Here is a 72,089-nt window from a genome sequence, read left to right as displayed (position 1 = left end):
CATTAAAAAGGGTATTGCATCACCCCTATGGCAATTTAGTCCAAAACGCATTACCTGAATTTAAGCACAAGGAAACATCAGACTAACCCAGATCGTTAGACATTGTGCAAAGTAACTAGTCAGTGTACTTCAAAGGAATCAAGGTTATCAATGCAAATAAAATCATACTGTGGCAGAAGCGACAAAATGGATATGACAAACTAAGGAAGGAGAATACACAATAATCTTATATGGTAAATATAAGTCCCTTTCAGATTTACAAAGATAACAGAAACAAAAATAAACTGATGTGATTGATATTAACATACCAAAGACAGGGAAAAGAGACGACTTTATAGTGAATCATTTAATATAGTACTTCTGGGGCATCTGGGAGGCTCAGTCAGTTAAGTGTCTGCCTTTAGCACAGGTCATGATCTCCGGGTCCTGGGATCAAGCCCTACACCGGACTCCCTGCTAAGCGGGGAGCCTGCTTCTCCCTCTCCCTCTGAGTGCAGGTCCCCCTGCTTATGTGCTTTCTCTCTCTCTCTGTCAAATAAATAAATACAAATCTTAAATATATTATATATATAAATATATATAAATATGTTATATATATATTATATATATATAGTACCTTTACAGATTAAACACAAGAGGGTCAAACCCAATGAAGGAAATTAGAGCAACACTACATGCAGTTTTAATCCTTAAACGAATATTTCAACTATATTATAAGCTTTAAATTAAAAAATGAGTTTGTCGTAATAAGCTGTTTACACACAAGAAATTGAACATTGTAATACACTTCTGAAGAAAAATGGATTCGTTGATAAAGGTTATACTCATCTCATTAGAATATTTGTTTCAGCACAATGTTTGTTTCTGTAACTCCTTGACACGAACTGATGATCTCATTTGCCGTACTCTATCTTTAATTTATTGTTTTGAATTACTTCTTCTTTTTTTATTCTCATTCCCATTCCCTTGGTTTAAACTCTCATCCTGCTTGGCTTAGACTCTCATACTTTCCTGAAAGTTGGTTTCTCTTCCTCAAAATATCTTCAATACCTGAGTGAACTCTACAAAAGTTGATTATTTGAAAACCAGTCCTTTCACGCAATTATCAATAACTCAATACTTCCACAAATCTATATATATTGGCATTACATAGATAGTATTATCTAAGACTTTTATATCCTTTATCTCCTATAATTACCTAAATATTACAACCATATTAATGATTTGCTATTTCATATATAGAGACATTGTGGTTTAGGTAAGTAATACTTCTAAATCATAGACCAGGACTTAATACAGAACAGTAACCCAAAAAGGGTTCATTAGTCCACAATCCAATGTCACTATGATAAATTCATCTTCTGGTATAGTTCTTCAAAATACTATACAATTCTATATATGTGCAGGCTCTAAATACAATGGGCTAAATTAGCAATAATATCACATTCCTTGTGAAAATGGGCATATTTAATGGTTGAGAGTGTGGGCTTAGCTCTAGGGAGAAGATATCTTTTTTTTTTAAGTATTTTATTTATTTATTTGACAGACAGAGATCATAGATAGGCAGAGAAACAGGCATAGAAAGAGAGTGGGAAGCAGGCTCCCTGCTGAGCAGAGAGCCTGACGTGGGGCTTGATCCCAGGACCCTGAGATCATGACCTGAGTGAAGGCAGAGGCTTAACCCACTGAGCCACCCAGGGACCCTAGGGAGAGGATATCTTGATTAAATTTTGCTTTGCCATCTATCGCTATGTGATGTTGGATACTCTTTTTGCATCTTCAATTCTTTATCTGTAAAATAGAGATAAACATGGTACTTATATCATAAATGGCTTTTAAAAGGGTTAATTAAAAATTTATGGACTCACCTAGAATAGAGTAATAGCTCCGTAAATATTAGTTCTGGTACAATGATGATAATGGTACTGATGCTGACGCAGACACAAACCTCAGTATATTTGTAATGTGTGTTTTCTTTTACAGAAACACCATCTTTTCCACTCTAGTCCTGGGCTTGGCAAACTCTGATCATCTTTCCTGACAGAGGCAACATCTCACATTATAAAACAAGTCTTGCCTGAGTTCACAAGTATCTGTGATAGAGCATATCCTAGAATACTGTATTTACTGCTATGTTATTGCATATAATATTTATGTGGTATAAATACATGTATGTCTCTGTAAAGTAAAATAATATTTCCTACATCATAAGACTTTATGACGGCTAAGTGATATATTTATGTCAAGTTCTTCCTGAAGTGTCTGACACACATGAGTAACATCCCAGTGTTAATTTGTGGTTGCTATATATATTTTTAATCTTATAACCTTTGGGTTCCTTGGAGAGGAGACTGTTTTATTTATTATCACATCTCCTGCACCCACCACATAGGGCACTTACTAAACACAATTTCACTCATCTATAGAATGTAAAAAAAAGCCAAACTCAGAAACAGAGTAGACTATAGTTACCAGGCCCTGAGGGTAGATGAGATGGGGAGATGTTGGCCAAAGTGTGCAAGCTCTCCGTTGGTTGTGAGATGAGGAAGTCCTGGAGACCTAACTGCACTGCGCCCATAACCACTAATGCACCTTATATGTGAAATCGGCTCGTTTCTTAGAGAGTAGGTGCCAAGTGTTCTCTCCACACACACACACATGCATACATACAAAATGCAACGAAGTGTGGTGATGGGTATGTTAATTAGCTTGATTGTGGTAATCATCTCCCAATGAATACATAATTCAAAACATCATCTGGTACATCTTAGAAATATACAATTTTTGTATGGCAGCCATATTTCAAGCTGGAGAAAAAACATTCATTAACTTATGAATGAATGCTCCACATTACCAAGATCTAAATGAAAACAAATTAAGACCTTTTACTGCATTTATAGCTCCTAAAACAGGATTTAGAAACATTAGGGATGTTGTAGTTTAGGTAAGTAATACTTCTAAATCATAGACCATGACTCAATACAAAATAGTACCCAAAAAAGTGTTCATTAGTCCACAGTCCAATGTCACAATGATAAGTTCATCTTCTGGTGTAGTTCTTCAAAATATTATACAATTCTAGATATGTAAAGGCTCTGAATTTCAGTATGCTAAATTAACAGTAACTGCCTCATACTTCATAAGCAGAATCACTGAATTCTGTGACCTTCTGAATAATCTTTATTGACGACACCAAAAAATGTCTCCATCCAAAAAAAAAAGGAGGCCTCACAGCATTCTTTCACTACACAAATATTTATTGTGAGTCAACTCCATGCAAAGCACTGTGCTAGATATTGGTACCCTGGCTAATGAAAATTGAACGTGATCTTTCCTCACAAGGAGATCTGAGTCTATAGCAAGAGAAACATTAAATAAGAGTAGCTCTTATTTCTACAACTGTTTCTTTGTTTGGGGTTTTGTTTGTTTGTTGTTTTGTTTTGTTTTGTTTTTTAACTTCTATTTCTTAAACCAAAACATTAAAAAGCTAGATATTCATAGAAAGTGCGTTACCATCTGTCCTTTACTATCTTTCGGTTGCTTCCCCATTTTATATTTCCTTCCAATTCCATTTAGCCAAGTACATAATTTTCATCAGAAAGCTGCACAAACAGCATTCTAAGATGTCCTATAGTTCCTGAAAATGGACTGTTAGATGCTTTAGTGATGCCGTTGGTATGTTAAGTTTTTGATAACCTCTTAGTGAACTGAGAGCAACAGGACAGATTTTAAAATGACCTTCAAACACAACAGGTTAACCAATGGCCTTTACCTAACTTGTCACTGTAAAAATACAGCATTCGATGAACTCAAGTCACTGTCTGCAGTCTTATAGTGATTCAGCCTGCATATCCCAGTTTTCCGTTTCCAGATAATGTATAATAGCACTGCTGCAGAGAGGGCTTTCCTTCACTCGTGGTACTTAACTTGTCCATGGGAAGTCTCTCACAGCTGAGAAAGAATGTGGGTTCTCAAGAATTCAATGTTCTTAAAATGGATACATGAGAACCATCACAGCATCTTAAATGATCTCAGTTTACCTGCCTGTCAAGCTTTAACATGGTACACAGAAAGTAATGGAGAAACCATCTTCACAGGCAAGATGGAAGAGTCCCCTAACATACACTTACTGCTCACCAGAGCTTATCGCAGCACCAAATTCAACCCTGAATTTAGAAAAGGAAGTGGCCACCATCTTCTGTGTGAATGCATCTGTCCCGTATCTCATTAAAATTCCCTCTGCTTTGGATTTATTGAAGACCACTGTTAAAATGTGACATCACCCACCAGATGGAGAGGAAAAGTCCTTGTAGAGTTTTAAAATAACACTAAGACAGAAAAGCAAAAAAAAACACAAGGCCATATATTGGGTGAGCAGCCCTCACAGATGACTCAATTTGAGCACAATGTTTACCACTTTTCTGTATTTTACCCCCTGGGAGATTGCTTATAGTCACTCTGGCTTATCCCAGTCTCAGAAGTTTTAACCTGATCCAGCTTGAATTTCCTAGTCTTCTCTGTTCACATGGCTCCTCTGGATTTCATTCTAGGAAAAGGGAGAGAAGAAATAGTTTTCTGGCATCCATCCATGTCAAACATTAAATAAGATTAGCTAGCTGTTACCTTAAATAGCCAAGTACTTTTACCTGAGAAAGGTGTTGTAAATGTGACTCCATCAAATCCCCCTGAAAACATCAAGTACTCATTTGGGCCCATTTTAAGAGGAAGAAAACCCTTGAGGAGGTTAAGTGAATACATAAACAGTATTTAAATTTGGGCTTTATTCCATATCTCATGTTCTTTGTGCTGTATCATACACTTAGCTATAATTGAAGTTCAGAAGAGTTCACATTTTTTTCTAAGCAATAAGATATAATACTGATGCTGATATGTGTTTTTTTTTTATTAGTATGTTTAGCTAGCCAACATATAGTACGCCATTAGTTTTTGATGTACTGTTTGATGATTCATCAGTTGCATATAACACCCAGTACTCCTCACAACATGTGCCCTCCTTAATACCCATCATCTGGCTACCCCATCCCCCACCCCCTCCCTTCTGTAACTCTGTTTTCTGGAGTCCAGGGTCTCTCATGGTTTGTCTCCCTCTCTGATTTCTTCCCATTCAGTTTTCCCTTCCTTTCCCTATGGTCCTCCACGCTATTCTTATGTTCCATATATGAGTAAAACCATATGATAATTGTCTTTCTTGGCTTGATTTATTTCACTTAGCATAATCCCCTCCAGTTCCATCCAGGTTGATGCAAAAGGTGGGTATTCATTCTTTCTGATGGCTCAGGAATATTCCATTGTAATGGAATATATGAACCACTTCTTTATCCATTCATCTGCTGAAGGACGTATTGGCTCCTTCCACAGCTTGGCTTTTGTGGACATTGCTGCTATGAACATTGGGGTGCATATGGCCCTTCTTTTCACTACATCTGTTACCTGCATATTTCTAAAGTACAACATATGTTAACCTATAAATTTTATGAAAAACCCAAGTATATCTCTCATTATTAGACAGAGCATATGGAAATAAATCAGTGTGTGCTGAGGGAAGGGTTATATACTTTGCAGTAGGCATAAGAGTTAGTTAGAGAGTTAGTTCAACTACTTATTTGGCAGAAGAAAAAAATGAAGCTCAAGTTAAGTAATTTGTATTTATTCACCTAATAGGCATAATTGGCACCTTAAAGTTCTCTATAGCTCTATTTTCTTTCTACTGTAGTTGAGCATTTTTATAATCTAATGTAGTGTTCAGGGAGGGTATTATCAATGTTTTACACAGAAGGAGATACACCTAGAGTGAGAGAGAGAGCTCCATCTTTGCAATTTAGCAACTTAGTGTCATATGGCAAGTCAGTGGAGAGGAGAGAACTGAAATCTGTGCCCCTCCCTCCTTCTTAAGGGTTTTCCCCAAGTATACTGGACTGGTGCTTAAGCTTCTCCTTTCATTAGTCTACACATGGTTTCAGTTCTAACATCAGGAAGAAAGAAAAAAGATTATGTCTTATGAGAACTAATGTCAATGTGTCAGGTAAAAAAGGACCTTTCAATGCAACATTTAGGGAAACGATACTTTTTGTGAGATTCAGTTGCTTGTTTTGTTTTTGTTTGTATGTGTATGGCTGAATGACAGGGTGTTCTGGTTAATTCACTTCTTTTTTCTTTTTTTTTTTTTTTTTTTTTTTTTTTGCCACCTCAGTACTACTACTAGAAATAAAATATGTAGGAATAACTAGTTAACCTGTATAAAGTGTTTACATAATAATTATCTAATATTTTTTTATTATTCATGTTGTTATTATATTAGACCACCATCTAATTTTTTTATTTGAAGAGAAGAAAAAAAAAAAAAGTGATGGATTTATCTCTTAGACCAATCCTAAGAAGGACACTTCTTTTTTAGTCTTGACAGGAGAAAGTCTGTTATTTGGCTCTGGGAAACCAAATGGCATCTGGGGAAAAGAGAACCCGTGATCAGGTTATTTCGTAAACAAAAAATGAGGTTAAGTGTCTATTTCCTGCTCCATATTTTGTTATTGATTTCAAGCTTGGAACTTGGGGAGAATTTAATTTATCACCCTCAAACTTTAACCACAAAATCATTAATAAAGACCATTTAAAAATGTGCATATATTATATTTTGAAAATATAATTGTCACAATTCTGGAATATTCCAATAAGTAATGGCCCATAGTATCTTAATTTTTTTTCTACTACTGTAGAGATGCATACTTACCTGAGTTTATTTATGTCTATCCATATCTTACATTTCAGCATTACTGTCATGATCAAGGACTGACAAATCCGGCTAAGACACAGGAAAACAAATTATAACCCTGTAATGATATCTTTACGTCTGATATTTGCTATATTAATACAGTTGTAGTTTAGTGTTATGCCCATATTAATCTTTAAAATACCATTTTCACTTTAAATATAATAGTGCCTTAGATTTTTATTGCACAGATAAAGTAAGTCTGATAGAATATCTGTTCTTTTAGTCAATATCTACTTTCTTAGATTTACATTTATATATAACAACAGAAGCAAGGTCATAATCTGTAATAGTTCTGGTATCATGGAAAGAAAACACCATGAAGGATTAGGGTCTTTAGTCTTTAGTCTTATTTTAAGTAGATCTATAAACTTGGGCAAAACATTTTGGTTTTGAAGGTCTTATTCTTTGTCATGTCTAGAGAATATACATTTATTATTAAATTAGAGGTGAATTAGATGCCCTTCCCCCAACATTGCTAACATTCATAGAGCATTTCCCATGAACAAGGCATTCTCTACTCTTAATACTTTCCAAATAAACTATCCTTAAATCTTAAAGGATTTAAAAAAAAAATTTATTTATTTGTTTGACAGACAGATTACAAGTAGGCAGAGAGGCAGGCAGAGAGAGAGAGTGGAGGAGGCAGGCTCCCTGCTGAGCAAGGAGCCCGACGTGGGGCTCAATCCCAGGACCCTGGGACCATGACCTGAGCCGAAGGCAGAGGCTTTAACACACTGAACCATCCAGGTGCCCCAAACTATCATTAAATCTTAACATAACTTTTTTTTTTTAATTTTTATTTTTTATTTTTTAAAAGATTTTATTTATTTATTTGACAGAGAGAGAGAGATCACAAGTGGGCAGAGAGGCAGGCAGAGAGAGAATGGGGGAAAGCAAGCTCCCTGCTGAGCAGATAGCCCTATGCGGGGCTCAATCCCAGGACCCTGGGGTCATGACCTGAGCTGAACCCAGAGGCTCTAACCCACTGAGCCACCCAGGTGCCCCAACATAACTTCTTGAAAGTGGTCTTCAAGTAAAGGATGTAAACATTGAGAATCGAAGACAGTAATAGCTAAATGTGACAGAACAGGGATTTATCTACACATAGATCTTTCTGAGAACTGCCTTTTCTGTTACATTATACCAATTCTCAAACATCAGGGAAACATTTCCTAATGTGGAAACCCTAAAACTCTGTAGAAAAGGGAGGTGAGAGTATTAAAATTTGAATATCCCTTCCCCTGTCTATAAATAGAAAACCACACTTGGTGTGTAAATGACTGGAAAAGATTTGGGCTATTGCAGATTACACCTGCAGAAAAACAATATAAGTGAAATAAAAGAAAAGAAATCTTCATCTTTTCATTACTTCCCAAATTCATTGAGGTCTCCAAAACTCTAAGGGAATTATTGACACAGATCTCATACTAGTGAGATTCATAAATTATCTTGCCTTTTGAGCAGGATGTAAAAGAATGTCACATGTTCTAGAAAAGAAGGATGAGGAGAACACATTTGATAGCACATGAGAAACATTTGAGGAATGGGGTGTTGGTTAGCCTGGGTAGTAAAACATTGTGAAATATGTTTGCTATATGTGGACATTGGAAGGGTCAGCAGGCAGAACAATTAGACAATAGGCAAGATACTAAAGGTAGGTTCAATTGCAAACAAACTTCAGAAGGATTTCCTAACAATTCAAGTGTCCCAGAGATGAAATAGGCTGTCTTCTATGAGGGAAATAACTAGAGAGGTCAGCTGACTTGCTGCCCGTGAAGACCTGGTAGAGATTCACTGATATATTCAGAGTTTGGGTGACAATAGTAATATGAGATGTGAATCTATAACTGTGATATATTTTTCCTGGTTCAACTTTAGTAAAGCTAACTCCTTTGGTGTCTACATGTTAGTGCCTTTCTTTCCACCTGACTGTCTCAAAGAGAAAGGGATGACTGTCTTAATATTCTCATTGCTTTGTTGATGGATTAATTTTTTTTTCCCTATCTTGGATGGAGGCTGATAAATCTTAGTTATTAACTCAGATAGTATAAAACTAAAAAAGAAAAAAATAATCTTTGTTCATAAAATTTCTACTTAAACAAGCTACTTAAGAGAAAAATTCCAAAAACCACAATCTGGCTCAGATAACAGAAAAACAATCATTTGACCATTTGTACAGAATCAGTGTTTTCACTATGATTCCTACACTAAATTCTTATTTCTTCCCGACCCTTTTGTTTTGGCAACAAATCTATCTTTGGGATTGTTTCTCTGGAGGTAAAAATATCCCACTGTGTTATCAACAGCTGCAGCCTTCACATATCCTATCAAGTATCATTTTAGGTGGACACAACTAGGTTGTTTTTGTTGCTTTTTTGTTTGTTTTGTTTTTTTTTTAATTTATTTTTTATTTATTTTCAGCATAACAGCATTCATTATTTTTGCACCACACCCAGTGCTCCATGCCATCCATGCCCTCTCTAATACCCACCACCTGGTTCCCCCAACCTCCCACCCCCCCGCCACTTCAAACCCCTCAGACTGTTTTTCCGAGTCCATAGTCTCTCATGGTTCACCTCCCCTTCCAATTTCCCCCAATTCCCTTCTCCTCTCTAACTCCCCATGTCCTCCATGCTATTTGTTATGCTCCACAAATAAGTGAAACCATATGATAATTGACTCTCTCTGCTTGACTTATTTCACTCAGCATCATCTCTTCCAGTCCCGTCCATGTTGTTACAAATGTTGGGTATTCATCCTTTCTGATGGAGGCATAATACTCCATAGTATATATGGATCACATCTTCCTTATCCATTCGTCCATTGAAGGGTATCTTGGTTCTTTCCATAGTTTGGCAACCATGGCCATTGCTGCTATAAACATTGGGGTACATATGGCCCTTCTTTTCACTATATCTGTATCTTTGGGGGTAAATACCCAGTAGTGCAATTGCAGAGTCATAGGGAAATTCTATTCTTAATTTCTTGAGGAATCTCCACACTGTACTCCAAAGAGGCTGCACCAACTTGCATTCCCACCAATAGCAGAAGAGGGTTCCCCTTTCTCCACATCCCCTCCAACACATGTTGTTTCCTGTCTTGCTAATTTTGGCCATTCTAACTGGTGTAAGGTGATATCTCAATGTGGTTTTAATTTGAATCTCCCTGATGGCTAGTGATGATGAACATTTTTTCATGTGTCTGATAGCCATTTGTATGTCTTCATTGGAGAAGTGTCTGTTCATGTCTTCTGCCCGTTTTTTTTTTTTTGATGATAATCTGTTTTGTGTGTGTTGAGTTTGAGGAGTTCTTTATAGATCCTGGATATCAACCTTTTGTCTGTACTGTCATTTGCAAATATCTTCTCCCATTCCATGGGTTGCCTCTTTGTTTTCTTGACTGTTTCCTTTGCTGTGCAGTAGCTTTTGATCTTGATGAAGTCCCAAAAGTTCATTTTTGCTTTTGTTTCCTTTGCCTTTGGAGACATATCTTGAAAGAAGTTGCTGTGGCTGATATCGAAAATATTACTGTCTATGTTCTCCTCTAGGATTCTGATGGATTCCTGTCTCATGTTGAGGTCTTTTATCCATTTTGAGCTTATCTTTGTGTATGGTGTAAGAGAATGGTCGAGTTTCATTCTTCTATATATAGCTGCCCAGTTTTGCCAGCACCATTTATTGAAGAGACTGTCTTTTTTCCACTGTATATTTTTTCCTGTTTGTCAAAGATTATTTGACCATAGAGTTCAGGGTCCATATCTGGGCTCTCTACTCTTTTCCACTGGTCTATGTGTCTGTTTTTATGCCAGTACCATGCTGTCTTGGTGACCACAGCTTTGTAGTAAAGCTTGAAATCAGGTAACGTGATGCCTCTAGTTTTATTTTTGTTTTTCAATGGTTGTTTTTGTTTTTACTTTTGCAAAGCTCTTTTTCTAAAGATGAATAGCAACTAGCCTGAGAGTTATCTTCAAAAAATATACTCATTGGCTTTATCTAATGTAGCTCATTTTCAGGAACAGTGTGGCAGAACGTATTTTTCATTCATCAACAAATGAGAGATGTGTACTTCCAACTCCTAGTCTCTACCCATCCTCACCTCTCCCCAACCCTACCCACATACATACCTTCTTCATCTGAATGATTTTAAAGCCTACTTAAATATGGCACTCAAGCATCATCTATAGAAGTCAATGACAGCATAACTGTGTTTCTCCTTTACTTCTTGCTAGCTCTCCTCTAGGTTCTTAAAAACTCTGGGAATAATAACCCCTTACTATAATTACTGAAATCATCAGATTACTCATCTCCTACAAGAGTGCTGCTAGCTTTTCTCATTTTGTTCTCAGGATCTTGCCCAATACTCCTGTCCCTGCAAGACAGAATAGGCACTTGGTGAATGTTTTTAGCCAGGCAACAAATGAGTCAATACTATTTCTTCCTGTCTAAACAGCTCTCTGATGTACAGGCAGTGGAAATCCAAGATGATATTGCAAGACAAGTACTGTTATTTTGCTTTATACAACATAGGATGTTTTTGCCATGAGGACCAGCCTGTAGGCTCATGTAGAATCTACTGCTTTAACTAGATGTGCACAGAAGAAATCACTTCCTTCAAAGGATATCAAGTCTTATCCTCTTTTTAAATTAGTTGCCATTTATCTCCTTGAATCTTTCTGTACTTAAGGATATCCCAGCCACACCCACCAGCATACTATGCATACAATCAGAATGTTTGGCACCTATTATTATATACCGGCCCAGAAATCTGATTATAGAAAATTAAATGGCATTGTATCATATCTGGAGGTATTTTGAATAAAGCCATTCTGTGGCAATCATGTGGAAAACTATACAATATAGTCTCTTTATACAGCAAACAGAGCCCCGGTCTGATGCATCACAATGATGTATAATAAAATATTTGAAGTACATGTTCATTAATTACAGATTATAAAAAATAATAACAATTATCTCTCACACTTCACCTAATGTCTCCACGTGATGAATCTTCCGCAGCAGATGTGTGTCCTTTTTTGACAACTTCTATTTTTCCTTGCTAATAGCGCTCTCATTTATTTTCCTGAACCTATGTCATCACTACTGGAAGAAGTCTTTCAGACACAGACCATAAACAGTAGTTCATCTTCCCCAATACAAGCCTTGCATGACCAATTAGACCGATTACATGCTCCTTTCTTGGAATTTGACAATTGGATAGAAAAGAGTTTGGTTTCTATTTCTTCAGACAGGAGTATCTTAACTGGACTTTTCCTGCTGTGAAAGTGCCATTTGGGTCCCCGTCCTTTAATAATAATAATCCTGGTGGTTTTAAAGCTTGCTTTTCTGGACTTCGGGACTTTCTTTAAGGTATTTTATTTTATCTTCTCTTTCTGTGAACTGAAGCAACTTTGTCATTCTCAACAAAACAAATGAAGAAAAACGTGAGCAAAATACAAAATTGTACCAGATGAAATAAGGAATGATGAAATTAGGATAAAAATATTCCCTTTTGTATCTATTCAATGAGTTATATATGTTTCACTGAATACAGTGCATGCTCAGAGGTTGATGCACACCCTGATATAATCACAAATTAAATCCTGACCCCAGAGAGATTATACCATATATGGATCAAAATGTTAGGCCTAGTGGAGGCCATGAGGCATCTACATACATGGTTTAATGCATAGTAGAGGATCTGATGAAACCCTCCATGAAAGATCCAGATACAGTGCTGTGGAAGTTCTAAAGGGAGTCAAATTAGTTACGGCGTAAGGGGTAGAAATAGAGTAGTAGTTTAAGAAGTAACACACATTACATGTGAATACAGTAAATCCAAAACTGTGTCCAGGGCATGGATCGAAGTCAGAAATCATGGACATGATTCAATCTGTAGGTTATTTAGGCACAAAGTCAAGGAAGTATCAGGGAGCAGTGAGAAGAGGTCATAAGCTCAAGTAGGAATAAAATCTTGGAAGGCTTTGAATGCATTTATTTGTAAAACAATCAGGAGTCAGCAGGCTTCAGGAAGATCAGCCGAGGGATTCTGTAGAGGATGGATGGGGAGCATGGAAGAAACTGACAGTCCTACTGAGAGACCATCTCACTGACTCCTTGAGGGTTACTGAGTCTGAGGGAGCCTTTACAATTCTGAACGTGCTCAGCCTTATAAACAGGATTCCTTTTATTCTCTCATCCTTTTAATTTTCTTCAGCAAGAAAAACAGACTCTGGTAAATCAGTCTATTTTAAAGTAACATTCAAATCCTACAAAGAAAAGGCTAAAAGTCCATTTAAGTCAGCAGAAAACTGAAGAATAACCATGGCTTGAATTTTGTGCATCAGTGATGTATATCTTCGATGGCACAAAGAATTCTGAAAGACTGTTTCTTTCTCCACTATTCTCTTTCTTTACTTGTAGAATTATTTGGCGCTGACTTTAAAAAAAATGTTTTCCTTCTTTACCTACTAGGTAATGACTTGACCGCCAACATATCTAGAAGGTTATTTATGTTTTGATTTCTCTTTCAGTCCAGAGAATGACACTCAGATAAAGGTTTTCTCCAGCATACTAGCCCTGAATGTGTGGACTGTGCTTTAAATACACTCCATTGAATCATTTAGCTTTCAATAGAATACGTTCGGGCATCAACTCTGTCTAGAAGAAAGATTTTCATATATAATTCTATAAGCCATATGTTGAAAACCATATCTAGACAATGATAGCTGAAGAATTTTGAAAACTAAAGACATGTCATAAAACATGCTTGCTTCCTTAATAAGCACATGTCAAGCTTTTGAACACATTGTTTTGTTCATCTCTTAAATGCACAGTTGCATTAAAAAAAAACAGTTTAATGTTGACAGTGCTTTTTCTAGAGATATGGTGAAAAATCAAAACTTCAAATTAAATATAGAAAGATCCCACAGCTATTACTAAGAGCCCAAACAAGACTAGATCTGTTTAAATGTAATACAAAGATTTATGGCATCATATATCTTTGTCACACACTGCTATTAGGCAACATAGAATCAAAAATGCCGGTAAAATCTCTCAGTTAAAAAGCTTAATATTTGCTCAGGGGAAGGCACGTAAAATCTGAGTGAAAAATGCTGCTGGCTGACTGGTAACTGTGCACAGGAACATGCCCTGGCAGGGTTTTCCATTGATTGCCGGCTCTCCCAACCGTTCTTTGTTCATCTGCAAGACACTCGATAGGTATATTATAGGACAGTAGCAATTTGCTAAAATGGACTTTAATGAAAACTGGCAAGTATTTGTTTTTAATTAGAGGCCAATATGTCCTGGACAACAGATGCCTAAATCTCTTCAGAGAGTATCTGGGAAATAAAATATTTCTTAATGTTACGATTGTTGTTATTTTTACTGAAGTAGCATTTGGCTTCCTCTGAAGTACAGCCCGCTTTGTGGATGTTACTACATTTATCTTCACAGCATGGTAAACAGGTGTCAACTCTGATTATCCTGGTTTTGCAGATGGTCGAAAGAAACTCAGGAGTTCCGTGACTCGATCAAGGTCATAAAATGATTTGAAGCTGCAACTGCCACGGACCTACTCCGTTTCTTAGTAACTCTAGTTAAATAGGGCACAACAGAAGAAAGAGGGTATTTTTTTTAAAGGGCTGGTTTACATATTATCATTTAATCTTGATAATGGTGCAGATGAGAAAATGAAGCTTTTAGAGGTACCCAATGTTTTTTCATGTTCATGGAGCAAATTCAAGGGTAGAGCCAGAGTGTGAATGCAGATGATTTCCTATGACTCTTCTCACTGCATTTTGCAGGTTGTTCTTTATTACTATGACAGTTTGTCTGTGTTTCCTAAGATTACAGCATAGACACAGCAATTTTGATTTAGCTACTTGGGTATAAGAAGGTGAGGAAAGTAGGAGGTAATTGAATGCATCAATATCCAAATCTATCCGAATCTATCGCTTGCTTTCATCATTCTGAGTATTTTCCTTTGGCCCTCTTACTATTATATATCACAGCTAGTACTTTGAAGTTGACGGAGGATCTTGTCCCCCAACCCAGATTTAGCAGATGGGGAATCTGTAGAAATGTTCCTCCGAGGACCAAATATCTAGAAAGAAACTCCTCTATCTAGATTCTTTCTGTTCTTGCTGGAGGAGACTAGAAAGAAATGTCTGGCAAGGAGATATTGTGGACAAACTTACTACCCACTTCTCATGTGAGAGTTCCAGATTAACACCATCCATGGCTCTCTTTCACATTTTGTTTTTAATTTCACATGTTGGACTCATAAGGCAATATGTATTTGAGCATAAGCAGATAACCTCGAAAGGTCCAAGATTACACAAATTGAGTTATAATATAAAACTTACAGGAATTAATCCTTATGCATTTGCTGCTCATTTTGTTCCAAACTTTTCCAAAGAAAGTATTCTTTCTTTTTAAGATTTTTATTTATGTATTTGACAGAGAGAGAGATCACAAGTAGGCAGCGAGGCAGGCAGAGAGAGAGGAGGAAGCAGGCTCCCTGCTGAGCAGAGAACCCGAAGCGGGGCTCCATCCCAGGACCCTGAGATCATGACCTGAGCTGAAGGCAAAGGCTTTAACCCACTGAGACACCCAGGCTCTCCGATTATTATTGTTAATAATAATCATGTACAAAATCAAGTTTTGTGGTTGGAAAGTGTGTGTATTTGTGTGTGTGTGTGTGTGTGTGTGTGTGTGTAATGACAAGGAAAATCCCTTCAGTTTCAAAAAGGTTTATTTGAGATATAAAGAAATAATAATGTCATCTAACATAAGCTCATACTCTCTGCCAAAAGGGGAAAACAGATAAATTACAATAACCCAAAACTGTTAAGTCTTATTTCTTACTAACACAGTGAACTGAAATTGATTCTTATCATTCTCTGATGTCAAAGAATATGAGGAAAAGAACACAAATCATTGTTGCCCAAAACATTTCATTATATTATATTCATTGCAAGGTCACTTTCTCATAATAAACACTAATCATTCTCTGGAAATTTCACCCATTTTAATCCCAACAGTAGGTGGATCACATCCAGCCATTCCATTGTTATTATACCATGTTTAATAAAGGAATGTTGATTAATGAAAATAACTCAACCAGGAAAATTGCTATTGCTCCTTTGAAATTGACTTACAAAAACTGAGAAGTTTTATTTACTGACTTAGGGGACAGGGTTGGTCTAAATGTAATAGACACAGAAATGTAATAGACACAAAAACAGAGTAAGAGAAAGAGACAGTGAGAGAGGGACAGAGAAAGAGACCGAAGATTCTAGCTCATCTGGAACAGGATATATGTTTTAAAACATTTATTTATGAAAAAGAAAACTAATTGGGCAGATGCTTTATTTTATTATTTTTTAAAGATTTTATTTATTTGACAGACAGAATTCACAAGTAGGCAGAGAGGCAGGCAGAGAGAGAGGGGGAGGCAGGCTCCCTGCTGAGCAGAGAGCCCAATGCGGGGCTCCATCCCAGGATCCTGGCATCATGACCTGAGCTGAAGGCAGAGGCTTAACCCACTGAGCCACCCAGGTGCCCCACGGGCAGATGCTTCAAAAGAAAGCAAATATCCTGTTTAAAATTTGGAAATAAAAACAATTCTAAATAAGGATCACAGAAGCAAATGACAGATTTGAGAGGAATCGCATAATTTTTAGAGTCCAGAATATGAAAAACAAATTTTAAATGTAGTGCCTCTTCATAATATGGTTGAATAGATCAGGGTTTATTGACTGGTTTTCCTGGTTCTAAAAAATGAGTCGATGAATAACTTTCAAAGCAATGGCTCCCTTCTAATGTTATTTCTGGGTTTATTTAAATCACTCATTTACATCTTCATGAAAGTTATTTCAGAAAGAAATGGAAGGAAAATGGCAGTTAATTTTACTGCATTGGCAGGCATGGAAAAAGTTCAGATATTGCATATTTCAATATTAGTATTCATATTTGGGTTTTTTTTTGACTTTTGCTTTTCCTTTTGAAATTACCTGCCAGTTCTCTTATAAACTCTTTAAAGTGGTTATAATAATTGCTTTAAAGCCATGGCTGTGATTTCCGGTAACTAGGTGACCTGTTGGTCTGCTTCTACCATTTTTCTTTGAGTAAGGTTACATTTTCTATTTCATTCCATACCTGGTCCTTTTTAATCATATTCAGAACACTGTTTATTTTTTAAAAAATGCTGGAGACTAATGTATGGATACTTCTCAAAAAGTGCGAGGCCTTTCCTTTATCTGTCAGTTAGAATATGGGCTAATCTTTGTGATTTCTTCAGGAGTTGAGTTATTGTAGGCTGTGTTACAAGTGCAATACTAACAGTAATTATTCCAACCACCAACCAACCCACCATCCCAGGAGCTTGCTTCCTTCCTTCTTTTTCATTTTTTTTTCTTTTTTGCTTATGTTTTTACTTTGATAAAATATCAGAAAAAAAGAAAGTTGCAAGAAGACTATAAGGCACTGTTGTATACCTTTTAACTGGATTTATCAGGAGTTCATATTGGTTCTACTTGTGTCCTCTTTCTCCCTCCGTCCGTCTGTCTGTCTGTCTGTCTTTCTTCCTCCCACTCCTGGAGAATGTGTTTATATTTTTATATTTATTTTGTTTTCTATGAACATTTTCAGATCACTTCTTTTTTTCTAACAATCTGTAAGTTGAAGTTATTGTATCTTTTTAATCCTAAACATTGACTTGTGTATTTTCAAAGCAAAGATGACTTTCATGACCACAGTATGCTGCGTTTATCATTGATTTAACATTGATTAAGCGATATTGTCTAGTCTGTAGTCTTTCATGACTATACTTTTTAAGTGTAAGTATAGTATATATACTTTATAGTGTATACACACACACACACATCTATATAGTATTTATATAAAGTATAAGTAGAGTATATATACTTTTTAAGTATATAAAGTCCACAAGTCAATCCTATACCAAGCATTGTATGGCCATGTCTCCATAGTCTCCTGTAACCTGCAATACTTTGTCAGCCTTTTTGTGTTTTTCCTGGCTTTGATGTTTTTAAAAATTAAGAACAGTTGTTTTATAAAATTCTACTTAATTTAATCATTTCTTGTGAGATGAGACTTAAGTAACAGCTTTTTTTTTTTTTTTTTGGCAGAAACATATTTTGAAAATACATGTTATCTTTTTCAATGAATCCTGTTAGGGGGCTTAGGATGGCAATCTGTCTCAATGTTAGTGCTTAATTTTGTTAATGTGATGTAGGTAGGCTTAGTTGTTTCACTATGATGTTACCATTCTTTCCTTGTGATTGTGTGAGTTGGAGTCTTCTGAAAAAGAGGCTGGAATTAGATGTTCAAGGAGTTATTGGGAAAACCATATTTGAGAAAACAAATGGAAAGAGTTAAAGAAGGCAGGGAGAGGCATCAGATCTGGATTGAATGAGTGGGAAGGATGGAGGTCTAGGCAAAAGACTCAGCTACAAGAGAGTAAGAAATTTTCCTCTGAGCCAATGGTGGGGATTTGGGAACCAAAGCTAGCCTTGAAGAGATCCAAGTCTTACAGGGTGGGAGACTTTTATTGTGGGAGGCAGCTCTGTGTACCATAGGATGTCTAGAAGCATCCTTGACCTCTATCCGTTATACCCCAGTAGCAGCCTCCCAGTTGTGATAAAAGAAAATGTCTCTAGATTTCACCAACTGTCACAGAGGCAGGGGATGAAATTGCTACTAATCGAAAACTATTGTTTCACACAAGTAGGTTCTCTATCCTCTGATGAAAGTTGGTATCTCTGAAGTCCCACCCTTGACAACATGAGATTTTCCCTAAAGTTATCTCTTCTTGCATGACAAGGTATGATTTGTGATCTATTACTAAAGACTTGCTTACACATTTTGTGCATGAAGGTTTTTTACAACGGATGTGTCCTCTGGTGTCTAGCAAGGAGTGATTTCAGCCTAAAGCCTTCTCCACACTTACTGCAAATATAAGGTTTTTCCCTTGAGTGTGTTCTCTGATGTGTGCTGAGAGTTGCCTTATCACTAAAGCCCCGCTCACACTCTTGGCACACAAAAGGCTTCTCCCCAGAATGTGTCCTGTGATGTCTTATGAGAGCTGACTTCTGGGTAAAGCCTCTCCCACACTCCCTACAGACAAAGGGCTTCTCCCTTGAGTGGGCCATCTTGTGCCTGACTAGATTTGCTTTCTGGCTAAAGGCTTGTCCACACTCAGGGCAGACATATGCCTTCTCCCCAGAGTGCGTTCTCTGATGACTGATGAGATGTGACTTCTGTCTAAAGCCTCGCCCACATTCCCCACACACAAAAGGCTTCTCTCCTGAGTGTGTCCTCTGATGTGCAACAAGAGTTGACTTATGTCTAAAGCCTCGCCCACATTCTTGGCACACATAAGGCTTCTCTCCAGAGTGTGTCCTTTGGTGTGTCATGAGAGCTGACTTAACGCTAAATCCTCGACCACACTCTGCACACATATAGGGGTTCTCTCCTGAGTGTGTCCTCTGGTGTGTGGTAAGGTTTGACTTATCACTAAAGCCTCGTCCACACTCCTGACACACAAAAGGCTTCTCTCCTGAGTGTGTCCTCTTGTGTTTCATGAGGTACGATTTCTGACTAAAGCTCCGGCCACATTCGGGGCACAAATGTGGATTCTCCCCCGAATGAATTCTCTGATGTTTGCTGAGAGTTGATTTGTCTCTAAAAAGCCTCCCACAATCCCTACACACATAAGGCTTTTCCCATGAGTGGGTCCTTTGGTGGGTGATAAGGTTTGACTTATCCCGAAAGCCCCGCCCACACTCCTGGCACACAAAGGGTTTCTCCCCTGAGTGTGTCCTCAGGTGTCTGATGAGAGTTGACTTCTGGCTAAAGCTTCGTCCACACTCCTCACATGCGAAAGGCCTCTCCCCAGAGTGGGCCATCTTGTGGGTGACTAGGTTAGACTTCTGGCTAAAGGCTTGCCCACATTCTGTGCAGATGTAAGGCTTCTCCCCTGTATGTGATCTCTCGTGTGTGATGAGAGCTGATTTATAGCTGAAGCTTCGACCACATTCACTGCAAAAATAAGGCTTTCCTCCTGAGTGGGTCCTCTGATGAACAAAGAGGGCTGATTTCTGGCTAAAGCCTAGCCCACTATTTCCATAATTCGTTACTTCAAATCCTGAGAAATCTACCCACTTTAATAATTTCTCTGTTTCTAAATGGTTTGCCTTCTCAGCTGAGCTGAGCTTTATTTCCAGCACTGTCTTGCCTTCCCTCAAGCTTATTAGCTGTCCATCCGGTGGGCTGAGGCAAGCTCTGGAGGTGAACCTTCTCCTTGTCGTATCCAACAATGATTTGGAGCCTTCTTCTCTGTCATTGTCTTTCACTCTGTCGTTGCAGAAGCTTTCATAAGAGAGTGATTGCTGCTGCTGCTGTTTCTGGTAGGCTGGGCAGAGAGTGCCTGCTAGCAAGCCTGGGCAGATTGGAAGGCAATGATCATGTAGCCTGTGTTGGCGTTGCCAACTGCAGAAGTCCAGAGCAGAGGAGGAACCACGTTGAATTTCTGGCTTTGCATCTGCTGAGCAGGAGCTGGGCAGAGCTTCACCCTCTTCTGTCCAGGGTTCCTCTCCCTGCTCTAGCAGAATGACAAGTGTTGGCTTGGGAAATGGGATTCCCAGGGAGACCAAGTTGCTATAGTTTTCCAGCATCACACACCTGTACAGCATCCTCTGAGTGTGGCTCAACAGCCACCACTCTTCCCGGGTGAAGTCCACAGCTACATCCTGGAATGACACAACGGCTGCCTCTCTCCTGGCTATTAGCCCCGAGGCCATTTTTCTGGTCACCTGAATGGTCTCCCAGAAAAAGGGTGAGGTCTTCTCTCTGCTCAGTTTTGGCTCCTATGCAGTAGCTACCCCCAGGACAGAGTCTACATGTCTGACCGTGGATGTGGGGACTTGTCACTGAGAGGCTAAAGCCAGTGGGGACACAGTTGCAATGTCTGTCCCACGGCAGGTATGACACTGAAGCGATAACAAATTAGAGGCAGACTCCTTATATCACACATATCTTTCTTTAAGAAGTTTTATAATTTTAGCTTTTATGTTAAGGGTATGATCTATCTCAAATTCATTTCTGTTTGGTATATAATAGAGACCGGGGTTGTTGTTGTTGTTGTTGTTGTTGTTTTCCATTATGGAAAGGAAGTTTTCCCAACACTTCTTAAAGAGACTTCTCTTTTCCCTTTTAAGTGCATTGACGTATTGGTTATATAAGTATGGGTCTCATTTTTGACTGCAGTCTGATCTCTGCTATGTTCTGCTAGCTTTTGATGGTGTCCATAAGGGAGCTAGAAGATTTGGCTACACTTTCAGATAGGTTTGCTTAGTTTCTCAATTTCACAAAGTTCTGGAATCCAGTCATTTGGAGAATGGCCAAGACTGGGTGACTTCTCTTTACCTACTAGCTCTTTATCCACTGTTTTTTGTTTGTTTGTTTGTTTGTTTTTCTCAAGGGTGGGGTGGGGAGAGAGAAAGGCACAATTCCTTGTCTGAGCTGAGGTTCCTCCAATCTACAGTCTCCTCCAACTAGCTCTTGGCATTCTCAGTCCTCCCATGGAATGACCTGGCAATGACCCCCAGAAAGAAGTAGCTACTGCTCTCTCTCCTCTGAAGTGTTTGTTTCTCTATAAAATTCAGTTCAGTTAGCTTCTTCCAATCCTCCACTCTTCTCTACTTCATAGAAAAATGTGATTTTTATTTTTTTAATGTTTTTCTTGTTGTTACCATTGGAACAAAGGTCTTTCTCTTCTTTTATAGTCTAACTGACAGCAGAAGTATTCCTGGCGGGGAAAAATAAAGGGAGAGAGATTAGAATTGTTTATCAGGAAAATAAAAAAAGAACTCACATCTTGAACCTTTTGTGCTACCAATTTTTTTTTTCTTCCTCTTATCATAGTTATCATAAAATGGCTATTTTTTGTCCTCAGCCACTGAAATTTACTCATAAGCTTTACAGTTAATATTTAACTTTAGTAACATTATTCTAGGATCAAATATCAAAGTTTTACCTTGCTTTTCTGATGGGAGATAAAATGGAATGATAGAGGTGCATATAACCATCAAAAGAACAGGAGTCACCTTCGTAATTTTTTCTCCTGTTATTTATATTTGGCTGTTGAATATGCTATCCAAAAGGGCCTTCTCAATGACCCTTGAGAAAGTTCTTTTCAGCAGACACTGCGGAGTAAAGTCAGAAGTTTGTTCATTATTTCACAATGAAAAAGCAGCAGGATATATATCATTTAAATAAGAAAGAGAATGATGACTATGACATTATGAAGTGCAGAAATAAGATAATTTTTTAAAAGTAAGTTAGAGAAATCATCCCTGTTGGTTACAGTGACACAGTGAGGCTTAAAATGAAGACACAAGAAGCTGATAACAGGAACATTTATTTGGGTCTGGCATTGACTACTGATTCACAAGTAAGCCTGGGTCTTGGATTCTAGCTGGGAGCATTTGGACAAGTCCAGTTAAACACAGCTTCACTACATGTACTGACTGTTTGAAACTGTTTTTGTTTTATTAAAGACAGCATTCACTTTGGCACTCCTACAGTCTTTCAAGGCATGTAAGAAAAGTGAAGAGACAATATGAAGGAAGAAAAGAGTCTCCTTGTGTGCTTTCCCTGTTTTTTGCTTATTTTCCCATGTTTACCCTCCCCTAGCAATGTTTCAGCATTCAGACTGCACAGGAAGGGTTATCTGAGTGGCAGCACACTTCACCCTGTTCACACAGAAGGGCATGATTAGATGATAATAATAATGGTTAATAATAAGAATGATAATAATAAATGAGATTTCTTTATGTTTCATGTAGTGGTCAGCTTGTAGGCACAAATATAAGCAAAGATCATTCAAGAATCCAACTGCTCACTGTAGAATTCTCTATGGGTAATATGAAAAGATAAAAGATAAAATGCTTATTCTCAGCATTTGAGCCTCAGACTTGAGGCCCCAAGCAAGATGATTCTCAAAATACCAGTGTAACTCAAGCTGCCAATAGGAAGAGGGAAATAAAGGGAATTCTTTGATCCAGTAAACTTGAAAATCATTTAGTTAATCCATTTATACATGTTTCTTACTTAAAAATCTTCTCCGATACTTTTATATGTCTAAATTCACTCTCAGGCACCAAGATAAAGACATGGGATGTAGTGTTTCTGAAACATATTTGATGAAGACATTCCTTTCCCAAAAATATCTTCTGAGACAACCATTCTAAAAAAAATGTTAAAAAAAAAAAAAGGCCAAAAGGAATGCTTTATTTCATTCATAGCTCTTTAGAAAATTTTATGGAAATTGAATCATTTATTTTATAGGAAGAAACCAGAGGAACTCAAGATATATGGAGAAAAGTATATAGTATAACATTCATAAAGGATTGGTTTTTGTCCTAAGTTAATGCTCAAGGAAAGTAATCATTAAACAGCGACCCTTTCCTCCCATATTTTCTAAGTGCAACATGTTTCATATCCTCATCAGGAGGTTTTGAGGTAGTGTTGTGTTGTGTCATTGATTTAGATGTGTGTACATGTGTGTGTGTTGTGCATTTTAGAACATCTGATGAAACTAAACAGTGAGTTCCATAAGGGAAAGGACCAGCTGTTACCATTTTTGTCTTTCAAAACTAAATTGTGCCTATAAAACAAATAGAAGCTTTGAAGTAAACCACTTCATGTAATTAAACCACTTCATGTAGGTCCTTTTCAAACTGGTGTATTTTGTGGGGTACCTAGGTGGCTCAGTGGTTTAAGCCTCTGTCTTCGGCCCAGGTCATGATCTCAGGGTCCTGGGATTGAGCTCTGCATCGGGCTCTCTACTCAGCAGGGAGCCTGCTACCTCCTCTCTCTCTACCTGTCTTTCTGCCTGCTTGTGATCTCTGTCTGTCAAATAAATAAATAAAATTTTTTAAAAATTGGTATCTTTTGCAATCTACAGTTTGCAAGATCATTTTCCTAAGATACATAACAATAAATATTTCTTAAGTGTATAATATGGCCAGGTGATATAGGTCACATGCTAAGGATTCTTCAATTTCCACTGCCCATTTATCAAGGAGCTAAAAAATTTAGAGCACAGTTTATTTCCTAATATGGAGCTGTTTGAGCTTAATAACTTTAATTAGGAAACCTAAACGGCTGTGAAGAAGCTACAACTGCAATAGCATTTAGGTTACTAGAGGGCTCTCTGCTTGATCAAGAGAAGTTAAGGTATTCATACACCCTTAACCACCTGGAAAAGTAATAATCAGAGGTATAATTAGAGAATGGATAGAGACTAGTGCTTTTCTTTCCAGGTGAACAAAAAAAAAAAAAAATGAATGTCAATTTCAGCATAAGACTAAGGGAGACTAAAGAGCAACTTATAAATATTTCAGGTACTAGAGGACCTCTGAATGTCATACCAAAATTTCAGCCAGGGGACTGCGGTGGTCAGTGGTGGGGGCAAGACCATGAGGGAAGTGAGGGTGGGAATGGAAATAGATTAAGTTAGATCAAATGGCAACAGTGTAAAAGTGAGAGAAGCTAAAAGAGTGAAATAAGGATTCATATTCTCATAATAGTGCATTGGCAAAAGAATGAAGTTTAATAATATTTAAGAATGAGTCATAGCTATCTTGGACAATGATCTTGGTAACGGCAGTACACAGTGCCTTCTGTGAAAAATCCATCCTTCTACGTTTTCTATACAAATAATAATGTGTGTGTATGTGCGTGTATGTGTGTGTGTGTGTGTTTAAAATATGAGGTAAATGCTCTCATGTTCCTCATCCAAGGAATGAGGCACTGACATGGTAAGGTTAAGTCATTTTTCAAAGTGTTAGAGTAAAAGAACCAACATGAGACAGAAGTTAAACTCATTGTTAAGGCACGGGAAGATTATCAGAGAATGGTAAGGACAAAGGAGAAATGGAAATGGAATGGGCAAAGTTCCCTCCAATTTACCAAGTCACAATAAGCTGTTCTCAACATGGAAGTGTCTAACATAGTAAATTCTGAAAATATAGGAAATATTGGGGACAATTGTTAACCACCTCAAATATATATACTTAAAAATGCTATATGGAAATTAAAAGAGCTAAGGATTCAAACAGCAATCTAGTTTTGGCATCTGAGCCCTTATCAGTATGATCTACTAACTCTCTGGACATAAACCCTCTAATATGGGTCCAGATGACTTTATAAGAAGAAACTGAGCCCATAAGCAGAGCCGAGAACAAGGGAACAGAGTAAGCCATTTCCTAAAAAACAAACAAACAAACAAAAAGCACACTAAGAAATAACAACTTGTTTGATTATGTGCTTGTTTTAATTTTGAATTGATATAGTATTAGCTCTATATCTGTAGGAATAAGTAGTCAGTCACAGTCAGTGTCTTTTAAGGACATTTGCTTAACTATTATTATGCCAAGTATAAAGAAAGGCCAGTGATCAAGGATAGAAGACAGCCAAGAGTTGGCCACAGAAGATTCCATGAAAGCACACCCAGCGCTATCTTTCATGCCATTACTGCCTTTTCCTTCCTTGGTCAAATACAAGAAATAGTTGCATAGGGTTAGGCTTCCTAGATGTTCTCATCTGTTCACCACGTGTCAGCTGTAAATCCAAGGGAAGGATTTGGACTGGTTTCATATATTCTTTTTTAACTTCCTTCTAATTAAATAGCTAGATGGTCTTTATATTACCATCTTGCCAATTCACTAATAAATAAATAAAAAGGACATTTAAATATATATCTGTACTATAACAGCAAAGTCAGAAGTAGAACAGTGAACTCATAGATTATCTGTTACCTGAGGAAGAAAACACATTTTTGCTAGAACTGTGTTACGTATATTATTCTTATATGTAATATGGAACACAGTACCAAGAGAGAGAGAGACAGTACCAACCATATACACGAAACTTTTGTACCTTTAACAAAGTTTTAGAGGAAGGCCTGAGGAAACCAATGTATATTGGGCTCTCATTATTTATAAGAGTGTAATACATTTTTAAGATTAGGTCAGTTTTTAAACCTACGTAAATTTTAAAAATCAGATTGATGAAAAAGGAAAAAGACTTTCAGTTTTTTATCTCAAATTCTTGAAAATGCTAAAGCCAGAAGTTTATAGTACAATATCAGATAGGGGCACCTGGGTTCCTCACTGGATTAAAGCCTCTACCTTCGGCTCAGGTCATGATCCCAGGGTCCTGGGATCAAGCCCCACATCGGGGTCTCTGCTCAGCGGGGAGACTGCTTCCTCCTCTCTCTCTCTCTGCCTGCCTCTGCCTACTTGTGATCTCTGTCTGTCAAATAAATAAATAAAATCTTTTAAAAAAAATAAAAAAATAAAATATCAGATACATCTCCTTATAGATAATAACATCAGTTTATTGGTGCCATTTTCTCTCCAATCTGTCTTCTTATAGAAAATAAATTCAGGATTAAAGTGAGCAAAAATCACACTAATAATTGTATTTACTGCCAACCTCAGACTCATTTGGAAAATTTTTCAAGAAAAAATACTTTCAGAACTTTCAAATAGGCTATAGTTAGAGTTTGTGAGAAAACCAACATTTTATAAGTTAATAAGAATCCTGATGAATATTACATGATGATTTTTATATGTGTTAGAGAACACAGGATTTACATCCCTTAAAGTAAAGCAATCAGGAATTAAATAATGGCTTGAACTCAGTGGGATGCACCCCCAGTATAGTTTACAGATGGTAGCAGTTAGATATGACTCCTGGTCCTGCTCGTAAAGTGGTGGGTTCAGTGACGAGCAAGTTCCTTTTCCTTCTCTACACACCAACTTCTCATCAGTGAAATGGAGATAGTATTGTATGACATAGTTTCTATAGGTACCCATATGGCATTTGTACACTTAAATTTATTTTAAGAGATAGATTTCATTCCAAACAACTACAACAAAAACAAAACAAACAAACAAACAAAAAATCCCAAGAAAACCACAAAAGAACACAGGGAAAATTTTGGAGGTGATGGATATTGTGATTGTGGTGATGGGTATACCAGGGGTAAACATCTGTCCACACATCAAGTTATATATAGTAAATATGTGCAATATTTGTATCAACTATACTTCAATAGTGGCTTTTTAAAAAGGAAAATAAAATGGGAAAGTGCCCAACAGTGGTTACTAATATTATTTTGTGTTATATATATATATTTTCTTTTGTTTCGGTTTTTAAATTTTTTTTAGCATTTTGTTTTTCTTAATTTATTTCATTATGTTAAATTAGCCAGCATATAGTACATCATTAGTTTATGATGTAGTGTTCAAAAATTCATTAGTTGTGTGTAAGACCCAGTACTCATCACAACATACCCCCTCCTTAATACCCATAACCCAGGTACTCCATCCTCTCACCCCTCTCCCTTCTGGAACCCTGTTTGGTTTCTGGAACCCAGAGTCTCTCAAAGTTTTTCTCTCTCTCTCATTTCTTTCCGTCCAGTTTTCCCTCCCTTCCCCTATGGTCCTCAGTGCTGCTCCTTGTGTTCTACATAAGAGTGAAACCATATGATAATTGTCCTTCTCTGCTTATTTCACTCATCATAACCCCTTCAGTCCCATCCATGTCGATGCAAATGGTGGCTATTTATCCTTTTTGATGGCTGAGTAATATCCCGTTATTTATATGAACCACATCTTCTTTATCCATTCAACTGCTGAAGGGTATTTTGGCTCCTCCCACAGTTTGGCAAACCCTTGTGTTGAGGACTGACTTTCAATAAATCACTATTATTAGTGAATCTCTCACCACTTCTATGTATCTGTGGTTTAATAGTTACAAAACACAAGGCCACTTGGATTAAAAAAAAAAAAAATCTGGGGAAATAAAACCACCTTCCCAAGGTCATGTTCCTGAACCATGTGCTTAACTCCCTCACAATAATTCTTCTGGCTATGCAAAGTAAGTTTGTGTTCCTGATAGGAATCCCAAACTACTACAAGAAGCCAAATCCCAAAATTAAAATAAAATAAATTGGAGTATAATAGCATGGATTAACATTAAGTACAATTGAATTTTTTTGGAAATGATCAGGAAATTCTTTTAAATTAAGCCAAACTAAGTGGACAAAGTTTGGCATTTGCTTACTTGCCATATTAGATTATCCTTTCCCTCCTAGATCTATCTTCTTTCTTGAAGACTTCTCTGAGTTCCTGCTTCTAATTTTCAGTACCCCATTCCCTACAGATCCATGTTCAATACCAGGATAGACTAGGACATTAAGTGGTATCAGTTAACCTTTTAATAGGTTAGGAATAGCAACCAACACAGACATGTAACCACCAATGGGGGTTTGAGGTTGAAATATGTGGAGATTTTGAAATCTGAAATAACAGTTTTTAGATATTCACCTACTCTTCCTTGACCCTTTAGCTTAGAATTCTCTATGCTTCTTAAAAAGATTTCATTGTAATATTCCAAAAGACAAAACATGTTTATTGCAGGGGGAAATATATATATATAAAAGAAGAAGAAAACAAGGAAACCTTCCAGACTCTCTCTTCTGGAAACATCCATTGTTAACCCCTTAGTACACTGATTTCTAGATCCTTAGATGTGAAATTAGGTCCTCTATTCTCTGAATCATGACAGCTCTTTGCACACGCAAACACAATTATGCTGAGCCTGTCTTTAGTTTTTTCCACTCAAAATCAAACAAAAGCCAAAACAAAAACCCAACACACTTCTTCTTAGCAGGGTTTAGAACCATCCCAGTACATCCCAATGTCACTTTGTCAGTAAAAGGAATAAGAAATGTTTTCTGTTCCTCTGAAAAAATTATAATGAAGCAAGGTTTAGTCTATCTAGCAGTCTTTCTTTCTGAGCTTTGTCTGAGCCAGGAGTTCAAAAGTGAGGCACAGCAAAATGGTTTAGAATGTTGACACATATTTAAAATTAGACTTCATGTAATTGTTTGACATATAGCTTTCGGGTAAAAACAATCAAAACGAGATTTCTGCTTATATTTTGCTTACCTTATATCAGGTAGTAAAATCAGTTAGTTGATAAGAATTTGTGATGAATAAGTATTTTATCTTTCCTCATTTTCAAGATATGGTAAATTGATGACTATTTCTTCAAATGAACACTATCCAATAAAAAAAAAAACTTGCAATAAAAGAATGTAAGATGGTATTAAAGTAGAATTAGGGAGGCTCATTAAAATCTCTACATCTTCCAAGCATGTACAGTGTTGAAAATTCATTAGCTGTTTAACACATTTACACACCCTTTAAAACCATATAAACTGATTTTATTACTGGGTTTTCATTTTTAATTTTCAAAAAGGATTATATATTTTTTCATCTCTAACGCTCCTAAGGTTTAAATGCAAAATAATTAACATTGAGTTCTTGCTAATTAAATCAAGCAGAGGAGATTTAACGGACACTATGCTAGGTTCTCAATTAAAAGACTGTCTCATTGCATTAAACAGAGTGCATTTATCACAAATAAACTTGCATCCTATTTATCTGATATGACAGTTAATGGGTAAAGAAAATGAATCTTCCCAGTGTTGTAGGCAACAAATGCATTGTTGTCTTCCTTCTAACTATCTGACCTAGAATGTCTGAAGCAAAAAAAAAAGAAAAGAAAAAAAAAAAAAGGATATACACTATTGTCTTTAAACTGAACTGGAATATTTTAAAACCTAAAGTAAGTTTCATTTCAATAAGTTGAGTAGTGCTATTGAACTAAATTAAAAAAAAAAAGAAAAATCTTCAAGGTCTGTGCATAAACATATATAAGCTCTACTCAAACATGATTAAACACCAAGGGATGTATGGTAACAAGTTATAAGACAGACACAAAATTGAAACAGCTAGGGCATCCTGTGCTTCTCTTAAATATAAAAAAAATCTATCCTAGAAATTATTTCACCAACTTCTTTTAATATATTCACTTATTAATTTACTTATATTTATTGAATTCCGTTTAATGCCAGCCACAATGTTAAATGCTACACACATAAATACAAGGAACAGCACATATCTGTCAGCTCAAATTTTTCCTTGTATTGTACTTTATGGAAAATTTTGAGAATTTTGAATATAAGTAGGACAGATACAAACTTATGGATGTAACTTAGAATCTGACTCTGTTAGGATATAAGTCTATTTTGACTGGCAGAGAAATTATACTTAATATCAGTGGCTTAAATAAATACCAATAATAGACTTCTAAGTTTACTTTTTAGCATATGCTTAAGAGGTTTCCTCTCAAAATTAATTAATTTTAGAATTGTCCACATTAATTAAAGTATTTTCTTCATATTTTTAAAATATCATAAGTTGTTTTTCTGAATGGCCATATTCTTAGCATAAAACTGGATTTTTTAAAAAAGTGATTTTATTTTTAATGTATTTTTCTGCAGTTAGAATATACTTAGCTAACTCAGTTTCACATGACTTTGATTTGCTACTGAGTATATTTTATTAATATATCTTATAAAATGCCTTGATTTTTCAAGCAAAGGCCAAGAAAAAAAATAATCTTCAGTGATCCTGTAATAATTTCAGTACCAACATGATTTAAGGTTTGATCAGAGTCAGGAATATGGATTTGTAAGGCAAACAAATCAAATGTTAAAATGGAGCAGTTTGAGTATTTATAATAACTTTGCTCCTATAATTCTGCAGAAATATGCTTCTATGCCATAGAAAAATGGGGAATGGAAAGAGTAATAAATCAGCATGGCTATATTGGTCTTAGATTTTATGCAAGCACCTAAAATAAATTGTATCTTACACTAACAGAACATATTTTTCTTATTCTTGAAATTTCACAATGTTCTCTGACAGTTAAACTAGTTCAATCAAGTAAAGTCAGCCTGGCAAATAGTAAATATTTTACAGGGTTTCAATTATCAGGAGAATAAACTAGAAAAGAAATAAACTAGAAAATAAACGTATCTTTTGTGATCCACGCCAGATTTATACGGCATTCCCCAACTGTTCCATTTCCCTATTGATATACTAACTGATTTGTGACATTCACCAGATTCACAAAAGAGTGCTTTACCACATTCCATCCCATTCCATTCCATTCCAAGTTTTAGCATGTGACTGAGGCCAGATCAACTAAGGAATGTTCTGTAATGTAGTAATGATTTGCTGAGGGTTTGAGATTAGAAAATCTGGCTTCGAATTTTAGCTCTGCCCCTTTATAAATACAGATTTCTGGTTACTGCAAAATATATTCTCCCATTTTTTTAAAATTTATCTCTTACTAGAATTCTGATTTTGATGTAATAGCAAAGTGCTCAGATAAAAAACTTTATTCCCCAGACTTCTTTACAATGAAAACTGGCTAAGTCATGTATTTCTAGTTATTGATACTTCAGTGGAAGTTTCTGGAAGGGGTTTGAGAAAGCATCTTAAATGGTGAGACAGACTTACTTGGCAAGAAATTGTCACCTTCTGGCTATTCCTTTTTCTTTCTAAAAGGAAAATCAGATTATAGAATTTAAGCAAAATTATTATTATTATTATTATTATTATTATTATTTTCACTAAGGAAACAATGGACACAGGAGTAAAGGATTAGGTGTATAGAGATATTAAAATCCAAAATCCTGATTTCATCAGGGATCCACCATATTAGTCCTAAAATGCCTGCTTTTAGACTTTTCTCATTTTGTTTAAGCTACTGTTTAACTTTGTTGTTGGTGGTGGTGGGTTTTTTTGTTGTTGTTATTTTTTACTTAATGCAATTGCTATTAATATATTAGCTTGTCCCTCATGGGTATGATATAAATTCAATCAGGATTTTGTTTTAAAAATTTTAAAAAGCTTTATTCATAAATGAGTAGTAATAATTATTTTAATAAGCGAGAGGATCAAATAAGAACACAGTGGCAGGGGACGCATCACAGTGCCAGTCACAAAATTTGTAGCCTCCAAATCACCATAGTTATTGTTATGTGCTATCTGAGAAACAGTGTTTTTTCTTCTTCTTTTATTTATTTTTTTTGAATTTTTTTCATTTTGTATTACACCTGAGAAACAAATCAGGCAATAAAATAATTAATGACTTGATTTTAAGATAAATATAATTGTGTTTCTTCTCATGCCTTTTATTCTTCTCCCAGCCCCACCCCTTCCAGAGAGGGAGAGGTGGTGTGGGGGAGGGACTGAGGGAGAGAGAGAGAATCTAAAGCAGGCTCCATGACCAGCGTGGAGTTGACACAGGGCTCAGTCTCATGGCGCTGAGATCATGACCTGAGCTGAAACCAAGAATAGGACATTTTAACCAACTGAGACACCCAGGTGCCTTCATGTCTTTTTGTTCTTAAATCTAACATACAAATAACCATAAATTATAGGAATTATAAAAGAAATCATTTTGCTGGATACACTGACCAGCATACATGGTATGCTTCTTTTAAAGTTTATTTTTCTAAAACTTGCACTGAATTTAGGCCGTTAAATACATTTACCTGTTTATCTCGAGATACTTTGGGGGGGATTGCATTAAAATTGGATAAGCTAAAGCTATCATGAAAACAAAGGGGAAAGAAAAAAAGAAAGGAAGAAAAAAGGGAGAAATAGAGGAAGGAAGGAAGGAAGGAAAGAATGAAAAGAGGGAGGGAGAGATAGAAAGAAGGAAAGGAAGGAAGGAAGGAAGGAAGGAAGAAAGGAAGGAAGGAAGGAAGGAAAATACAGGAGAGAAGACGGGAGGAACACTATTATGAGTTTAATTTCAGTTTCCATGTCTTTTAAATAAGTGTTCGGCTTTTTTAAAGCTCTAGAAAGGCACAATACTATAAGTTTATTTAGGAGTGCAGACTTTTTCATCTGTAGTCTAAGAGATTTCCCATGTTCGAGCTCCCCAAGTGGTCATTGTGTCTGTGGTTTGAACCACTAACATCTGTATAAGGAATCTTGGTTTGGGGTGAGGATCAAGCCAAGTTTGTCAAACTGGTTAGGTCAGGTGCAAACCATAAGTAAAGAAATTACCCAGAGGGTCTTCAGGGAGCTTCTGATCTTTTTTTTTTTTTTTTTTTTTTTTTAAGATTTTATTTATTTGACAGAGATCACAAGTAGGCAGAGAAGCAGGCAGAGAGAGAGAGAGGAGGAAGCAGGCTCCCTGCTGAGCAGAGAGCCCGATGCGGGACTCGATCCCAGGACCCCGAGATCATGACCTGAGCCGAAGGCAGCGGCTTAACCCACTGAGCCACCCAGGCGCCCAGGGAGCTTCTGATCTTAAACATTGCATTTTTTTTTTTTTAAGATTTTATTTATTTATTTATTTGATAGACAGAGATCACAAGCAGGCAGACAGGCAGGCAGAGAGAGAGAGAGGGAGAGGGAAGCAGACTCCCTGCTAAGCAGAGAGCCTGATGTGGGACTCGATCCCACAACCCCGAGATCATGACCTGAGCCGAAGGCAGCGGCTTAACCCACTGAGCCACCCAGGCGCCCAGGGAGCTTCTGATCTTAAACATTGCATTTTTTTTTTTTTTAAGATTTTATTTATTTATTTATTTGATAGACAGAGATCACAAGCAGGCAGACAGGCAGGCAGAGAGAGAGAGAGGGAGAGGGAAGCAGACTCCCTGCTAAGCACAGAGCCTGATGTGGGACTCGATCCCACAACCCTGAGATCATGACCTGAGCCGAAGGCAGCGGCTCAACCCACTGAGCCACCCAGGTGCCCTAAACATTACATTTTTAATTTAATGGCCCTTATCTTGCCCAAGAGTCAAAAAACCAGACATACAGGCATCCCCAGAAATAGAGCTTTTCTAGTGTAGCTTTAAATCAACTATCTTTATAACTTCACATGTATGTTTCATTTACTCATGTTTAAAAACAAAAACAAAAATGAAAACATTAGCATAAAATAGAACTTGGTCTTAAAATTTTTCCATCCACAGTTAACATGTTTATTTAAAATTTCACTAATCAATAACAGCCATTATTTTATGCCACTCGACCTGACATAACCATTATTTAAAAATATGTTCCATTAAAAAATGTTCCATTATTGGCTTTTTTCTTAGCTGTATAATTGATACTCTTTTTGTCAATGTCTTGTACTTTTAATATATCTATATTTGACACACAATATGGGAAGATCTTTTGTCTCTTGATATTAATCTCTTTTTCTTACATTTTAATTATTTGAGTGAAATCCAAAGAGATATTGTCTCACTGACTAGTCATCGGTGTCTAATCAAGATGATGTTTCAGCTTCCCTAGACTACTCAGGGTCTCCAGCCCTGCGATTCCTATGCCACTAGTTTGGATAGTCTATATTAACACTCTAATAATTCTCAAAACATTAGATGCTAATGAATCTAGCACTCATTTGCTTACTCATTCACTGAGCCAAGAATAACCGCTGTGCTCATATACAGTTCCTGGAAACCACGGTGCTAGTAATGGAGAAACGAGTAATATGACTCCTGCTCTCATGCATTTCTAGGCTGATAAAGAATACAGACAGGATTGCATGGAGCACGGGGTGTGGTGCAAAAATAATGAATACTGTTATGCTGGAAATTAAAAAAAAAAAAAAAAAAAAAAAAGAATACAGACAGGAACATAGGAAATTAAAAACAAGTGTGGTAGTGCCGCAGCAGAATTCTTGGTCGATTGAAGCACACAGGAGGTATGCAAGGCGGGGTGTCAGGAAAGATTTCCTGGAGGAAATAGTAGCTACAGAATGAAGAATAAAGAGCAATTAACTAGGGAAAGATTGGGTGGTGGGGCAGATAGGGATACAGAACTTTCTAGGCAGAAGGATCAGAAAGAGCTTAGCAGATCTGAGAAAGTGAAATGAATACCACAGGTCCTGGGAGAGAGAGAGAGAGAGACTGGTTGTACATTTAAGAGTGAGCATAGGAGGGAAACTAGAACAGAGGCTGGGGTAATGAGGTGAAAGAAAACCTCAGAGGGCATTGCATTGGTAAACAATGTAAATAATAGAAATGGATGTGACTCAAGTCAGAAGAGGGGTCTGGTAAAGACCTCTGATTTTCTAGGCTTCCACACATCAGCCACAGGAAATGGTCAATAGAACATAAACACAATTCTTCACAGGAGTGTGTTCTTCAGACTCTTAACTCTTTTTAAGGTGCCTTCTTTCATCTCTCTCCAAATTTCACACCCTCTCTTATGTAGCCATCAAATGTATCCTCCCTCATGAAGCCTCCATTGAATTAACCAAATAAACTTATTTCTCCTTTCTCTGATTCTGTATAATTCTGTTTAGTTTTTTTCCCTCTTATATAATATCTTCAACACATATTCATGAGCTTATATATTTGTAAACTTATCTTCCTCTCCCACTAGATGAGGACATGTCTTAAACATCTTAAAATCCCCTATAATATGGTCATTCATATTTTTATTATTAAATCACAAACTATTAAATTAAATAGCACTAATTAGGTATGGGGAAAAAAAAGAGATGTTATGGCTTTTCATAAGACTTACACATTAAATCAAAATATTGTTTCACCAAATGTGTAAGCCTATTTGAGGTGGAGAGGTTGGAAATTCACAGAAGGTTATTTTATTTATTTTTTAAACAATCATCTGATTCTTACTGTCAGTTTAGCTGATACTACTGAGACTATATTGAATAAAGGAATGTATTTTTTCAGTTGGAAGAGCACCACCATTCACCATTGATTAAAAAAACTGAAGAAAACACTAACTTACAGATGGGTTAAATGGAAGAACAGACTCAAAGAAAAGTAATTGTATCTACTTTTGAACAGCATTTCTTTCTCAGGAAGATGAGTTCAGTCACATATTTGAATTCATTTCTTTAATCTGAACATATTGGTTTAAAATAATTTGAAAACAACCATTCAACGTATCTTGGGAACATAAAAATAATTTTATTTTCTATTTAGATGAGATTATAGCTTTAGATAATTATCATTTCTTGTTTATTAGCAGAGGGTCAAATTCCCCTTTCATATAAAAAAACACAAAACAAAACATAGAATTCTAAACACTATGTCATAATTATTGATTTTGTCTCACACACACACACACACACACGCTCTCCCCAACGTGAATCATATACTGTGTCATCGTAGTTGAGAATTTATCAGTGTAAAGGCAAGTGTACTTCATGTGTAACAGTACAGTAATAATTATAATCACTGAGTCCTAAAAGTACCATGCCCTCCACAAGCATTATCTTGTGTTTCTCTTGTAACTGTATAGAGCTATGTACTCTTGCTGTTTCAGTTTTGCAGATGAACAAAAACTGAGGCCAAGACTGCTGAGATAAATTGCTCAAGGACATACAGCTAGAAAAGAGCAAAGCTAGAATGTGCACTCATATCAGCATGACTTCAGAATCCAAGTTCGTCACCAATATGTGCTGTAACCTTGGGCTGCACCATGCCATGCAGGGAACAGCAGCCCTTCTCTGTCTAAGTCTCCAGTCCCTTTAGAACCTCCAGCTTCCCTTCAGTTTCTTTACCTTCCTTCCTTCTTTCTTTCTTCTCATCCTCTACTATAACAAAATCCAGATTTTTTTGAAAATTTAAGAAATTATATTTTTTAAAAATAAAAATCTGGTCATATTAGTATTTATTCTAAATGCATGTATCCTATGTAGTTCTTTCTATCACGTTATCAAAAGTAAGGAGAGTATAAAATCTGAGGACTAGGAGCCTGTAACTTGGTGCAGAAAGTGTTTTTGCTTTGGGTGTGTGTGTGTGCATGTGTGTGTGTGCATGTGTGTACAAATATATAGATTTCATACTCTATGAATTTGAAAGAACCTTAAAATATCTGATTGAGCTGACAATCCTTCAATTTTCTTGAACATACGCCTGTCAAAAGATGATCTAATAGAGATGGGGAACTTGCTCCCTGTCAAAACCTATAATTTTTATCTCCGGGTAGCACTAAAATTCTGCCTCCTATTGAACGCAAACTCATCTCCCTAAATTCTGGCATTTGATCTAGATTATACCATTAGGAAGCCAAAGAGAAGAGTTTACAACACTTTCCTACATGATATCTCTCAAATACTTGAGACTGACAACATCTTCCTCCTGTCATCTAATCTTCTTCAAGGTGGACATATCCAGTTCCCTCATCTCTTATTCAAAATGCTTTCAAAATGTCCTCATTGCCCTGAATGGGTTCAGTTTGGGTTTTATTTTTCCTTATAACTCAACAGCCAAAACAGAATAGGATCCTAAAGATGTACCCTTGGCCAGCCACATGGGAGTCCCAGTGTCTTTTCTGAGATACTGTTTTTCTATTAATTCCCAGTTGGATTATACTAATTTTCTTGGCAACTAAATTCCACTCATGTGTAGCCAAATTACCAGTTAACTAAAATGCCCAAGATCTTTTCAATATATGTTACATGCAGAGCCACATCAGATACAAGATAAAGTAAACTTTTGTCTATCGATAGCCTTTTAGATTCTGAATCTAATAATCCTTGATGGCAATGAATAACCAACACTGAGACTTAGCATTTTGGCACACAAACTCCGATATCTCACCTGGCATTCATAAAATCAATAACATGTCCTCTGTTAATTAAAACATTTTAAAGAAACAAAGTCAAGATTTTTTGGAGGGGCTACTTTGGTGAAAACAATAGGGATCAAATTGTATTTTCAAAGGATTTAAAAATAGGCTAAACTGAAACACATAAAAAGGAAAACATTTTCCTAATAAATACTATGAATAAAAATTAAATTAATACTTTAAAGTTATATGCACAGTATGAAGCATAGTATTTCCTCACAAAACAATTTCACATTTTGTCATTTCATCTTAAATGTGCACCTTCTAAAATAAACCCTTTTTTATTATGAAACCTAGCAAGACATTTCAAAACAAGAAAAATTATTTAATGTGCTACAAGCCTATGACGAAAAATTCAGTATTTTCATTTTCTTATTTTTATAGGCTTTTCATTTTCTTGTTTTCTCTTAGTCCTGATCCAAATACATGAATAATATGCACACATATTTTAAAATATTTTCTTTACTTCTATGACTATATTTCACGGGACATGTCTGACATCTCATACATTTATTTTTAGAATGTTCAGGAAATAAATCAGCCTAGTAGAAAAATCAAGCTCTGCCTACCCAAAAGATTTCAGTTTTCTGAAGTTGCAGTTCTCAGTTTAGCCTTTCATGTTCTCCCTGTTGGCACTTTAGACTGGATACAGAAGCGAAAGCACAGCCATCGGCACTTTGGTGTCACATTTACAAAGAAAACCAAACATCAAACTCCCAGTCTTCTGTGCACTACAGAGCAGTTGCACCAGAAGGAAAAACAGTTTCCGGTGTGGCCTGCCCAAAATCTTTCTTCTCCAGAACTGTAGACAAAAACACTTTCAAGGTCTTTTCAGTCCCCGGAGAGCCAGAGGACAAGTCATGACTCTGGGAGTTTTACTCATCTCTTCTCATACAGAGAGGAAGAGTTCCCATGCAGGGAAGTGGCCTGTTTGAATAACTTAAAATGTGCAAATTGATGTTTTAGAACTTAAAATGTAAGTGGGGGATGAAACAGAAATGATGTGGGCGCAGATCTACTGCGCCCAGCCCATGACTGAGGTTCTCACTTAGGTCTCTGAGTATCTCAAACAATATGCACAAAATGGTAAATAAACCTCCAAAAGAAAAAGGGAAGGAGAAAACTGTCTTTCAACAAGAGGATTTTTGAAAAAAAAAAAAGAAAAAGAATTTTGCTGTAAAACATGTCCAGACTTATAAGAGTCTTTATATTATCCCATAGCTATGAAATGATCTAATTTACCAAAAGACTTCAGTCTAAAAGTCAGGTTCTTGTTAAAGATTGTGTATGAGTACTTGCCTCCTCTACGAATTTCTGAATTTAGAGGTTACACTGACACGTAAACAAAAATGAAAGAGAACAAACTTCCAATCTAATGATGTTTCAGATATGCATACTTCTATTTTGTATAGGAAATGTATATAGTCCCTATTTTGGTTTTCATTAGCTTCATTTTAGTAAGGGGGGAAGTAAGGGGCTTTACTAAATGTGCATTATGCATGAAGTAATTTCAGTGCATTTTATCATTTATTCCTAATTATAAGTATTAAATGTATAAATATTCCCATTTTGAAATTAGGCTATCTTAAGCAGGTCTAGTAACCTGGATAAAATTAAATAGTTGAATCACCAGGTTTACAGACCTGTACCCCTTGGGATAAAAATATATGTTTATAAAAAATAAAAAAAAAATTAAAAAAAAATTAAATAGTTGATAAGCTTTACAGATGAATTTTAACTCTGATGCTTTGATACTAAGTTTGAAAAATTTTTGGCTTTGATATATAAACACTAGGTAAATACAAGTGCCCCCCAACACACACACATATAAAGCTTAAAACAGGGTTGCAGACGTTTTTTGTAAAGTACCAGAAAGTAAATATTTTAGGTTTTGCTAAATGTGTGAGCTCTGTCACAGCTACTCAGTGTTGCCAATATAATAGGGAAGCAACCATGAGCAATGCATAATCAAATGAGCAATGAAAATTTTTTACAAAACTGGCTGAAGGCCAGATTTGGCTTATGGGTGGTAAGTTTGCCTACCCCTGGCTTAAAATGATGCAAAACCTAGAATAAGTTTGTACCTTCTACCACTATAACATGAAAAATAATTGATATGTTAACATAATGTAACAAGGAAAAATCATATGATAGAATTCAAAGTTAAAAAGCAAGAGAAAAATAATAGCAGCAGGTTAGAAGGAGTAAATAACCAACAATCGAAATTCTTCTGAATATTTCCAAATATTTTATGCAGGTTTCAAGAGAGAAGCTAAATTGAAAAGCAACAGAAATTTAACAGAGACAACCTACATGGTGAATTAAAACCAGAAAAAGTCAGGAACCTGTGACCAATATGCAGAAAGGAAATCTCAAAAGTCTCCATGGTAAAAATGCAATTATCTGGAAGGAGAACTGCGTATCTGTAGAAGTCAAGGTGACTGTAGTCTCATGTGCAGAATACCATAGAAAAGAGGGCTACACAAGAGAGCTCCAGAGATCTGTAAAAATGGTCATCCTAGAGCTCCTAGCCGAGGAATGATTCATGTAATCATGAGGAAAATAACCCAGACCAGTGAAAGGACAATTGATAAGGATTATACTACCACTTAATCTGAAATAAAACTAGAGTCAGGAATAAATCTTGTTGTCACAAGCCAAAATGGAAAACAACTCATGATTCAGAGAGCTTCAAGTAGAGTTGTCAGAAGGATTTTGGCTAGGTAGTGGGGCAAGATTAGTCATAAACTCAGGGCTGTGCTGGTTTCATCAGGTTTTTAAAAGCAAGCCTCTAGGGAATCAAATGTTTTAAAAATAAATGTTCTTCCGAACAAGATAAAGAATATTTATAGGCATATGAAAATATCCAATACGCAAGAAAGCAAAATTCACAACAGTTGGTATTCAATAAAAAAATTATCTGTATTCAAAGAAGAAGACAATCCATAAGAAGGTGAAAATTTAATCAATAGAAAGACACTCAGATATGGCACAAATGATAGAATTAATAAACAAGAGCATGCCAGCAGTTATTATAAATATATAACCATAACTTGGACTATATATGGCTCAAGAAGGTAAGGAATGCTGAGATTTTGAATGGAGGATGTAGAAAATCCAAACCATAATCTAAATCAAACTTTAGACAAATAGAAAAATAAACATTGTCTGAAATAACGCATGCAATAGCTGAGATTAAGGGCAGATCAGTTACTGCAGAAGAAAGTATTAGTGAACTTGAAGTCATAACAATAGAAACTATCTAAAATAAAATACAGACCAAGAAGAGAGAGAGAGAGAGAGAGATTAGAAAATAAATAGAGCATCAAAAAGCCATGGGATAATTTCAAACAGCCTAATAACACATACATATAACTGGAATCCCTCAGTGAAAAGGATCAGGAAAAACACTTGAAGAAGTAGTACAAAAATATCTCTCTGTTTAATGAAAACTATAAACCCACAGATCTAAGAAACTCAATTAACCCTAAACACGAAATACATTTTGGAATTTTTTCCTTGGACAGCTTTTTAAAAACGTAGAATAAACAAATAACAATATTACTTATTTTTTTCCATCATTATAAAGGCTTTTATTCATATTTAAGTTTATTGTACAACTAAATTATTTTTTCCCAAGAGAACCTACATGGATATGCATTTTCAAGTTATCATATATAAAAATGATGTTTTTTCAAGCACACATAAAAGAGCATTTGGGTATAAAGCAGTTGGGATAACTAATTCTTCACCCATTTATGTCAGCCTTTACTCATATATTTTGTCATTTGGTGTTTCCATAAATTAAAATGTTGAAATTAGGGGTCCTATATACTGAGGTAACACCTATCCCCTAAAGAGGACCTGCCTAATAAAAGAAAAAACTTTTTCATCCTTCCAACATAATTATTTTTGGGGAAAAATGAATTTTTTTGCAACCTTGATCTTTCCTCTTCAAACAGAAATATCAAAAAATACACACAATTGCCTATTTGAATCCAACAAGCAATATTTTTTACCTTAGGATTCATTTTACAAGAAAGCAACATAACATGCCATTCAAATTGATGTGAGATGTCAAAGTTTTTGCTTTATTATTATCATCAGTTCTATTTTTGTCATTTCTAAGGCTTTAAAAAAATAAAAATAAACTTTGGCATGAACTTCTCTATTCTTTAAAAGAATTCTATGTACAAGACTATAAATATAGATGTGATTTATCATTTCAAAAGTTTTTTGTTACTTTGGGTCTAAAAATCGCAATTCACTTTCTGTTACTGTGACAATTGCCCCAGTTAACTCTAGTGTTCACATCATATATATATATATATATATTTTATTTTTTTTTTCCTACTTAAAAGTGGGGAGAGAGAGTTAAGTTCAGTCAATTTCAGTAATGGTGTGACATCAGCTGTCAGATAAGTCACTCTAGAATACAACATTTAAAAAAAGCTTTGAATTTTCTTAGTTTTTGTATTTACAGAAGCAACAGAGGCATGCCACATATTTATAACCTAACTTAGGAGCTAGTCTTAAACTTCCCATATGAAAGGAGCAAGTGAGCACACTCTTTCTCATATCTTTAAAAATTGTCCCAAATATAATTCTTTGGAACCAATTCAAGTATCCAGTCATAATAAAAATAATCTTGTAATTTTGGAAGTAGACTTTCATTGGACAATTGTAACCAAAGATTCAAGGGACCATGAAGTGATAAGAAACTAATTTTGTATCAGTTTTTTCACTGAATGAGGAAAAAAAAAAAAAAAAAAAAAACCTCTAAGTTTTATGTATTAATGGATCCTGAGATTAATTTGGGGTTATCTATAAAGAAAAACAGTGTCCAATTAAGAATGTATATACTGGAGAAAGGTCACACACAGTGTGAAGTAGTGTTGGTCCTTCTCCTAATGACAAAGTAAGAACAAATTAGTGACAGTTATAGAGGAGTTTGTAGCTGATTAGAAACAACTTATTTTAAAAACTCTCCAGAAGTTTCAGATAGTGGTTTGGTGGATATTTTATTTCCATACAGGGAACTGAATAACGGGTAGGAAGCTGGAGGACAATGAACTATAATTCTGTTTTAAGGGGCACCTGCATGGCTCAGTTGGTTGGTTTTGGCTTGGGTCCTGATCTCAGGGGTAGGTCATGGGATCAAGCCCCATGTTGGGGCTCCACACTGAGCAGGAAGTCTGCCTGGTGAATCTATCTTTCTTCCCCTCCCCCCACTTGCATATGCGTGCATGCAGTCTTTCTCAAATAAATAAGTACATCTTCAAAAAAGTTTCTACTTGAGTCTAAATATGTCACTCTAACAAAGTTGTTTCCACTACTTAATTTTGTCTATTTAATAAAATGAAATTTGCCAATAATTCCCTTAATCTAATTCTAAAAGAATTTGAAAAGTGGATTTATTTTTTAGCTTAGTACTGGGAAAATGATTTGAAATAACATAAAATAAAACCCCCAAATTATTCCTCAATGACACATCCTAGGGATGATTTCGTTCATATATTTTTAAAATAGAATGTATACTGCAGCTTCTATTTTTAAATATTTACTCCAGAGTGACTTTTATAGGAATTAAAATAGAAAATATAACATATATGAGCCAGTGTAATGAAACAGATATATTGCACATCAAAGCAATGAAATTGATTCATAGGTATTCATAAATCCTAAATCATTGAAAATGTTTCATATAGAAGTTTGAATATTAAGGAGAAATCATGCAGACACAATTTTAAAAGTTCGGTCATTAGAATAGTATTCATAAACCATTTTCTAAACCAGTGTTTAGATTTCTTCTCCTGATCTCTTTTTGGACCAACTGCAATTTTGTTTCTTTTTTGTTATTCTGAATTTCCCAACTGATAACACATAAAATTGCCATTCACAGCAATATGAATAGTATTTTAGCCAGAAATTTTAGATAAAGTCCTATAATTGATCTCATTCAAAGGCATCTGCTTCAGTAGAAGAAGGAAGAAGGGCACAGAAATAATTGCTATTATTGTGGCTATGCCTGTATTTGCTTCCTAACTGAAATGCTGAGTCACCTATGCACACTTCCAACTAGACTCAGGGTAGTCCTCAGGATCTGACATATCTGTTACCTGAAGACAAGGCCAATTAATTATACAGTTATTCCAATTTGAAAATAAAACAGAAGTATATTTAATCTTTATCAGATATTTTTATAGTCTGGAGTGGTTTCTAGCAGGCTTTTTAAAGCAGAGTAGTTCAAAACCCTCCCTTCAGAACTGTGTTACTTAAATAAAATGAGCCAAGTGAATTTTTTTCTTCTTCTTAATCAGTTTTCTTGGACAACTATTTCACAGTCATCTAGTATGTTATTTCTCTTAGAAGAGAAGATGGGGTACAGGGAAATAAACAAATAAATTCATCCCATCATAAAACAAAGTAAATAAATGTAGTGTTTTTTGGTTTTGTTTTTGAGGTTTTTTTTTTTTTTTTTTTTTTTTTCTTCCGACAAAAGTATCAAGCTGTTGAGAATGCCATTACTTGGATTTTTGATGACTGTTTACTCCTCCAGGAGTAATGGAGACATAAAGGAAATACATTTATCTTTATTTTAATTTTGTTGGAGCAGACATTTGATGGTATTATCCTTTATACCTTTTCTGATTCCTATTCCAGGTCTTTCTTCATATGGTGCTTGGGAAAATCTAACTGAAGATTAACCTCTTAAATAGTCAGGGACAAATAACTGTAATCTGCATTAATCTTCAGCATGGATCTATAAATAACTACTAAACTGCTAAACGTGACACAGCCATTCATCAGAACCATGGACCAAATCTTTTTATGACTGGAAGTGACTATTACCTAATCCATTATTAAGCTAATTAACTAGAATATTGTATGGAAACAGTTTTATGTTGTCATCTATCACACTCTACAAAGAGCACTCTTCCAGAATGTCTCTAGGTAAATATTTTCATTAATTTTGGAAATTTATTATCTCATCCCACTTCCTCTGCCCAACTGCCCCATAATATCTAAATGGGATTAGCGTTTTCCAAGAAGAAATGTTATCTCCTGTCTTCCTTAGTGCCTGTCCCTTTCCTGTTAGTCCTTTAACTTTCACCTCTGTGTCTCAGGAAGATAGCTATACTCATGAATTGCAGCAACACACACACACACACACACATACACACACACAACCATATATTATACATATTAGTGCATTTTCATTTTGTTCATAACATCACAAGCGCATATTAGAATATGTTTTGTATAATATTTAGGTAGCTAAAGAAACATGCATGTCAAATTAACATCACTGATAGGTCAATAATGCTATGTAATAGCCTATTATGTTTCTAAAGGAAGCATTAGACTTAAGCTAAACAAAGTACTGTTTTTCCTACGTCTCAAAATATGCAAGGGCAGGAAATCCATGGTTGGTGAAGCTATTCAATATTTCAAGTTCTACCTTTAGTTTTGTTCGGCAGTCCTTAATACACTGGTCTTTGTCTTTATGTTTGTCCATTGACACTATGAAAATAGGTAGTATATGAAAAAAATAACATTTACACACAAATCTGTCTGGTTCCAAATTATATAACCTCACCTCCAACCACCCCACCCCACCCACAAACACACATACCCCATCCATGAAAATATAGAGTCATAGTCTCATGTAGATCACTAGATAAATGTAGAGGTCTATTGACATTTAAATTCCTCAAGCTGAAAGGTGAAAGTGAATACAGGTGCACACTCCTTAGTGAATAAATGTAGCACAAAGATAAAGAGAGATGATAAAAAGACAAAAAAAGTTGATGAACTTCTCACGAGAAGTGAGCTTTTCCTGAATCTTTTTTCATGACGTCTCAATTGGGAATTATTAGAAGCATGGTACACCAGTAAAGTACTAGGTTAACTGAGATACACTGCAAAATTCAAACTAAGATATTCCTTATTTACTCTTCTTTTCTAATGTAGTCATCATATGGACTAAACTATCCACAAGAGGATGCCTCCAACTCACTGCTCATTGTTTTTACTTTGTGACAGCTATACAGGTTTTATTTAATAGTCAGATTATTTTTTATTCTTTTGCTTTGTCTTTATGACAACTATATCCATTTAAGATTGTAGAATGGGACAATAAGTATGCTACAAAGATAATGAAAAACATTATCTTCACATTTATCTTTCCCCAGCCTCCATCCCTCTGCTATTCACCGAACAAGATACTCTGATGGAAGACAACCAGAGTACTTAGCCTGGGCTTTATGTAAAACTGATGCATGAAAATAGGCATGATTTATGCAGTTCTGTGTCTGTAACATTATCTTTCTGTGATCTTAAAAATACAAAATTTAACCACTCTATTTCAAAGATAAACATTTCTTATGGTAAGACTACTTAACATACTCATCTTACTTACCTTTCAAAGTATTCTAAGCGTCTCTTAAAGGTGTAATATTTCCTTCTACTTTGGAAAATATTAAAAGTTCCATTTAGGGGTGCCTGGGTGGCTCAATGGGATAAGCCAGTACCTTTGGCTGAGGTCATGATCTCAGGGTCCTGGGGTTGAGCTCCTCTTCAGGCTCTCTGCTCGGCTGGGAGCCTGCTTCCTTCTGACCCCTGACACCTGCCTCTCTGCCTACTTGTGATCTCTCTCTCTGTCAAATAAATAAATAAAATCTTTAAAAATAAATAAATAAATATAAGTTCCATTTAGTTTTAAGTGTGTGTGTGTGTATCTGTGTGTGTACGAACTGTGATGATCAAGGAAAGTTATATTGATATTGGTGATGATGATAGCAACATGAAAGCTAAGTTTCATTGAGTTAGTTCCTATAACACACAGTAAGCAAGTGCTACAGATTAACTTCTTGTGAGATTGCATGCACTTTGCAGAAGATGGTTAGAATCTGGGGTAACGTGGCAGGGGTCATGGTAATATAAACAAAAAGATAGAGTTACATTTACAAATTCATCTCATGAAGATCATATATTGATAAGATTTCTATGTATTTATCATTTTGGCACCATATGATTAGTTCTTTTGAACCATTAATCTAGCATTAATAAATAAAACAAATTTTCTGAGAAGGAAAGTACTGTTGCCTTATTATTATTCCCATTGTTAGAGATATTAGAATATTTTATACAATTTCTCTTTCATGAAAATATTTATATAGAATAAATTGCAAAAAATAAAATTGGTATAGTATATGCATTAAAATTTAATGATACATTTATAATTTATCATTTATTTTTTCAAATGTTGTATCATTTCGTACTCCTCCTTGACTATGTATAAGAATTCATTTTTGGGGCATCTGGGTTGCTCAGTCGTGGCGAGTCAAACTTGATTTTGCTCAGGTCACGATACTGGGGTCTTGGGATAAAGCCCTGCATCAGGCTCCACTCTCCAAGGGAGTCTGCTTGGGATTCTCTCTCATCCTCTTCCTCTGAGCCTCCCCCCCAAAATAAATAAATAAATAATTTTTAAAAGACTTTATTTATTTATTTGACAGAGAGATTACAAGTAGGGAGAGAGGCAGGCAGAAAGAGAGAATGGGAAGCAGACTCCACGCTGAGCAGAGAGCCCAACGCAGGGCTTCATCCAAGGACACTGAGATCATAACCTGAGCCGAAGGCAGAGGCTTAACCCACTGAGCCACCCAGGTGCCCCTAAGTAAATAAATCTTGAAAAAAGGAAGAATTGACTTTTGACTACTTATTGGGTCAGTACTGATTTTTTTAAATTTGCAAAACTATTATATTAGAAACGGTTGTACTATTGTTTTTATTTGTACTTCATATATTATTAGGAAGGTTAAGAACATATTCATATATCTGATTGATTTTTATTATGTTTATGATTTTTCTCATGTTTTTAATTCTAATAATTCTAATAATTCTTATAATAATTTATGTCATCTCAATTATTTTAGAACAGGATGAATATGTGTAAGGCCTTTTCCTACATTTTATAGAAGAATTGTAAAGACATGAACAATAATAAAACTATATTAGCATATTTGTGATAAATATAAATTATTACTCTTGAAGAAAGCAAATACACAGGTAGCTTAACATTATGTATATTTTTAAATCTAACACAGCTTGCCTTATTTAAAAATAAAGCTAGGCAGCAAAATAAAATTTCAAATTTTAAGCTAAAAACTGAGATAGATCCTACCTATAGAAGGAAGAAAATTTATTTCATGGTGCTTGCCTTAACAAATATGTTAATACATTGAAGACTGAAACATCCCTAAGAAAAAAATGACCACTTTACTTTTAGTATCTACTCTCTGTCAATATAAATATACCTTTAATTTCAATATGTATATCCTCAACTTAAATAAAACATATCCCTAATAAAATAGTAATCTTGGGACCAAGTCATTATTAGTATTTACAGATGTTTTTTTAAAACATTCCAATAAAATAAGACATTCAATTTAAAAATTATGATAAAAAGATTTTTACATACATATGCAAAGGTCTTTTTCAGAAATAAGCAGCATTTTAATTTTAGAAAGTAGGCTTGTATTTAATTTGTCAATGACATTTATATATTAGCTATACCATTATAAATCCAGAAATTTGGTTGTATCCTAACTGGTAGCTCTGAAAACATCAACACATTGACTTGTTTCATAGAGCTTAGTACAAACAAATCAAAGAGCTGAGGTCAATCTTTATGTAATTTGTGGTGGGAAATGTCTTAAAGGGATGGTTAGAAATTCAGTTGATCTACTTCCAACGGTCTGCATCACCAAAGCTCATGCAAAAAAATAGTCACTTCCATATTTTAACACTCTCCTGATGACATTAACCAACATGTTGCTCAACTGACGAAAGACAGTCTTACAAAATAATTCTTTCACAACTTGAGGCTATAAAATATCTTTTCTTGGTAGAAATCAATATGCCTTTATTCTGATTATTAATCCAAATGATTACTGAATGTTCCTGTCTATAATTTTCAGAAATGAATTTTCAAAAAATTTTTAAAGATTTTAATTATTTATTTGAGAGAGAGAGACAGAGCATGAGCAAGGAAGGAGTGGAGGGAGAAGGAGAAGCAGACTTCTAGCTGAGCAGAGAGCCAGACAAGGGGCTCCGTCCCAGGACCCTGGGATCATGACCTGAACTGAAGGTAGACTCTTACCCAACTGAGCCACCCAAGTGCCCCAGAAATGAATTTAATATTCAGTTACTTTATCCTTCAGGAATGTTTCTCTCTCTTCCTTTTTATGATCTTTATTTTCTGCTGGTAATTCTTCAAATACATAAATGTGCACATGTATATATATATATATATATATATGTATATATATATATATATATACACATGTGTGGATCTATTTAATTTGCACTTTAAATCCTTCTTACAAAAATATGTCATATACAATAAAATATATATATTTTTAAATGTACATATATTTATCATAAAAATTAACAAAGTAAAATCACTTCTTAAATCTTTAACTTGAACCTGATGTTGGGAAAATATTAAGATATGAACAAAAAAAGGGGATTATTGTACAGGATATTTTTAATCCCCCCCCCCACAATCCTAATGTCTTTTGCATTGAATAAAGGTGTGACTTCTAAAAATCCAAATAAATGCATGTTAGTTCAGAGCTTTCCCTTCCATGTATCATGTACTAGAGAAATACAGAAGTTTAGGAAGATCTTACAAAAGAGAACAGGAAAATTTTACCTACGGTAAAGGGTGGAGGTGAGTGAAAAGAACAGGGAGAGAGAGCACGGATAAATGATATAAACGTGTTCGGGGAACTATCAACAGATTCAGTGCCACACACATACCTCATAAAATCTTAACCCCTGCAATATGGCTTTTATTAAATGCAGTTTTACATATGCACATACTATGAGTGAGGGATGATGTTTGAATAAATTACCATAGACAGTTGGCAAACATCAGTAATAAAACGATAGCAAAGAGTCATTGTTTAAGCAAATTTTGTAAAAGGCCCCATGAAATGCTCTGGCAGCACAAAGGAATGAGGGTTAGGTTCCTGAGATGTATGACAACACTCACCTAGAGCTGATGAGACTGAGATAACAAACATTTATCTAAATTCCAAGCATGTCCTTCTAAAAGGATATCAACAAAAGAGAAAAAGACTGCTTGGAAAGAAAATAAATTTGGATCTCAAAATGTTCATTGTAAGCAAAACTAAATTTAAAATAAGGAGGCAAGTCATGAGTGATGCGCGCCAGCCCTATGAAAGAGGCTGCGGAGAAGCTTCTAGAGGCTGCGGAGAGGTACACGTCCCAGTCTGCTGACCTCTCTGAGGCTGTGGACTGGAAAATGATGCCCTGTGCCAGAAGCTGGAGTTACTTGAGTACCTGAGGCAGGTGCAGTCCCTCACCTGTGAAGTGGGTGCACTCAGAGGAACGGAGTCCCTTGAACACCGAATAAGTGAAACAGAAGTCAATGCCCTTGAAGCTGACTATCAAGACACTACTGGCCGCCTGCAGGATGATATTCGGAGCATGAAGGAAGGTCACCTTTGGGAATACCAAGATGTGCAGAATGTCTAGATGGCTCTTGACGGGGAGATTGCCACCTATAAGAAGCTGCCGGAAGGCAAGAGAGAGGGATGGCTCTGCCCCTTCCAAACGCTTCTTCCCTGAACCTGAGAGAAACCAATCTGGATTCACTCCGTCTGGTTGACCCTCAATCAGAAAGGATACTTCTGATTAAGATGGCTGAAACTGGAGATGGGCAGGTTATCAGTGAAACGTCTCAGCATCACCATGACCTTCAGTGAAAATTACACACACTTAGTGCAGCAATAGATTACTGGCAAGAATAAAAAAAAAAAATCCATATCTTAAAGAAACAGCCTTCAGATGCCTTTCTGCAGTTTTTCAGGAGCACAAGATAGATCAGAATAGGAGTAATCTCTGTCTTAAGAACCAACACTCCTGAAAGATTTAGGAAAAAAAAGTTTTCAGCATAATCTAGTTTGTAAAGAAAACCTGTGCTAGAATACTTTTTGAAAAGTATTTTTGAATACCATTACAACTACTTTTTACCAACAAGTATCTGACCAACTTGTTTCTGCTTCAGTTAATTTTTGGAAAACTCAAAAATAAAATAAAAGATAAAATAAGTAGACAAGCAATAATCTCTCTCTCTCTCTCACACACACACACACGTCCAACAAAAAGAATTTAACTGAGAGAGACAACTGTTTGACATAGAAGAAGAACAGAAATCACTTTTGGAATTTGTGAATAATTCCTCAGGGTGTAATGAAAAATGTATGGACATTTCCACATCCAAAAACAGATGAAAAAGCTGCAAGAAAGTCTGTAAAATAATCTATGGAAAAATCCTAATCAACTAACTGTTGACCAGTAGGAGAAACAGATGGAGAAACAGACATCAAAAGTGAAAGAGACATGGCACTGGGCTGACCTGGTCATCTACAAAGAACACTGGAATTCTTAAATAAGAATTGGTAAACACACACTTTCAAATGTGGTACAAAGAAACTAGCAATTAGAATTCCTAGCATATTTGCTCAAAAATTAAGGTGAAATTACTACATTGACTGAGATTTTTTTCCAGAAAGACTTGATGAAGTGTGTCCTGTTTCTGTTTTGAAGTTCTTTGGAAAAATTAAAAATCTGGAGCAGAATTTTTAATAAAAGTCAAAAAGACATCTTAAACCATTACACATTACAGTTAATTTTAATTTTATTATTTGAATTTTTCTGTATAATCCAAGCTTTCTAGAATGTAAGAAAATTAATTTTTTATATTTACTGGTTATATTACGCATAAAGACAAGTTTATTACTGAATATACACGAGACTATAAACACAATTTTGAATTTTTTTATAATTATGAACAAATTTTATTTTATGCATATTTTTATAATACACCATGTTAATGCTCAGTAAAATATGTCAAATGCATGTTTTTGTATACTTTTATTTAGCTTCTTAAACTGTGGAGTCTCATTTCAGTACATATCATCATTTTTAATGCTGCCTAATATGCCATATTATTTTAAATTATTCTTTTTTGTTTGCTTAAGTTTTTTCCTAAGTTGTCCATAAGCATTGATGTGATACACCTGCATTTCTAAATGTGTGAGCAAGTCTTCTTATACTCACCTCTTTAAAAAATGTTCTAGTCTGAAATCAAAATTAAAAGGCCTTAACTGGGTGCATGGGTGGCTCAGTCAGTTAACTGTCTGTCTTTGCTCAGGTCTTGGGATGCCAGGGAGCCACACATCTGGCTCCCTGCTCAGTGGGGAGCCTGCTTCTCCCTCTCCCTCCATCCCCTCCCAGGCTGAAGGGCATGCGCGCATGCACTCTCTCTCTCTCAAATAAACAAAATCTATTTTTTTATTTTATTTTATTTTACCTTTTTTTTTTAAGATTATTTATTTATTTATTTATTTATTTGAAAGACAGATCACAAGTAGGCAGAGAGGCAGGCAGAGAGAGAGAGAGGAGGAAGCAGGCTCCCCATTCAGCAGAGAGCCCAACGCGGGGCTCGATCCCAGAACCCCAGGATCATGCCCTGAGCCGAAGGCAGAGGCTTTAACCCACTGAGCCACCCAGGTGCCCAACAAAATCTATTTTTTTAAAAGGCCATAATTTATTTCACTGATTAGTAGAAGAAACTCTCCAATAGTTGACATTAAATATGCATATCAGGAAAAAATAACATAGAACAAAAACAGATAATGATTTGAGTATTATCAGAAACCAGGGAGAATATTGTAAAGAGGAAATGGGATCTTGGTTAGAACTAATAAAACTGAGCTCTATTAACTAATAAAAGTTTTGAGGGGAATCTTATTTAAGGCATTTCAGCAGTCACAATTTCTTAGAGGCAAGAAATATAAATGGTTCAATGAAAGAACAGGATTTAACATATAGGAAAACTTTCAGGTGTGAAAAATGTTTCATCTCAGTCAAGTGTAATTTTTAAAGGATTTTGGTTAAATTGACTGAGTACTGAAGTATAAATAATATAATTCTCTGTGTAATGGTAGAGTAGTAGTAATTATGCATCAGCTTGGAATTAGACATCACTAGACCTGAATGCTTTCACTCAGTGGGATTAAGAAAAACACATACAGTGAATAAAGCTAAAAGATTTTTTAAAAATCTCAGTATTTTAATCTATAAACTTTTGGAAAATAAGAGAAAATGGCATCTGTATTGTGAATTGTGTTCATGTTAAAAAAACTATCAGTAAATAACCTAGTTTCATACATTTATGACAAGAACTTTAAGTGTTATAATTATTATAAATCAGTGTGCTAAATGTTACATCTTTGAGATGTTAATTGAAACCTGAGTAATTGAAAAGAAAAAACCCTTAAAATCATAAGGAGAAATACGTGTCAAATCAAGCACCAGGCAAAAGAACAGTGTGTGTGTGTGTGTGTGTGTGTGTGTGTGTCTGTGTGTGTGTGTTTGGGTGCTTGAAAATCAAAAAAAGTCAAAGTAGTAGGAGATTCCACTATCATACTCACTGAACTTTCCATATTAAAATAACTCTGGATTTTAAATTTCAAAGTCAGATTTTGTAGCACAACATTTTAAGGAAAGTGATTCTAAATGTTATCGATAGGATAGTAACAATTTTAGTTGAGTGATAATTGGAATGTTTTTATCTTTGAGGGCCCCTCAGATTTTATTTTTTTAAAGATTTTATTTATTTACTTGACAGACAGAGATCACAAGTAGGCAGAGAGGCAGACAGAGAGAGAGAGGGAAGTAGACTCCCTGCCGAGCAGAGAGCCCGATGCAGGACTAGATCCCAGGATCCCGAGATCATGACCTGAGCCAAAGGCAGAGGCTTAACCCACTGAGCCACCCAGGCTCCCCAACCCCTCAGATTTTTAAAGACAATTTATGGACCACATCTAGCAAACATTTTCTATCTACCTACCTACCTACCTACCTACCTATCTATCCATGCCTTTGTTCATCTACTACTGAAGTCATCTGCTATCATATAAAATATAATTTTAGGGACAGATGAGGCATAAAGAAATTAAAATATTTGTTGAACTACTCTGCAGAAGGAGCATTGCCTGTGAGATGAAGAATGGGAGGGGATGCCCTTGCTTGTATTTGTGGCTGCCCTTAATCTGTATGAGGTCACTAATCATTATGGTTCTTTCAGATTCTACAGTTATTTGAGATAATTCAGGAAATGACATCATTACAATTGCCTCCTTCAAATCAAGGATGAGTTTGATTTAACAAATCAAACTTTTTGGACACTTTCCCTGAAGCAAAGATTATGATTCATGGTGGCTTCATATAAAAATCTTGAAAGCTAAGAGATGGATTATTTCAGTTTAGCAAAGGCAGTAAGATTCTGCACTCTTTTTCTTTTTTTTTTCTAGTTCCTGCTCCATGACTTACAACTTACTCCATAAGCTTTGTAAACTAGTTTATAGAGATTCAAATGCTCAAAACTGAATGATTTTGAGATCATAATTTTGGAACAACAAAAAAGGGTGAAATGCTTCATTTTGGTTCTACAAATTAATGAAGAATGCATTTATATTGAATCATATTTGAGACAAGGTTTCAGATCCTTTTCAGGAGCCTAACCTTTTGCTGCCCATCATTTTAATTTCAAAATCAGCTTTTCAATGCTATGTATCTAACATGGTGGGTTGATTTAATTTTAGAACCGTGTTGTCATTCTCCCTTGATGCTAAAACAATGGATATGAAGCAGTTAATGGACTAATGTGCAAACTATGCTATTTTCTGTTCAATAAATATATCAGTGGTATTGTGCATAGCAGATCTCAGGAAAAGGACTATTGTTTCACCTTTAGTTACTTAAAGTCTACATAAAAGATTCAAACTCTGGGGGCGCCTGGGTGGCTCAGTTGGTTAGGCAACTGCCTTCGGCTCAGGTCACGGTCCCGGAGTCCCAGGATGGAGTCCCGCATCAGGCTCCCAGCTCCATGGGGAGTCTGCTTCTCCCTCTGACCTTCTCGCCTCTCATGCTCTCTCTCCCTGTCTCTCTCTCAAATAAATAAATAAAAATTAAAAAAAAAAAAGGTTCAAACTCTGAACTTAAGAGAAAAGAAAAAAAATAGATAAACTTGAAACTAGAAGTCACAAGTTAATAGGATAGAATCTTTCTATTGAAAAGGGCATTTGAGTTGGGCCATGCCTGGTTAAACCAGTCTTGTGCCATTACATTGGGTGGTCGCTGGAAGAGACCAACAGATAGGACTTAAATTACAGTGTGCAGCCTGTAATAACTATGCTTTATTTTGTTTTCCTAATGAAATGTAGCAATTAAAACCTCTATCACTTGGCAGAAAACAATGAAACTGGCCAGCTAAACTCTGGAAGCACTTCCAGAATCCAAGGTCATTAATTTGAGGGCCAGAATTATATATCCAACAGGATTTTTTTTTTAAATGTAAATTACATTGTCTCATTCTTGTCGTAAATAACAACAAAAAATCAGTTCACCTCTTCTCTCTCCTTTTGCTCCACCTAACGAGCATTTTGATAAGTTTTCACACACAGTAAATTTCAAAATCTTTACCTTATTTAAATAAAACACACCTATAAATAATAGCCACAATTTTATCTAATGTTTTCTCATGCCCTGCTTCTAAAGGCCAAGATTTGAGATGGTTTATTAAGATCTAAAGTTTTAATGCAGGCATACACTTAGAAACAAGTCAACTAAAAATTATGCACTCAGAGAAATTAGGTAAATCCTCACTTGAACTATCAAAGTAATAAGTTATTTCCTTTGGGTAATTTATTTATAAATCCTATTTACTAAGATCCTTAATTGCAACCAAATAAATGATCTAAATGTATTACTAATCTGATAGGTTAAGCAATATGACCAAACCTGCATTATCATGTATTATTAAGCATGAACTATCAAAATTAGTTCAGCTTTTAGAATTAATCTTTTCTTAATCAGCTTTTAGAATTAATCTAAATTCCGAGCTTGATTTATATCAAGGAATTTGGAACTTATTAAGTGAACTGATATAATCACAAATCATTATTCAACTTTTCTTATATATTGAACTCATTATTGTTTAAAAAAATGGCAACAGGGGAAGCTGGGTGGCTCAGTGGGCTAAGCTTCTGCCTTCAGCTCAGGTCATGATCTCAGGGCCCTGGGATCAAGCCCCACATCCGGCTCTCTGCCCAGCAGGGAGCCTGCTTCCCCCTCGCTCTCTGACTGCCTCTCTGCCTACTTGTGATCTCTCTCTCTGTCAAATAAATAAATAAAATCTTAAAAAAAAAAATGGCAACAGTGCTCACGTACTTGGATTATAGGAGGCTTTAATTTTTGTTTTTATACTTTAATTTAAAATGAGTATATATAATGTGGTATGCTGGAAATTAAATGTTTCTTCAAAAAGAAGGAACTTATTTACTAAGGTTGTATATTTGAGAAGGTTTACTAATATAAGGTATAGTTCAGTAGGACATATAGTTTAGACCAGAATTATATTTCTTAAAGAGTTGATATATAAGAATAAATAGAATTACATGAGAAATATATATACTGAAAAGTTTAACATTAGAATTAATGTATATAATGGAATATTACTCAGCCATAAAAAAGGAAATCTTACCATTTGCAACAATGTGGATAGAACTAGACAGTATTATGCTAAGCGAAATAAGTCAGTCAGAGAAAGCAAATACATGATTTCAATCATAATTGGAATTTAAGAAACAAAACAGATGAACTTTGGGGAAGTGAGGGAAAAATAAAGTAAGACACCATCAGAGGGGGAAACAAACCATAAGAGACTTAACTATAGGGAACAAACTAAGGATTGCTGGAGGGGCGTTGATGGGGGAATGGGGTAATTGGGTAATTGGGTGATGGGCATTGGGGAGGGCATTTGATGTAATGAGCACTAGCTGTTATATGCAACTGATGAAACACTAAACTCTACCTCTGAAACTAATAATATACCATATGTTAATTAATTGATTTTAAGTAAGATTTTAAAAAAGAATAAATAGAAGGTAATACATATGCAAGCATATGGCAGATTCACCCTATAACTTGATGCTAGCTGAAAGCTGGTCAGGAAGAGACTTCTTAGAGACAATCAGATGATCTGCCTTGAAAGAAAGAGGAAGTATGAATTGGATGGCTAGTGATGGAGGTAGGCTGGGTCTGAGAACTCGGGGGTGTCCTGCAATACCAGCCAAAATATTCCTTGACTTCACGCAGGATAGAAATCATATGCAAGCCAGAGAAAGTGAAAACAGAGTTTTGTTAAACAGCTTAAGTGATAGAGTAGAGCAGATGGAGAGTCTGGGAGACTCAGGAAGGAAAGGAGAGTGAGTCTCTCCATCGCTTGGGGTTGGGGTTTGTATTAGAAGAAGGTCTAAGAGGGAATCCAGGGTAGGTTCTGATCAAAGCTGAGTGACAGGTAAAGAGCAGAGATTCTTTAAGGAGTACTGATGATCAGCTGAGATTTGTTTGCAGCTGATGACCTGGAATGTGTTTGGGATCTGGCTCTCTTTAGGTGTTATCATGTGTTTGGGGGCCTAGGACAAAACTCAAAGAATGATTAACTTTTCTTGCTTCCCACTTAGAGTGGGAGCTTAGTTTCTGTGGCTTATTCACATGCAAAATATAGAAGATGAGTCAGTGGGACCTAGCAGAAAACCAGCAGAGAAGGAACTTTTCTAAAATAGAGTCCCCCTCAGCTTTCCCACCTCAGAAGTATAGGAAGAATCCGTGTCAGGTTATTATTATGTGGATGAAAGAAACAAGGTAGCAAGTTGCAGTTTGATTGTGTGTGTGTTTGTGTGTGTGTGATTCACAGAGAAAGAGACAGAGAGAGAAGGCAGAGAAAAAGAACATAGTAAATATAAATGAAGTAATTCCTAAGTGCACAATTAGGAGGAACCAGAAGATATTTTTTTTTAAAAAGCATGTTGTCTACTTCTTAAAGTTAGAAATCTGGAATAGTTTGACTCTGTAAATTTGTTTGAAAAGTATCATAATTATATGGGCAGGACTAAAACTAGAAATACAACTGAAACAGAATTTCTTGTCAAAAGTATGATCATAACACTCATGGGACTCAATTAAAACATATCATATTCTCCCAGTGTATTATATAAACACCAAAAGACACAGCATCTTATAAAAGTAGGAATAGTGCTTAGAAGTCAGCTGAGAATACAAAAAATCTGACTTTTTTTTTCGAATATATATATGGCACGTATATATGTCACACTTGCCAGACTCAAAAATGATCAATGCAGGGGATCGAGAATCCTAAGACTTGGGACTCTGCCCTCAAAAGACTTTCTGCCTAATGGAGTACCTTCTACTTACTTCTCATGTCTGGGATTGCTTAGAGAGACACACTTAACATTATCAGGTGTATGTTAATATCTTTAAATCATATGATTAGATGCATGGTTCAGTTTTTATTAATTTTAGGAAAATGGAGAAACACCCAACAATTTGACAAAGATGCTTGACAAGAGTTCCTAGAATTAAGTATGTGGAACATACTGATATTCATGCTATAATCTATATTTTCTTCTATACGATGATACATATTTTGTTTCATTTTTAAAGACTTATTTATTTGAGAGAGAGAGAGCATGAGTGGGAGGGGCAGAGAGAGAGAAAGAATCTCAAATAAACTCCATGCTGAGTGTGGAGCCCAGTGCACGGCAGTGGGGAGCAGAAGCAGGGGACTGGATCTCACAAGCCTGAGATCGCTGCCTGAGCTGAAACTAAGAGCTGGATATAACTGACTGCACCACCCAAGTGCTCTTAAGATGATATATGTTTTGACACAATTTAAAGGCCAGTACACTGGAGGTGATGTTCTTGCTTTGATGACATGAGGGAAAGCAAGGAGGTTCTATGGCTTCCTCCCATTGTACCTTCCATGTCAGACTTTTCCAGAAAAATGATGACCTTTTATTAAAACCTGTTACTTTTCATTCTTATAAGACAAAAACAAAACACACAGTGGACTAGTTATTGGGTACTCAAAGTTACTATGTGAAATTAATTTGCTTCCATTTTTTTTCTTGAAATAATATAAAATAAAACAGTATTTCCAGCACTTCAGTTGGCAGAGATGAAAGATGAGTGGCAGAGGGAAACTGTTCATTCCTTGGAACATTTTACACTTTTTGCCCAGGAAAGTAGCACTCACCCCCCCTCAAAAAAAATCACTGGCATATTAATATCTTCTAAATATAGGAGGAATAAAATCCTACAGTTTGACGCTTCAGAATGGTGTAGAACTGATCACAAATAAATGAATGCATAGAGAGTCATATAAAGTGGTTGTGGAAATCTTATTTTATGAATATAACTAAGGAAAACTAGGGGGCGCCTGGGTGGCTCAGTGGGTTAAAGCCTCTGCCTTCAGCTCAGGTCATGATCCCAGGGTCCTGGAATCTAGCCTCACATCGGCTCTCGGCTCAGCAGGGAGCTTGCCTGTCTCTCTGCCTACTTGTGATCTCTGTCTGTCAAATAAATAAAATCTTAAAAAAAAAAAAAAAAGAGTGTCAGCTCTGCCCCCTCAGAACTAAGGAAAAGTAGCTCAAATTTCTTTGAGAGTATTTCAGAGAAGTTAAACTGGAACCGCTTCCAACATCAGACTTATTTGCTTGATACTAAGGTGAGAATAAGGGAGAGAAAAAGAGGCGGCCGAGGAGTCATCAATATATAACATTTTCTTAAAATAGAATACAAATAAATGTGTAGTAGGATGGCTACAGATCTGAGGGCCCAGTAGAGAACCCCAAGTTGTCTCCTTTTGGAAGGATTACAATCAACCATCTGCTAAACTCGCTTGAAGAAAAAATTACCTAAAGTTGGTAGAGTTTCCCTCTTGCCTGTGAAGTCCCTCTCCCTAACAAGTCACTTCATACTTAACAAACCAAGAAACTAACAGCAGAACCACAGCGCAAAGGAATAAAAAGCTTCTGCAGAATAAAACACAAGCCTTCTCAAGCATCCCACTGGTCCTTTATTCACCAAGAACTAAAGAACACTTCACATTACTTCTTTGAATATCTAAACATTTTTCCTTGTGAAGGAAATTATTGCCTGTCTTGGAATAGCAATTTAATGTTTCGACAGAATGAAGGCATTTTAAAAAGTGCAGTCATTCTATGCTGTATCCATTAAACCAACGCATGTTTACTTTCGTTGACCACGGTTATTTGTGCATACCTTAAATGAGCTTCTATATTGGTTATTATTCGTATCATTAAATCGCTTTTTACTGACTTTAACTGCCACCTCCTGAAGGGAAGAGCCAATTGTCAAGACTAAATAGCTTTCTTACGTCTATGGGATTTGCCACTTCAAAAAAAGCAAAATGCTTGGCTTTTTCCTGAAGGCTGAGTAAAGAAAGTCTCACCAGGGCCCTAATATATGTTCAATATGGGGAAAGTTATGGACTAATAAGTGCAGCAGTGCTTCAGCTATTAAAACTGTTCATGAAAAGGTGAGATTGGACAAAACCTTAAAATTTATAAGATTTCATACTTAAATGAAGACCTTTTATCTTTGTCATTATATATACAAGGACTATCATTTTTCTAATTGCATACGTTACCTTAAAACAATGTTGCTCTTTTGATCTACTAAATAAAAAACAGCAAATACTGAATAATACATTTTTGAATCGATGTCTTCAATCTCACGTTCCCCAACATTTGAAAAGAACTCAGTACTAGCAAAGTGGGTATTAGAGATACTGCTTTACATAGAACTTAGGTTACAAGAAGTTTTGAACTAGAAAATCCTTTGTTACTGAGGAGCTAAGCCGTTTTCAGAGGCAGAAAGATGAACTTGCCATTCATTGCTACAGCAGTTTTTGCAAGTGGTTCTTGTCTGAACCTAAGTGGCTCAGACTCTAGCCTGCATCATAACTAAATGTGCACAAGGACTGTTGAATGTAAAGAGGGAGGGGAACAGGAGGAAAAAGAGAAGGAGGGGAAAAGAGAATGGCCTTGTATTAGAGTCAATTAAATCATAACCTCTTTGGCAAAATGAACCATGAATAGCACCATATTCATTTTCAAATTGGCCCACAGGGATGGAGCACCATAAGTTTTCAGGAGTATAAATAATTGAACAGTAACATACCAACAAGTTATACTTTGATTCTTTGGGGTTTGTTTTTCAAAACCATTCTTGCATTTTGTTTTGTTTTGTTTTGTGGATGAATTGACAGGGGAGGATAATTTAAGAAGAATCTATCACAGCCTCCAGATAAATTTATATTTCAGAAACTTCCTGCCCAAATTCACTAGTAGGAATGTCTACTCTAATTTTTTGTGCTAATACACATGCAAATTTTTTAAATAAAGACTTTATCCTTTGTCTTGTGAAACTTTACAGTAAAAAGTAATTGTAGTTAGTTTTCTTCACCTAATTTAACCATTATTATTATTCTGGCAGCCAGAATAATAAAGATTTCTGAAACACTTAAATTATAAGATGCTCAGAAAGCAAATATACCATTGCAACTTTAGGAATGTTATTTCCTCTGTCTTGAATATTATTGCATCATGAGGGTTTATAAATTACGTATATAAAAATATAATTTTAATAGTAAGTTTTAGCATATATTGAGAAGCATCTGCCTAAGTGCATAATTATGAGCATTTCTTTTTTTCTAGAAAAATAAATATGTGATTATTAAATTTCAGCTCGAGAGTTAGAAAAAGGGGCAGAAAGCTCCACAGAAAAACTATGATTTAAATTTGGCTGTTTCTTTGTAAAGTCAATTGAAAAATAATTAAATACCTATAAATGGAGCAAGATATAATGATACTGAGGAACTGCTTTCTTTAAAACAGTCCATATTGTATTAACTTTATTGGAAAATAATGTATATTAGCGGCGTCCAATTTTATTTTGTGAAGTTCAAATATTTTCATGTGCAAAGGAAGACAAAGCAGAAAACTTGAGAATGATCCAACAATCCTTATACTGAAAGGAAAGCCCAGTTACACTAGATTGAAGGATAGTGAAAAATTCCTTTCTTTCAAGTTCTCTGGCTGGCTAATAATAAAACTGAAAAGGACAGATTAACAAGAGAAAAACAAATTTAATTTCATACCTATGGGAGTCCTGTAAAAATATGAGACTCCTAGGCTGGTAAGTAATTCAGCTTTATATACCAGTCTGAGCTTAGGAGAAAGGGGTAGAGGACTCGGACTCCAAAGGAGAGGAAGACAGTTTACACAAAGATGAGAAGAGCGAAAGTTTGATGAACAAATGGTTCCTATACCATGCGAAAAAGTCTTTTTACTGGTAACAGTTCTTTTCCTGGTTCAAGCCCCTATCTAAATTCTTGTAGGCAGTTTAGGGGAGAGGTAGAAAGCTTTCCTGATCTCCTGGGTCTTAACTGCCTTCCGCTCAGAACAATCCAGAAGTCAATGTGGCTCATTTAGAAGGGCAGATTCTGCTTCCCCTCAGATGTATTGATCACTATGTGCACATAAGGAAACCATTTTAGGTCGAGGAAAGAACCAACCAAATGCATTACAAGGGAAAGTTTCTAGCACTCACAGGAGACCTAGAATAACACCAGTTCCCATAAGCCATAGTGGAAAATCTAATAATTCACATGGCAGTGTGCTAAGAAAGAACTTGCCTTGGCGGTGGACAAAATTAACCTTAGACTGGACATCCTTCTGGTCCTAGCTAGTTAAACATAAAAGCAGAACCTAGACAGATAAGTCTGTTTCCAAATAACAGCATTCTAGAACAAGACTCGGAACATTTAAAAAATCTAAAAATATGCAGTACGAAATAACATCACCTTTACAATGCACTGCCATCCAATTAAAAATTGCCACATATTCAGAGAGACAGGAAAGCACAATCCATAATGAGAAATTCAGTCAATCCAAACTGAACCATAGTAGCAAATGATTGAATTAGTAGATAGGGTTATTAAATTAGTACGATTTTATTACATGTCTTCAAAAAGATAGAGAAATCATAGAACATACTAATCAGACACAGGAGATATAATAAAACCACAAATCAAAATTCTAAAGATGAATTTTTATTTCTCATTAACTTCCATGTTCATAGCAGTAATTTTATATAAGCCTATAAGCCAATAAAATAGAAGATAGTCAGATGTCAAAGTTGAGTCCTTGAAAGGTGACGAATCCAAATTGAGATATGTGCCATAAAGTATAAATAGATTTTAAAAACTTAGTTTGATAAAATATTATACATTTTGATAATATTTTATATTGATTACATATTGAAATGGTAATAATATTGATATTGAGATAAATATAGTATTAACATTGACTTCATTGTTATCCTTTTACTCTTTTTAATGGCTACTATAAAATTTAAAATTCCTATGTGCTTGTATGTGTGGTTCACACATATCTATTTCCAATAGATAGCATTGGTCCCAGAGAGGCGGAAACTGGGTCTTAAGGAAGACAACCTGTCCACAATCACTATGGGAGATACTGCAAGGGCTGATACCAAATTCAAGTCACCTGCCCCCACATCCATAACAGGGATCCTCTTGTTCTTCAATGATGATTTCCAAACCAATGATGCACATATATTATGTACTCTGACATACAGTTATAAAGAACATGAAAGAGGAGAGTGTTTCATAGGGTCTGAGCGCTCTTTCTGCAGAAATAGTTCCTTATGTAATGATCATTGTCTTTTTAAATTTATTTTATTTCTAATTTGTATCTATACGCATGAGATAATTATGGCCTTATTAAAATCTCTTTTGCTCAAATGTGTTTTAAAATTTTCATAATAGAAAAAAAGGCTAATTAAGGATGTAAAAACTGCTGAGGCATAAACTGTAGCAACCGAAATTTCAATGATAAAGCATTGTTAAGGGATTAGCACAAATTAGTATTAGTTACGCTAGGGCGCTAGGCACAAAGTGGCTAGAGTTATATCTTCTGATTGAGAGGAACTATCCACATGATATTTACAGATTTAAGAAAGCTGCCTCAATTATGTCTTGTTCTTATTTGGGAAAGTAAGAAATCTTCTGTAGAAAGCTCAGATCTCCTACCTAGAAAAATGTACACATACATAATCTTTGAAGTTGCAAACAATTTCAAAGGGCTTATGCCAGCCCATCTTCTGACTTTCAGATCCCTGAAGCACAGGGTAAGAACTTCTCCGTTGTACCTTTGTGCCCCTGCTCTCCAACCCTAAGCAGTAAGTGCCAGTATAAAGGTGCATTATGTAAGTTTTTTTCTGTTTAATGCTTACAGATGATTGGAATAAATACATAAAATAAGTAACTCTCCTAGAAAGAAGAACAGGCTCTGTCCTAATATTATTGGTAAAGAAAAACTGAAAGTGTTACTGATTTGGAAAGAAAAGAACAAACTGGAGGTGATATATTAATAGCTTGTAAAGTGGACTTTAGTTGAAAAAGAAAGAATATTACCAGAGACATGAGGGAAGTTTCTTAATGATAAAATGGTCAATTCATCAAGAAGAAAAACCTAAGAGTGTTTGCCTCTCAGAAAGGCACTCCAAAGAACATGGTGAAAAAAAGTTGACAGTACTAAATCCTTAATCCATAGTTTGGGATTTTTATAAGAATATTGAAATTTTGAAAATTACTACCACAGAAATTAACTTAATTTACATTTATGAAGCACCTTGCACAACAAATGAAAAAAAGAAACCACACAAACCCCCCCCACACACACACACATTATTTTCAGATACACAAGGAATATTCACCATGATATATTATATGCTGGACGATAAAATATGCTTTAATACATTTTACGTGATTAAAATCATACAGTACATTCTCAGGAAAAATGAATTAATGCAGAAATTAGTAACAAAAAGATATTGTAAGAATTCCCAAGTGATTGGAAATTCAGTAGAATACTCCCAAATAACCATAGGTCAAAGGAGAAAGCATACAAAAAATTAGTCAATATTTCAACATGAATTTTAAAAACAATAAAACCCCCCAAATTCATGAGGAAATGTTAAAACAGTTTTAGAGGAAAATTTATACTTAGAATTAATACTTAAAAAATAAAACAATTTGAAAGCAATTTAAAAGATTCTACCATAAGAAACTAGAAAATTAAGAGCAAAATAAACTCAGAGTAGGTACAGGAAAGAATATAAAGAGAAGAATGGGAATAAAAATAACAAACAAGAAGAGAAATTAACATAGTCAATAGAAGATTTTTGGGAGGAAAAAAGGAACTTGAAAAATCCCAAGTAAGATTGATCAAGAAAATAAAATTACTAAAATTATGAATTAGAGGATATGGCTATTATATCTATAAATATTATAATTTTAAAAGGAAATATGAACATCTTCATACTCCCCAAATTCAACAATTTAGATATAATTGACACTCTTTAAAGAGCACACTTACTAAAATGAATTTAAAAAATAGAAAACCTGTTATCTATAACTATGAGGAATTGAATTACTGTCATCTTCTTTCAAAGAAAACTAGGCACTAATTAGCTCACTGCTATATGCTATCAAACATTTAAGAAAGAAATCACACCAATCTTACAAAAACTTTTTTCAGAAAGTAGAACAATATATAATTTTCCAAATTATTTCCTGAGACCAATATAAAGTGGTAAGAAAACATGGAAGGAATATTACAACAAAAGAAAATATAAAGCAATACCATACATGAACATAACACAAAATTCATCAATAGGACATTAGAAATAAAAACTAATGGGGCGCCTGGATGGCTCAGTCAGTTAAATATCCCACTCTTGATTTTGACTCATGATCTCAGGGTCATGGGACCGGTTCCAAAATGGGCATGGAGCTTGCTTGGGATTCTGTCTCTCCCTCTCCCTCTGCCCTCCCCCACTCTCTCTGTCTCTGTGTCTTAATTAATCAATTAATTAAAATAGGACCTAGCAATGTCTATATGACAAAATGACCAAATTGAGTTCATCCCAGGAATGCATGATTGTTTCTACAACCAAATATGAAACTGTTACTCACTATAATAACAGTACAAGTAAGAAATATGTTGTTATAATAGATGCAGTAAATGTCAAAAGTTAACACTCATGTGTAAAATTCCCAGCAAAAATAGGAGAAGGGACTTTTTCGTCTGGTAAAAGGACCTTATAGTTATCAAAATACTAAATGGTGAAATATTAAATAATTTCTCCCTGAGATTGAGGAAAAGTAAGGGTGTTCATACTCCTATTCAGTATGTGCTAATGAACCTAGTCAAATGAAATTACTTAGTGAAATAAGACAAGAAAAAAAAAAGCACATAATAATTGAAAAGAAAACACACAACCATATTTATTTCCAGACAAAATAGTTGTGTACATAAGATATGTTTAAGGACTCAACAACCAAATATGTAGAGATACTATGCAAATGTCACAAAGTTGAGGGATACAAAGTAAATATTCAAGATTTTATCATATTTCTAAAAATTGACAACAAACAATTGGAAAATGTATTGCCATTTGCAACAGCACCAAAATACATAAATTGCACTGGATTAAATTTAAACCAAAATGTGCAAGTCTGATGCACTAAAAGTTATAAAACATTGTGGAAAGAAATTTTAAAAGATCCGTATAAATGAAAGATATATCGGACTTATTGCTTGGAGGATTTATAATTATTAGAGTGTCAATTCTCCTCAATCTTTCCTGAAGATGCTTTGTTATTTGAATCGAATTCCAGTAGACATTTTATAGATCTAATAAACTGATTTTAAAATATTTGTAGATAAATGAGCATTTTGAGAAAGAAAAAAATTGAAAATTATATCACCTGATTTTAAGAAGTTCTATAAAAATATCTTAAAGTACATAATCTCAAGTTATAAATATAGATAGTAGGTCAATGAAACAAAATCACAATACCAGATATAGACCCACACAAGTACAGTGAAATGCTTTTCAACAGACACCAGTGCAATCCAATGGAGAAAGAATTGCTTTTTAAGCAAATAATGTTGAAATCGCTTACTGGATATCCATTTGGAAAAATAAAACAAACAAACCAAAAATGCCTTGACCCCTATTTCTTACCAAACACGTAAAATTAGAGCTGATCACAGACATAAAGATAAGGGCTAAAATGGTGATGTTCTAGAAGTGAATATGCAAAATATTTTTAAGACTTTGTGGTAGGAAAATTTTTGTTAGATAAGGAAAAAAACCGTTAATCATTAAAAGATGATTCATTGGATTTCACCAATATGAAAAAATACTTGCTTTGCAAAGAGCATGATAAATAAAGTGAAAAGGTAAACTATAATTTAGAGTTGCTAAATGAAGAAATTTAAAATTCCAAGTTTTGTGCATGATGGGGAACAGCTAGGTTGCTCTTACCTTGCTGGTCACACTAAAAAATGGTGCACTTTGAAAAACAGGTGGCCTCTGTTTCATAATGTTAAATTATACCTATTTTATAACCCAGCAATTACAGAGAAAGAGAGAGAGAGAGAGTTTGATTCCCAAATACCTGAAAAAAGATTTACAAGAATGTTCTTAGTAACTTTATTTTATAAGGCAAGGCTGAAAACAATTCAAATGCCCCAAGAGTAAGTAAAAGGCTAAAACATACTGTGGTTTCTTCATGCGATGGAATATCACTCAGCACTAAAAAGGAGCAATCTACTGATTCGAAAATACACATGAATTTGAGACTTTTTTACTAGTAAAAGAAACTGTACAAAGCGTATATACTGCATAATTCTATTTATAAAAATTTAAAGAACAGAAAAAATTAACCTATGGTGGCAGAAGTCAGAAAAGGGTTTACATGTGAGGGGGTGTTTCCTGAAGGGGGATACTCAGGGAATTTCTGAAGTGATGCACATAAATATCCTGTATCGTAATTTGCATATGTTTGTCCAAACTCAGTTTGGCTGTTCACTTAAAATTTGCATAGTCTCTTACCTATAAATAATACCTTTAAAAGGCCACATCTGGAGTCAGTGAGAAAGCCTCAGTATTCTAAATGTTTCTAATTATAATTGGCCCTGTTGCTGTTTATTTAGCTCAGGTCAGAGGACACACAAATGAAAGTGTATGCATTCTTTCTCCACACCACTTAGCTTCCTCCAGAAGTTAAACCTGGTCATTGCAGAGTTCTGTGCATTTTTTCTTTCTTTCCTTTCTCTCTTCCTCATTCTCTCTCTCTCCCTTCTTCTCTCTCTCTCTCTCTCTGCCTCTGTCTCCCTCTTACTTTCCCCTCCCTCCTTCTCCCTCTCTCTCTCCTTTCTTCTCGTTTTTGTACAAGGTTTCAGGCTTTCTCTGGCTTTCTCTGGCTCTCTATACCCCAAACCCAAGCACCTGAGTTTGGAGGCTGCTGCTGCAGAGACATTCCCCGGTAACAGTTTCCTCCCTGTATTTTGATTCTATCCTACTTCTTTGGTCTCTGTTACTTGTAGACTGTATGCTCATTACTCTTAGGGCTGGAGAGAAACATGTCTTTGGTAAGAAAAATCCTTTGTCCTCCAAAAGGCCTTTACGGCCCCAGCAGATCAGAATCCTGATCCCAGCAACTCTCTAACAGAGGCAGGGGATGCATAGAGCTGAACTGTGTGCCTCTGGCTCCCATAAGTGACTCACACTAGGACCAGCCTCACACAGGCAGCGCCCCTGGGCTCCAGTCCCTCGCGCTCCCGGACTCACCTGGTGCTGAGGCCCAGCGCGGGCAGCGTTGGCAGCAGGGAAGTGCGCGGGGCTGAACTTGCTGTCGCCTGCCGGGGTCCTCCTTCCCTCGCTGCCGGCGCTCTCTCTCCTCCTCCGGGTCCCAGGAACTCACGATGAGCAGCCCTCTTCTGCGGCCGACAGGCAGAGACGGACTGACCGACCTACGTCTCTTAAAACCAGGAGCCGGGCGCCTGGAATCCGTTTCGCCAGTGATGTCACCGGCGGCCTAGGAGAGCCCTGCCGGGGATCGCTGGGCGCCGCTGCTCCCAAGGCCAGAGGGTGCGCTGTCTCTCGCTGGAGTTGGAGAGTGGAGGGGGTGCCCAGCGATGGCCCCGCGCGCTCGGGTCTCCCGCTGCACACCCAAAGAGGCGGATTCTTTAGTCCCGCTTCTCTAGAGGATGGGGAGGGTCGGGCTGGGGGGCATGGTGGGGAAGAGAACTCCAATCTGCCAGGAGTGGAACCTGAGTGCGCCATAGGAGGTGACACTGAGTTCATTGGGAAGGACTGTCAGAGGCTTAGAGTCACAGGCAGCTGTCCCTCACCTGATTACCCAGTGTTTGGAAGACCAGTGTGTTCCAAAGAGATTGTCTAAAATATTATTGTGATTAAAAAGGCATAGTAAACTGAGGCAAACTCTAAAGGGGGAAAGGGGTTGAGGGAGGAGTGAACAGCATCCAGAAATGTATACTAAGGCCAAATGGCATTTGCCAACCCCATACCTGGGCTCCTTCCTTTTGGCGAGATTCATCACATAGAAATAATAAAAATAGATCAGTAATGAATGCAGAGAGGTGGGATTGCCGGATTAGGGTTATTATGCTTTTGATTTTTTTATCTGTTTCAAGTTTCCTATAAAACTGCAGCCCTCGATAACTTTTATTTTGAAAAAAAAATCTCATTTCCTTTTTAAAAAAATGTCTAGTTATTTGTTGGGACAAATGCATATCCTCTCCTATTCAAAGTTTTATTTTGAAGAGAAGCAGTTTTGCTAACCCACTGTCTTCTTTTAATGAGATTTAAATTTAAAACATAAATACAGAGTAGACATAATGTCTTTAATATCCATTAAAATATATGAGTAGTTTTGCAAGCTGTGTACCTGCCTTTGGGTAACAGTAAAATTCACAACAGATATAACTAGGCATATACAATTGGACTCGCATGTGAATTGCATATTACTTGGGAAGGAAACCACAGCACACTTTGTTAACAACAGACTCTGGAGACTTCTACTGCCATAAGAGATTGGGACTTTCATCTTCAATTGCATTTATGTTTAAAATTACAATTAGGTGTATTTTCTCTGTTCTTCTCACTAACTACAAATAAAAACCCATACATTATATTTCTTTTTTAATTTTTTTAAATTTTTTATTAACATATAATATATTATTAGCCCCAGGGGTACAGGCCTGTGAATCTCCAGGTTTACACACTTCACAGCACTCACCATAGCACATACCCTCCCCAATGTCCATAACCCCACACCCCTCTCCCAACCCCCCTCCCCCCAGCAACCCTCAGTTTGTTTTGTGAAATTAAGAGTCACTTATGGTTTGTCTCCCTCCTACTCCCATCTTGTTTCATTTATTCTTTTCCTACCTCCCCAAACCCCCACGTTGCATCTCCACTTTCTCATATCAGGGAGATCATGATAGTTGTCTTTCTCCAACTGACTTATTTCGCTAAGCATAATATCCTCTAGTTCCATCCACTTCCTCACAAATGGCAAGATTTCATTTCTTTTGATGGCTGCATAGTATTCCATTGTATATATATACCACCTCTTCTTTATCCATGCATCTGTTGATGGACATCTAGGTTCTTTCCATAGTATGCTATTGTGGACATTGCTGCTATAAATAAACATTTGGGTGCACGTGCCCCTTCAGATCACTATGTTTGTATATATTTCAAAAAGCAATTTAAAAATTCTTAAAAGCAGAGACTATAAGGGTTATCAAGAGGAAGATCTTTGTTGTGATGAAATAGTTCTGTGTCTGGATTGCATTTGTAGTTATACCAATCTCTCCATATGATAAAAATGAGATGGAACTTGTATAAGTTTCCTGTGATTGCAGAAACAAATTCTCACCAACCAGAATGGCTTAAAACAACAGAAATTTATTCTTTTAAAATTCTGGAGGACAGAAGTCCCAAATCAGTACCACTATGCTGAAAGTGACATGTTGGCAAGGCAACCCTCCCTCCACAAGTTGTAGGGGGAAACTCATTATTTGCCTCTTCCAGTTTCTGGTGGCTGGAAGCATTCCTTGGTTTGCCATCACATCTCTTTTGCTTCTTTCCATCTTTGCCTTCTCTTCTATGTTTGTCCATAGTCACCCACAACTTCTCATAGTCACCCACATAGTCACCAAAACTATGATATCATTTAGGACCCAACTGGACAATCCAGGATGAATTTCTTCTTTCAAGATCCTTAACTTAATCACACCTTAGTTAATATTCAACTCTTTTGCAATCTAAAGTAATATTTTCAGATTCTTGGGATCAGGAGTTGAATAAGTCTTTGGGAGGCCATTTTTAAAAACCTACTGCAGAACTATGTGCATACATTGTAGCAAAATCAAATTCCTAATATTGATACTCTACAATAATTATGTAAGAAGAAGCCATTGGGAAAAATTGGGTAATGGGTGCAGAGGACCTCTCTGTACTATCTTTCCAGTGGGTGTGAAAATATAATTATTTCAGAATAAAAAAGTAAAAACAAAACATTAAACAGAAGTAGATCTCTATGGTATATATATATATATATATATATATATATATATATGTCATTTCAATGATAGCTTTTCTTAATGGCCATTTAGAAAGCAATCATTTGAAATGCATTCTCTACAAAGGCATATGATCAGTATCTGGGATAAAAATGTGTATGAGAAGAAATAACACCAAATGTGTACATTTTTTTACTGTATGGCACATTTATGTTGGTATCTTATTGTTCTCAATGCAAGGTAAGTATTCCAGACATTTTTTACCAATTTTCTCTTTTCCAGAAGAAATTATCACAAAAAGATCAAATAATTTGCTCATGTTCACTAAATCGCTAACATAGGGTAAATGGCCTTCAACATTAATCTGCATCACTTCAAAATTTTCATTTACTTAAAAAGTATCATCTTTTTGTTACTTGTGAAATTAAAGATTTGCCCCCACATTTACTTATACTACTTTCTGTTTTTAAGGTTGTTTTTAATATATTTTATTAATGTATAATGTATTATTAACCCCAGGGGTACAGGTATATGAATCATCAGGCTTACACACTTCACAGCACTCACCATAATACATACCTTCCCCAATGTCCATAACCCAACCACCCTCTCCCTAACTCCCTCCCCCCAGCAACCCTCAGTTTGTTTTATGAGATTAAGAGTCTCTTATGGTTGTCTCCCTCATGATCCCATTTGTTTAATTTTTTCCTTCCCTAACCGCCAAGCCCCCTCTCAAATTCCTTTGCCTCTCAAATTCCTCATATCAGGAAGATCATATGAAAATTTTCTTTCTCTGATTGACTTATTTCATTCATCATAATACCCTCTAGTTCCATCCATGTTGTTGCAAATGGCAAGATTTCACTTCTTTTGATGGCTGCGTAGGATTCCATTGTATATAAAGAAGACATCCAGATGGCCAACAGATATATGAAAAAGTGCTTTGCATCACTTGGCATCAGGGAAATACAAATCAAAACCACAGTTAGATACACCTCACACCAGTCAGAATGGCTAAAATTAACAAGTCAGGAAACAACAGATGCTGGCAAGGATGAGGAGAAAGGGGAATCCTCCTACACCGTTGGTGGGAATGCAAGCTGATGCAGCCACTCTGGAAAACAGCATGGAGGTTCCTCAAAAAGTTGAAAATAGAGCTACCCTATGACCCAGCAATCGCACTACTGGGTATTTACCCTAAAGATACAATTGTAGTGATCCAAAAGGA

The 72,089-nt window shown here is 35.8% G+C and overlaps 1 protein-coding gene and 1 pseudogene across 1 annotated transcript; one reads left to right on the top strand and one right to left on the bottom strand.

Annotated features, from left to right (window-relative positions):
• Positions 1-16,769: 16,769 nt before the first annotated feature.
• LOC116599528 (zinc finger protein 875-like) lies at positions 16,770-68,402 on the bottom strand. Its single transcript, XM_032359415.1, has 2 exons — positions 68,100-68,402; positions 16,770-21,622 (listed from the first exon to the last, which is right to left on the bottom strand). Exon 2 carries the CDS (start codon positions 20,613-20,615, stop codon positions 18,696-18,698), a length of 1,920 nt encoding a protein of 639 aa, XP_032215306.1. The 5' UTR covers positions 20,616-21,622; positions 68,100-68,402; the 3' UTR covers positions 16,770-18,695.
• LOC116599844 lies at positions 49,611-50,295 on the top strand (annotated as a pseudogene).
• Positions 68,403-72,089: the final 3,687 nt, after the last annotated feature.

This window comes from Mustela erminea, chromosome 9 (genome assembly GCF_009829155.1).
Source record: "Mustela erminea isolate mMusErm1 chromosome 9, mMusErm1.Pri, whole genome shotgun sequence".
Lineage (NCBI taxonomy): Eukaryota > Metazoa > Chordata > Mammalia > Carnivora > Mustelidae > Mustela > Mustela erminea.
The sequence above is the reverse complement of the archived record's forward strand: the minus strand, read 5'-3'. Positions and strand labels throughout refer to the sequence as shown.

Coding starts and splice junctions, on each gene's coding strand:
- LOC116599528 (XM_032359415.1), bottom strand. CDS start 20,615: ATGGCCTCGGGGCTAATAGCCAGGAGAGAGGCAGCCGTTGTGTCATTC.